Here is a 72,089-nt window from a genome sequence, read left to right on the forward strand (position 1 = left end):
TCCACAACCACCATCACCCGCCACGTTGCCACCTTTCACTTCCTACCTTCCTTCCATAGCCCACCATTACCTCTGCCACCTTCCACCCACACAACCACCATTGCCCACCTCTCTATCTCCTTTCGTGGCCCATCATATCCACATGCTGCATCCACCTTCTACCTCCTCAACTTCTATCATCCACATTCTATCTCCCCAATCTCCATCATCTACATCTCACCTTGTGCACCCACTCCCACCTCCAACAGTTACTGTCATTTTTTGTTTTCCCATGCCGTCCTAACTGCCACCCAATCGATCTTCACCCTCGAACTTCCTGCCCAAACCATCTACGCTACAGCATATTTCCAACAACCTCTAAATTAGAAAGTGAAAGGGAGCTCCAAAAAAACAAAAACAAACTCCTTTTATACTCTAGAATAGGGTCATTTTTTTGTAAAGACGCATGCAAAACATAATAGCTTCCTCGTTGAATATATTTTGGGATATTTACGTGTAAATCATAATAAGTGAATTTATTGTCTAATAGTTTCTATGAGAAAAATTTGTCATAAAAAATGTCATTAATTGTAAATTTTAGAGATTACTTATAAAAATTATGACAAAAAAAGTCACTAATTGTTAATTTTTAGTAACCTATGTAAAAAATTGTCACAAAAAAAATATTTTTCACGACAATTTTATTGAGACTTATTTTCAATTGGACTTGATGGGAATTAGTCTAATTATTCAAAATGCGCAATTGTTTTCAAGTCAAAGTTTTATTTAGCACCGATCTGTTGCATTTTTTTATGTTGTAGTAACCCAATTTGTTGAAAGTCTAATTCAAAGTCATTTCCTTAGATGTTGAACAAAAAACACTACCCACCATTGATTCCTTAAATCTCACATTGCTTTAGCTATTCTGGTGATATGGGTCACACTTCGGTTTTTAAAAGATTAATTAGGTGGGGATTATTTAAGCAAAATCTCACTTTTATTCTTTTAAACATTCTTAAAATAATTCCATTTGTTTTCATAGAATACTCAAAAGAACTCAATTCCCCCATTTAGTTTGAAATAGTGTGTGTAATGTGTCATTCTAAAGGTTATGTTTTGCTCATTTCATCCAATTGTTGCTCAATTATCATACCAAATTCTCTCTTGTAATGGCAAACCCTTGCAAGCTCGTACCATTTCCTATGCATGCATGTCATACAAAAAGTAAATCAATAATGAAATACAAAATAAGTAAATCAATGTTTAGATTAAAAACAAAAGGCTAATTAAAGAATTATAATTCACAACAAGATCGTATCCCCAATTATCCCAAAGATTTACTGATCACGCAACAAAAGAGATGGCGTGGCATGCACATCAAGTTAGGGGTCTTCGCCAATACTTGTAATGTTAGAAAGTGAGCGACAAGTTCACTATGAACTCTACAAGAGATTACGTGTTTTGTGATTGATGTTACGAAATAGAAAAGTAATGCATTTTTTACATCATTAAAAAATTATTAATTAACTTGATAACTATTAATAAATGGGTCATTTGTTAGTTATTATAAACGTAAAGAGGTGGGATGTAATTTATAAATTTATAAGAGATAATTCATATTTTAAGTAAATTTCATAGAGTATATTTATAATTTATTTCCTGTTTTTAGGTTGATTTGATGAAAGAAATGAAAAGAGAAAATAAGAAATAATTTATTGGATTTGAATTCCAATATATGTTTGGTTGAGCTGGGTAATGGAGAAAGAAAATAGCTTAAAATAAATCCAAAAGATAAAAAGTTTTTAATTCGTATATTTATATTTTTAATGAATTTTTAAAATATTTTAATCAATTTTTTTACTTTTTAGATTTACCTAATCTATATATATTCAAAAAGTATAAAATTTGTATAAAAATATTTTAAAAAATCATTAAATACAATAAAATATGAAAATGTATTATTTTATTTTTTTATATTTTGTATTTGGTGAATTTTTTTATAAAAAAAAATATATATTTTAAGTATATGAATAAATTAGGTAGATCTAAAAAATAAAAAAAAAATTACATAAAATATTTAAAAATTCAATAAAAAAATATGAAAAAATTCAATGATAAGTAGTTAAAACCTTTTAATTTTTTTATTAAAATAATTATTTAAAAATTTCTCTTCTTAAAATCATTTGATAATCTGAGTCAAATGGTTGGAATCCGGGGGCTTTTCCCAAATTTAGTCAAATTAGTAACTTATTTCCCAAACTAGGCCTAGTTTAGACGGAATTCTCAAACTAGGCTAAAGCGCTATTACAAACCACGCTTTCACTGTTTCCACACGCCTCTGCGAAAAATTTATGAAATAGTAACTTTTAATTAAGAAAGCGTGATTACAAACCACTCTTTTAAGCATTTTTTTTTTTTTTTTTTTGAGAAAACGTGGTTTCGAATCACGTTTTTATTGTTGAATAAGGAAACACATTTTCAAAATATATTAAAATGTGAACAAAATAAAATTTAAGTGGGATGTAGCCCGAATGGTAGTCCATTTGCGTAGCTTGGGAGGGCGCGAGTTCAACACCCCACATCTCCAAACTGTTGCAATTTGATGGGTCGTTGAACACACTAAAATTAAATATTAAACGATACCAAATTCAATAAGAATAATGGCAAGTTCAGGTATCGATCCACAGGGACTATTGTGAAATTAAACTAATTTAATTGTCAAATTCCTAAATTAATTTTGAATAAAAGATTGATTGTTTATAACCTAATTTAATAACGAATAAATTAAACTAAGGAATTAAATTATCAATAATAAATGAAATTGGGTTTACTGAATTGGGAAAAAATCCTAGGGTAGAGAATTCACCACTAACCATATAATTAGGGTTTCCAATTGAAATCAATTATGTTATGGTTTGAACGGATTAATACTTCGCAATTACAAGCTCAAAGCATTTAACAAGAAGATCATCACATTCAATGTACGAGCACGAACCATCTCAAGTAATACGAATCGTTCACTCTAAACTAAGGCAGTGATACGACTCGTTCCTCGTAGCATGGTTCGTCACATACCTTAAATGTGAAGGAATAGAAAATTCATGTTTGGATAACATTCAACAATCACCGAAAGTCAATATTCGAAGAGATAATGAAAAATATATATATGAACTTCTAAATCACCATACAATTGTTCAAACCTTTACATAATTAAACATCAAAAAGAAAACAAAATAATTACATGGCTAGGGTTTCATCAAAACTCTAGAAAATGAGATTAGCCACTCATGGAGGGATGGAAGGAGGTAGAAGGAGAAGAAACCACCATGGGAGACATCCTTTAAGCTTTTTGTTTCTCTTCCCTTCCAAACCCTAGCCTCTCCCTTTAGGTCAAAACAACTTCTGAACCCTACAAAAGCCTTTTCCTTCATTTTTATCCTTCCAATCTCGTCCAAACAGGTTTAAAAACGTCGGTTTGACTTTTTCAGAAAAATTCAACGTACGTGCAGAAAAGTCAACATATATGCGGGAAAGTCAACTCTGTCCAAATTCTGTCTTTTTGCCCATTTTATGCTCCGACGATGTACAACGTAATTGACATTCAACACACATAAAGTACACAGTTTGACCAACAAGTGAAGTTAAGAGATTCTAATTAACGGCCTCAATGATGTACATTTCGACCTTAATCACTATTTTTCAAATTAAATTCAACTCTTTTGTTTTGTTTTGTTTTTTTTCTTCCACTTACTCTATACTTTATATATTTATTATGTAATTTTTTTATCAAAAAAAAGTAAAACATTTGATTGGTTAACTAAAAAAATTCTCTATAAAATATTATTTTTTTCAAAATGTCAACATAATTGTTCAAAAAGTATTCAATGTGTTTAGTTTGAGTTTTTTGAATTTAGTTATTTGAAAACTGAAACTTTTGATTTTCGTATTTTTTTATTTTTAGTGAATATTTTTAAAGTTTTAAACTTTTTTTTTACTTTTTTAGATGCACCTTAGTTAGATGTATCTAAAAAGTAAAAAATTTGTGAAAAAATATTTTTAAAAATTAATAAATACATAAAAATACAAAAAATGTACTAAAAAAATGTATTTTTTAAAAAAATACAAAAAATATTTTAAAGTTTTTTTTTTTGTGTTTTTGGTATTTAGTGAATTTTTAAAAGGTTTTTTTCACAATTTTTTTACTTTTTAGGTATATTTATGTTATGTATGTCTAAAAAGTTAAAAAAAAAATTGCTTAAAATATTTTAAAAAATCAGTAATTATCTTTTGACACAATTATTTGTAAGCAATTTTTAAGCAATTTTTTTTGAGCAATTTTTTTTTTTTACTTTTTAGACATACCTCATATAAATATACCTAAAAAGTAAAAAAATTATGAAAAAAACCTTCTAAAAATTCATTAAATACCAAAAATACAAATAAGGCGGAAGCAGCACGTAGAATGTAGAATGAAGAAAATGGATTACGAAATCAAATATGACTAAAATTGAACAAGCAGGAACAGAATTGGAATGCACTAATTAACCAAAATCATTTAAATAAAACTTTAATTGAAATACAGAAAATAACTTACAATTACAAATGTAGCAACTGCAAGGATCTTAATTGGGTTACAAACGGGAAAAGGTAATTTTCACTCAGAGCTCTCTGTTTTTCTGTAAACTGAAGCTTGAAGAAAAAAGAGAGAAGTGTCGAATGAGTATAATTTGATTACAATATATAAGAAAAGAAAAGCAAAGTAGCATGTGACTTCTTTGATTAATGAAGGTAGCTGGCAGCGCATAAGGCAAAGCAGATGCTGTCGGTTGCTTTTGGTGGAGTGATTGTACAGATGAGCTGCTTTAGCAACAGTTGATTGATGAATAGTGACGGTGAACAGTAAAAGTGAACAGTAACTTTTACTATTCATCACTTTCAGTGGAACATGTGAATAAAAGAATCAATATAGATACAAATTAGCAGCTTTTCTCAAAAGAGTATTGATTGAAACTAATTTGTATTTATAAGGAATCCAATGTTGATCAGGCATATGGGTGCTGAGCATCTTGGAACTCAGATCTTCTATATGAGATGGGTTGAATAGTTGAACCTTCAGAAGATTGTGGCTAGTCTGAACCGTCTTCTGAATTTTCTGAACTGGTTGACTGGGCTTCTCCTTAATCCATAATTTTTTGGACTAACTGGAGCACTTCATCTTTGGATAATTTGGACTTGCTTTTGGATTTGACTTTGGGCTGAGCAGGAGGTGAAATGGGCTTTGACTGAGCCTTGGACTTGGATTTTGATTTGGGCTTTGATTGAGTCTTGGGCTGAGCCGGTACTGTAGGGGCTTTGGGCTTAGCCTTGGACTTTGATTTATGAGTTGTGGGCTGAATCTTGGACTTGGATGAATTGGGCTTAGAACCACTAGATGAGGGGCTTCCAAGGTTGATTAGAGGAAGACTGGGCTGACTTCCTTGGCTGATTGCAGAAGTTGGGTTCTGCTGGGCTTTAGCAAGTGCAAGAGTAGGAGCACATTGATCAATTAGGAATTCTTCTTAAACAATTTCAAATATACGGGGCACATTGAATTTAGCCCACCATTTAACTAAGTGTTGACGGATGATTATATTATCTTCAACTCCATAATGCCATTTAAATATCCAAGAAATTTTGTATTTGGATATAAAAATTAACAAAAATGAAAATGTTCTTTGATGAGCAATGAATGGGTAAATAGAAGCAAAATAATTAATTAGCTCAATAAGATCACCAGGGAGGATATCCGAAATGGCGCCATAATGAGTTCACCATCTCAGAAACCAGGAAAGTAATTCTGACTTGAATTTTTGATCAAAAGAAATGAACTAGGAGTGACTGAAAGTTTCATTTTGGTACAAGAAGATCTTAAACCAAGCATCAATGTAATCATGGTAATTGTCGCCAAAATAAAGTGACCAGGTAAATCACGAAGCTGATAAGGAGGACCCCATTCAACTAAAGAAACAATGTTGTGAATGTAAATGGAATGATACAGAACCTTGCTAGTATAGGTTCAATCATAAATGGGTTTGATCAAGACTGATTGGTGATGGATCAAAATATCTTTATAATAGGTGAGTGTTTTCTCTGGATGTGAGAGGATGAAATGGCATCCAGAGCCAAAATAGGATTGAGCAATTTCATGGATAACTTGGCCTTTGGAGTGACTAGGTTCTTTGTAGAACAGAGTAATGGTGTGTGATTTGGTATAATCAGATCGAGATGACCTGACTGGGTTAGCAGGATATGGAGTAACTAAAACTGCTTGGCTAGAAGAAGCAAAAGGATCTAAGGCCAAAGCAGATGAGTAATTGGGTCGGTAAATGTTACCAAGGACTTGGTAATGGTTAACCATTTCAAGAGGGTGAGACTGGGTTATTGACTCTAATGGAGGAGGAACAAGAAGTTGATTAGGTTTACAAGAAGATAGGACCAAAGCCTTGGAGGGAGGCCTTGGGTGAGACATCTGTTAAACAAGAAACAATAATTAGTAACCAGAAAGGATATCTAAATAATCTTGATGATGATTCAAACAGTTGTAATTGTGAGCAAGTAAATTGCGACGAGCTTGGATTTGATGGTAATTGATGTATTGGACTCTTTTAGTAGTTGGTTTGGCTAATTTGAGGCGGTGAATACGATGGGTAAGTTGTTTGATTTGGGTTCTGAAATGGGTAATTCGGGATTTATGATAAGAAATAAATGGTGTAGCAGTCATTCCTTACCTCCCTGTAAAAATTCCTGGGTAAGAAAATCAGGAAGGAAATTTTGACAACCAGGTATATACGTAACATCAAAATCAAAAATACTTAAAATAGATTGCCAACGGGCAAAAATTTGTTTACTAGCAAGATTTTGAACATCTTTTTCTAAAACAAATTTAGCAGATTTGCAATCAACACGAAGTAAAAATCTTTGATTTAAAATATCATCTTGAAATTTTTGAATACATAAAATAGTAGACAAAATCTCTTTTTTAATAGTACTGTAATTTAATTGTGCTTTATTCCAGACACCAGAATGATAACGAACAATTTGTTCAGAGGATTGAGGAGTGACTTTTTGAAAAAGAAGGCCACCATAACCAATATCAGAAGCTTCAGTTTGAATAATTTTGAATGAATTTTCAGTAGGAATACCAAGACAAGGAAGAGATTTAACATATTGTTTGACTTATTGAACAATAGAAGTATGAACAGACGACCAAGGAGGAGGATTATCCTTTAACCTATCAAACAGAGGTTGACAGACTTTCCTAAGGTCTTTATAGAATTCAGCAATGTAATTGAGGGATCCTAAAAACCGTTGTAATTGGGTTTTATTAAGAATCTCATCAGGAAATTTAGACGCAAATTCAATAGAGCGACTAATAGAGAGAATAGTATTGTGATGAATATCATAACCTAAAAATCTAACTTTAGTTTGAAACAATTTAATCTTAGGAGCAGATATAACTGAACCATGACTTTTAATTGTGTAAAAGAATGCAGTTAAATGTTTCCAATGGTCATGGATTGATTTGGAAAAAATCAGGATGTCATCAATATAAACAATAGAAAAATGACTAAATGGGTTGAATATGTCATTCATTATATTTTGAAATTCACTAGGAACATTTTTTAATCCAAAGGGCATGACATTCCATTCATATTGACCAAAAGGTGTATTAAAAGCAGTTTTATATCTATCTTTAGGATGAATCTGAATTTGTCAAAAATCACTTTTTAAATCAAATTTACTAAAAATAACAGCTTGACTAAGTCGTTTAATCAAATCTTTTTTATTAGGAATAGGATAACGAATCCATTCTAAAACAGCATTTAATGGTTTATAATTAATATGACTAAGCGAGGGACGCCTCGTTCTAATTCAGCATTTTTGTTGACATAAAAAAGCAGGATAAGACCATGGTGATTTACTAGGACTAATTATCCGGTTTTTCAATAATTCATTAATTTCTTTTTTACACATTTCAAGTAATTTATGATTCATTTGAATAGGTCTAGATTTAGTAAGTATTTGTCGTTCATTAAAATTTTTAATATAAGGCAAGGTAACCACATGCTTTTTCCTATGCCAAAATGCAGTAGGTAAAGTTGAACTGACAGTTGATTCTAATTTTAATTTAAAATCATTAATTTGAGAAATAATAACTGGATCAGTTAATTGTTGATCAATTCTTTTATAATTAATTTCTTCTTTAAGGAAATTCAATTGTCTAGTTAATCGATTAATCGTGTGAGAAATTGAACAATCTTTTAATTGATTTAATTCTAACATTTCAGATGGAGATAAGAATTTAAATGCAGCAGGTTGTCCTAAAACATGAGTAGTTATTCCTTTACTAGATGTAGTAAATGGATATAATAAATAAATAAATGGTGTACCTAAAATAATTTTATCAGTCATATTTTTAACTAAAACAAATGAGATTTTAAAACATACATTATCTTAACAAGCATGAACTTTAGGTAATTTATATTTAATATATATTTGACTACTATTAGCAGAAGTTAATTTCTCATGACATTTTTCATAATATTTAGTGGGGAGTAATCCTTCTTGTATGCAATTTAAATCAGCACCAGTATCGATTAAAGCAATTGATTCTAATTCAAAATCTTTAACAATGATTTTAATTTTGGAATACCATTTTTGAATATAAATTTTATTGATTAGATTTAATCGTTTTTCTTTAAGATTATTAGTTTGATGAGATCGATTGTCAAATAAGAGTTTATCTGGATTAGTATGATCAGATTCATGTTTAGAATTATGTTCAAATGGATTAGGTGATGCATTTGGATCAGGTTGGAAATGATCTAAACTCTTATTAAGTTTTAGAGTAATAATTTCATCTTCTAATTGTTTATCTTTATGGTGTAGGTCTCTGATAGTTTGTTTAATTTGGTGGATTTCAGATTGTAAATTTTGAAGTGTAATTTCTTTAGTTTTATTTTTAAATCTTTCCAAAGTCTTAGATAAACTAAGAATAGGTTTATCAAACTTAGGTTTATTATCTAAATGAATTAATAAAGATTTTAATTTGTCAATATATTTTTGTTTTAAATTAAGATCATCTAATTTACTGATTAAGTCAATTAGAGCAGATTCTTCTTGAGTTTGTTTGGTAAGAACAGTAATTTGTTTAACTAGTTCACAACAGACATCATTACATCCTAATGTTATATTATTATCAGAATCAGTACTGGTTGAATGATCATCAGAAGAAGTTTCTGGATTATCAGAAGAGGAATTACTAACAGATTGGTTTAATTAAAAGATTTCAAATATTTGAATTTTAGATTCATCATTGATTTGTAATTGATTAACCTTATCTTTTAATTTTTATTTTTCTTTACATTTATTAAAATAATGTCCTTTTTTACCACAGTTATAACATGTAATATCTTTATTAGATTTAGATTTTGGATGTGATTTTTTGTAATATTTCTTTTTGGGTTTAGTATAAAATTTATCATTGAATTTAGAAGGTGAATAATTCTTTTTGTATTTATTAGAATATTTGGATTTATATTTATGTTTAGAATATTTATGTGATTTCCTACGAGAGGGTGCTACAGGAGGTAAACCATATTGTTCACAGAAATTTCTTAATTCATATTTAGCTTTATATTTATCTTTAGTGACTTTTTGACTAAGTTTAAGATCAATACACATTTTTAATCCTTCTTTTTGAATAGTGCTAATGATATCGCCATAGGTTAAATTATCAAATTCTATAACACCAGTAGGTTGACTAAGAACATCTCTAATTTTGTGAGCAAATAAACTAGGTAATCCATTAATAAAATTTTTTTTCCAAAATGATTTAGTACAGTCTTCTCTTAACATAACTCTAGAGGTAAATATATCTTTATACTATCTAAAATCACTTAAGGTTAGACAAGTAAGATTACTAAGTTGATCATGTATACGAGAATAAATATTAGTAGGGGTACCAATAAAATGTCTAATAATAGTATAGATTAATGCATTAATACCATTAAGGTGGCAAACATCCAATATTTTCATCAAAAGATAGGCAGACCATTATCATCAGTTTGATTAGCATAAATTATGGATTCTCTTTGATCTTCAGTTAAATATTTTTCCCACCAAGATTTGAGCATACCAGTGAAACCGAAAGTAATTAAAGTAACAATTTCAGATTGGGAATATTGGGGATAATTGGAGAGATAACTATTAGAAACCATAGATAAATGATTTAATTTTTAGAGGATTTGATCTTCACTAAGACCATCAATATTCCATTCGTATAATCTTTTAGCAAAAATAGAAAATTGGTTATTAAGATTAGTTTCTTCGAATTGGAGATCAGGAGGAGTAAGTTGAGAATACCAATTTTTGGTAGTTTGAGGATTAACTTTGGGATAATGAATTTTATTAAGATGAGAAGATTGAAATTGTTGAGCTAATTGATATATGTCATCATCAGTGGTTTTAATGTTAGATTGGGTAGAAACAGTTTCAGTATGAGGTTGTTGATTTAGAACAATAAGACCTTTATCTTTAGAGGGTGAAGCATTATCAGAGGTAGCTAGTTTGGTAAATAATTTTTCAATAGCTTTGACAGTAGAATTATCATTGGTAACTAAACTAGTTCTTTTAGAACGTTTATTGGGTAGATTAAGTAAACGTGGATCTAAAGGTTGTTTAGTGGATGTGATCTGAACAAATTCTAAATTGGTTTTTATCTTGTCTAATTGTTTACCAATTGTATTTAAACATTGATTGATGTAATTATTTTGTTCAATAACTTTTTTAATTTCATTATCATTACCAGGTAATTTGAAAGGTGAAGCAGGGATTTCAGAACCTTGTTGAGTAAGAAGTATTTTCTCTAAAGGAGGATGATTAGAACTAACAGAAGTAGTGTCAGAAGTTTTCCATTTATGTTTTGTGATTGTATTAATCTTTTTGTAATATTTGTCAACATATTCTAATAGAGGTAATTCAAAACCATATTCAATCATAAAATCATACCATTGTCGAGTAATTTTGGTCATTTGAGTAGGATTATATTTAGCATAATAGGCATGTCTTTAGGTTCGATTTTCCTTAGATTTGAAGTCAATAAGTAATTTATCTAGATTAGGTTTAAAATCTTTTTTGATTGTCATTAATTGGGGATTGACTGGAGGTATAAATTCTTCAAAATCAGTTTGAGTTGGAGAGTTATTAGAAGCAATTTCTTCTTCAGGTAAATGTGTGTGTAGAATAAACAGGTTTACTAATTTGAGAGGCAGTAGTATTATCAATGCCTTTTAATTTACTAGTCGAGGTTTGACCAAGATGAATTTGACTATTTTTGCGAAATAAAGGAGTATTAAATATTTCATCTTCAGTTTCAATTTCAGTTGGAACACTGGATGTACTATGTCGAGAGGATTGACTACGATTAAATTTAATTCGAACAGAACCATCATTATATTGTTGAATATCTTGGATATCTTGAATTGAGGATTGTTGTTGATTATATTTGTAATTTTCATTGACAGTAACCCATTGATCAGGTAAGTCGATATTTTTCCATTCAATCATTTGAGAAACATTAATATTGGATTCATGATTACTACTGCTTTGAATTAATAGAGTTTTATTTTTGGGACTTTTGTGTAAAGCGTAAACATTTAAATTAGTTTGCATGCATTTATAATGAACACGATATATTAAAGCAATATTATGAACTTTTTCTTTCATGTTAGTAAATGAACCATGTAATTGAATGTTTAATGTTAGTGCATCTAAAATATGTGGATCACGTAAACTAAGCATGAAATCAGGAAAACAATTAAAATGTACTGGACCTTTATGAAGACCAGTTTCCATCATACCCATTAAACTATCATTGTAATTAAGAAAGCGAGCATCTCTTAAGTATAATAAAACAGAGGTATTTTTTTCCTGCCATAGTTAATGGATTAACACCAACTTGTATTAAACCAATATGCATAAAATTGTAACCATGATTTAAATGTCTTTTGATTAACTTAGCATCAAATAATCGACAGGTTTCTCTAGGTTTTTCTAAAGTATAAACTTGTTCAATGGTTTTAACATGCAAAGCTACTTTAAAATCATTATGTATAAAAGTAGCTTTATAAATTTCTTTAATTTGTAGTTTGGGTATATTCCATCCTGCATCAATTTTATCATTTTGTATTTCAATATCTTCTTCATTAATTACTAATCCTTGATTAGGTATTGAGGGCAAAGTTGTTGACCTAGAACTAACTGATGAGTTACTTCTAAATAATCGATTCATTATTTTGTTTAATTAATCAGTTTTACAGATATCTTAATACATACACAATTCTTGTCATGTTATCACATACCAATTGGTTTTAGTACAGACCCTATTTGGAAAACTCCTATGTCCTACACTGCCTAACTCTAAGGACTTACTCTGGACAGGGAACGAAAGTGGGTGACTTAAACCAAGAGGATCAACACAGACGGGTCTCTTGGGTGATTAAGATGAACTGAAAACTAGATTAATCAAATAAACAACAGAATTGATTGATCGGAAATAGCTAAGCAATTAGAATCAGGATTCAACATAACAATGGCTCTGATACCATAACAATGACTCTGATACCATAACAATACGCCTTGTTATACAAAAAAAAAAAACTTTAAAATATTTTTTGTATTTTTTAAAAAAACACATTTTTTGTATTTTTTAAAAAAAATAAAATTTTTCAGTACATTTTATGTATTTATTAATTTAAAAAATATTTTTTCACAATTTTTTTTACTTTTTAAATACATCTAACTAAGGTGCATCTAAAAAAGTAAAAAAAAAAATATTTCAAATTTTAAAAATATTCATTAAAAACAAAAAAATACGAAAATAAAAAAACTCAGCTTTCAAATAACTAAATTCAAAAAACTCAAATCAAACACACTGAATCTTTTTAAACAATAATGTTGACATTTTGAAAAAAATTGTATTCAATAGAGAATTTTTTTAGTTAACCAAACAAACGTTTTACTTTTGTTTGATAAAAAAATTACATAATAAATATATAAAGTATAGAGTAAGTGGAAGAAAAAAAAAAAAAAAACAAAACAAAACAAAAGAGTGGACTACCATTTGGGCTACATCCTTTTATTATGCTCACATTTTAATATATTTTAAAAGCGTGTATCCTTGGTCAACAGTAAAAATGTGGTTGGGAACCACGCTTTCTCAACAAAAAAAAAATGCTTAAAAGCGTGGTTTGTAATCACGCTTTTATTATTTCACAAATTTTTTACAGGAGAGGCCTGAAAATAGTGAAAGCGTGATTTGTAATAACACTTTAACCTAATTTAAAAATTCCGTCCAAACTAAATCTAGTTTGAAAAATAAATTATTAATTTGACTTACTTTGGAAAAAAACCCCGAATCTGCATATATATGCATATATAGGATGAAAAATGAAAAATAAAAAATAAAAAACAAAAAACAAAAAACAAGAGGTCATGTGAGTCAACTCATGAATACCAGTGAATCGGCCTGGCCAAAAGAGATCCGCCTCGAGTCAAAATCACTCTCATATAGTCGGCCGAGGATCGCCGGAGGAGACCCTACGACCATTCGATCTCCACTCACTCAAACCCTAAATTCCTCAATCAACACACACACACACACGAGAGAGAGAGAGAGAGAGAGAGAGAGATGGAAGAGTATCCGGAAGAGCTTCGAACGCCGCCGGTGGCTCTGGTGGCGCTGGTGGGGTGTCCGGAGCTTCACGCAGTGATCTCCACTCATCTCCACTCCGAACAGCCTCCCATCAACACCCTAGCCCTACCTGACTTCTCTAAGATCTCTCTCATCTCCAAGACTCCCAAACAACCCCCCCATTCTGCTCAATCCCTCGGCATTTTCAAAAGGGATTGGCTCCTCAAGCACCGCACTAGGGTTCCCTCTGTCGTCGCCGCTCTCTTCACCTCCGATCACGTCTCCGGCGACCCCGCTCAGTGGCTTCAGCTCTGCACCGATCTCGAAAACCTCAAGTACCATTCCCTTTTCTCTTTTCCTGTTTGTTTCTTTATGCTATGTTATGTTTCGTTCATTGGAAATGGAATCATGTTCCAATTCACTCTCATTACAGTCAACCAAACACTACCTTACGATTGAGTTGATGGTCTGTGCTTTTGTGGTTTATGTATATATATGTATATGAGCAGGGCTATAATTCGACGAAGGAATATCAAACTAGTTCTTGTTGTGGTTGTGCAGTCTAATTCTAAGGGTAAGTTGTCATACTTAATACCTCATTGATGTAGTTCTCTACATTCATTTGAATTTTTTTTTTTTAATCCGTCTCTGTGCTTTCTATTCTTTAAGAGGAAATTTTGTTCAAATTACCTGTAGCATAGTTATTATATGATGTATTCACTATATGTTTCTTCAATGCAGAATTTATCTATGTTATTTGAAGAGTATTTTGCATATTTTGAGCTACATCAAATATAGGCTCCAAATTGCATATTACTTATTTGTGTTATATATTTTATTTCTGTAAAGGCAAGCAAAAAAGGGCTTCTTTATCTGGACTATTTTTCTTCCCCGTTCAACTTTTAGAAAATGATTAGGATTATGAGAAGCAGTTGGTAATATTATTTGATGCAGATGATGTCAGTGAAGATCGTATGATTGCTCTGCGAAAGCGTGCTGAATTAGATTCCAAATACCTTGTTGTCTTTGTTCCAAACAATGAATTGGAGCTAGCACAATCCCTCAACAGGCATGAAACTTCTGTATAGTATTCGGATTAGAGTTTTTTTTTTTTTTTTAATCTCTCCCTCTCTCTCTCTCTCGATCGATCGATATTTGCTGAGCGTTGTTTTTATTATATAACAAACAATGTGCAGGCTAGGGAACATATTTGCAGAATTATCAAATACATATTACAGGGATGAAGGACGAAGGATTAAAACATGTCTTGAAAGGAAGAGCATCAGCTCTGTAGAGTTGAGTATCCGCTATTGCTTTAAGGTCTGGACCTCATCTTTTATTGATTTACTTGTAAAGTACATGAGTGCTTCATTTGTTGCACCCTCGCAGTATTTTTTTCACAATTTTTTTGTATAATTTTTTTATGTCGTTGGAAAATCCCACCATAAAGAGCTTCATAGTAGTTTCCTATCAGTAAATGCAGTATGGGTATGTATGGGAACTACCATGGTCCTCTTATCTTTAGAATTCATAATTTGCTTCAGCATGATTTTTACAAAAAATTGGAGAAATTAAAATTACTGAATTTAATCGATTGAGGATGATACTCCATGCTGCTTGCATGAGAACAGTGCATTTATCAATGTGGAATATTCTATCAATCAAAACTTTCAAAGATACAAACAATTGCATATATTCTTCTCATCCAAATCAAACCAAGCTTTAAGTCCAATCAAATGAGGTTAGCTGCATGAATCCTTCTTTTTCACTCGACTCTATCACAGAAGGAAAATAAGGTGGAGAGTTTGCTAAAGATTTTGAGAATTTTTAAAATTGTGTCGAGTCTCAAGGTCAATCTTAGCAAGAGTAGTATTGTGGATATTAATTTGGAAGATAGCTATGTGCATAGGGTGGCGGATATGTTGGGATGTTCCATTGATTCCTTTCTTCTCAAATACTTGGGGCTTCCATTGGGAGGACAACCTAGATTGGCATCCTTTTGGGAGTCCGTTCTTGTCAAAATTGGGAAAAGATTAAAGGGGTGGAAGTGAGTTTTGTCGTCTTGGGGTGGGGGGGGGGGATATAACTTGGTACAATCCGTATTAGACTCTGTTCCTATTTATTTCTTGTCCCTTTTCAAAATTCTGATTAGCATTGCAAGGAAAATTGAGAAATTGATGAGAGATTTTCTTTGGGAAGGGTGTGAAGAGGGTAAAAGGGTTCATTTGGTTAGGTGAGAGACTGTTTCTCTCCCTAGGGAAAAAGGAGGTCTAGCTATTGGGAACATTGTTGCTAGGAATATTACTCTATTGAGCTAGTGTTTGTGGAGATTTTCTATTGAAAGTGAATCGCTATGGTGTTCAGTTGTTAAAAGCAAGTATGGAGTTCAATCCAACGATAGAGATTATAACGTGGTTAATAAAGACAGTTGTCGTGGAAGTCCATTTCTCGTTTGTATCCACTTGTGTCTAACTTATTTTCATTGGGAGTTGGGAATGGGGTGACCATCCGTTTTTGAGAGGGTGTTTGGTTAGGGGATATCTTGCTTGATAGAGTTTTTCCTCTTCTTTGCTGGTTGGTTCGTTCTCGGAATGTTTCAATAGCGTCGGTGGCATGCTCTTCTATGGCATCCATCTCTTGGAATTTTGATCTCATTAGAAACGTGAATGATAGAGAGGTGGTGGAGTTGGCATCTTTGTTGGTATTGCTTGAGGGGGTTTCTCTTTCTTCCTCTCGTGACTTTAGGGAGTGGAATCTTGTTTCTTCAGGGTTTTTTCATGTAAATCCTTTTTTGATAAGCTCATTGATAATTCCTCTGTTCTCTTGTTTCCTTCTCACAAAAAAAATTGAAAAACGGTTGTCCGTCATAAAGTGAAGTTCTTCATGTAGTATTTGGCTCAAAAGGATGTCACAACTAATGATATTTTTCAAAGAAGAAGGCCTAATCACTCTCTTTGCCCTCTATAGTGTGTGATGTGCAAAAGGAACTTGGAGGTAGCGGATCATCTGTTTCTTCATTGCCTGGTGGCTTGTGTATTATGGCAGCATCTTTTCAGCTGAGCAGCGGGTTGCTCCACGGAATTGCATTCAAATGCTTCTTATTAGATTCAAAGGGTTTAGGAGCACCAAGAGATCCAAAAAAATGTGAACAAGCATTGTTTTTACTATTTTCTGGGTTATATGGTTGGAGAGAAATGCAAAAGTCTTTGATGGCAAGGAAGCAAGTGTAGAGGCTTTGTGGGATAGGGTAGAATATTTGGCATCATTTTGGGCATTTGTTTCCCTTCCTTTTAAAGGAGTTCTTTTGCTGTTGATCTCTAGGTATTGGGTTGCTATTTGCCATCCCTAGGGTTAAGAGTTTTGTGCCTTTGTTTTGCTCTTTCTCTTTCTTTGTATGAGGACTTCTTGTCTTCTTTCACTTTTCTTTTTTAATAAAATTTCTGTTGACGCTAAAAAAAAATTGCAGTTTTTCCTTGGGATCAAATCACAAGAGTTTGATGCCTATAGCTCAATTGATTTGAACAATCTAGACATTGCTATCTAATCTCTATGTACGTTTTGTGCTCAATGAGGTTGTCCATATTACTCTTTAATTATCTAAATCTTATGAATTGCTAGGTTGCCGTATATGCAGAGTTTCGAAGAGACTGGGTTGAAGCTTTGAGGTTTTATGAAGATGCCTATTACACATTGCGAGAGGTATCTATTTCTTAAAAAGTCATAGCTCATATTTTAATTAGTCTAGCATAGATATGGACATGTGACACAACACGATCACAATCACGATCATGACAATTTTCAAAAAATGCAGGGCGCGATACGCTTGGGATACATAAAAATTGCATATTTTATAAACTTATTATATATCAAATATATGAGTAGTTTATTCAAAGGTAATGAAAAAAGAAACATAGCGCTATTAAGATTAAAAAGTCATATATTTTATAACTTAAACATTAGGATATCATTTACTTAACAATTGCATTCTTTGAGAATTATATAACATTGAAATACACATCTTATAAATGTTTCAAAACATGTTTGAAGTGGACAAGTTGCATTCTGAAGAATGCAAAACATTGTTACTATGAAGAGATTCATCACATAGGTCATTTTCAAAGAATTCAAAATTGTCACCGAAGTGTCCAAGAATTGTTGTAAAGTGTCTGATATTATAAATTTGAATTTTTAATTGGGACACATTGAAGAAGTGTCAGACCAGCTTTTAAGAGTGTCTGCGGAGTTTTCTGTCTGACACTACATGTCTTCTCTCATGAAGTGTTTGTGCTTCTTAGAATCTAGTCTTGCCCACTGATGGCCCAAGGCAAGTTTGCTTTTTCTTGTGGAACTTCCTGTGATAAATTTATTTCATTAAAGTTGTCAAATAAACAAAGGATAGTTTCCATTCAAGTCATGACATAGAGAGCGGCGCAGGTTTTTAATTTTCATGTAAAAGATATTGGAAGATTTGATTCAGAAGGTCATTGCTAATAACTATATAGATCATAATTTAGATGGTTATAGCGATAGTAAATAGTAACAAACTTTGTACTCTTAAAATTCAATGATGAATCAGTGTGGAAATTTATTTTTTATTTTATTTTTAGTTTTTTAATTTTCTTGCTCCCCTGCAGATAATGTTATCACTGAGAGCAGCTTTGAAAAAATATACTTTGTATCAACAAGTGGTCCCCGTTGATACACATCTTTTAGTTTTTAAAATTGTCATGTAAAAAAAAAGTTGGGCCAACCTCCTATCATTAGTTGAATTTCATTGCAGCTCCCTGTTTTGTACATTTAGGGTGTGTTTGTTTGGACGGACTAGATAAGGGGGATTATAATCTATCGGACTATTAGTCGTGAGATACATTGTCTCCAGACTATTTGGTTGGACTGGATTTGTATCTTATGTTTGTTTAGTCATGCGATTAGATGTCTAGATTGGACTATTTTTAGTGAATCCAATGTTTGTTTGGTATATTATGAAGAAGGATAATGCTCAAATAACTATTTTATCCTTTTTAATTATTTACTAAGTAATAACAGTATTAAACATAACTTTAATATTTTAATTATTTTTAGTTAGATTAAATAAAAATTTATTTTATTTTATTTTTTGCACAATTAAATAAATTTATTTTTAAAAAATTAAATAAATTAAATATCAATAAAAATATATGTTATTTTTTAATTAAAATTTTAAATAAATTTATTTTAAATAATAATAATAATTAGATAATGAAATAAAATAAAACATCTATTAAAATTTAATTAATGAAATTAAATAAAATATAAACAGAATTTTAAAATAAAACATCCATAAAATATGTATAAAAAATTATTTTTAAAAATTAAATACATAAACAAAAATAAAAATTAAATTAAATTATTTTATTTTTAAATTGAAACATTTAAATTTTATTGAATTTTACTAAATATAATACATAATTAAATACCAGAGGGCAAAAATGTAATTTTAGTAGCTATTCCCATGCGATGAGTTATCCCATGGTTTCTATCCCACCCCCCCATGGGATAGCATAGTCCCACAAATATGGGACTAATAGTCTGGAGTGACTATTAATCTGGAGCAAAACTTTTGAAACAAACAACGGACTATTAATCCATTCAGACTAATAGTCCAATCTCATGCCCAATCCTTCCAAAACAAACACCCGATATCGACCCTGCATAGCTTAGTAAGTAACTGCAATTATTATTTAGTCACTCTATTTATCAAACTTGTATCAAAGTTCTGATGAATTTTGAATATATCTGTGACTAAATTGAGCTTTGCAATGTGTCCTTATCCATGAAACTCTATATTGTTATAAACTCTTCGTTTTTTGCTCTTAATTTATATACAGATGATTGGTACATCAACAAGATTACCTGCAATTCAACGGTTAGTTGAGATAAAAACAGTTGCCGAACAATTACACTTCAAGATATTAACCTTGCTACTGCATGGTGGAAAGGTTGTAGAAGCAATCACATGGTTCCACCAACACAATACTTCTTACAAGGGGCTAGTGGGAGCGCCAGAAGTTAATTTTCTTCATTGGGAATGGTTGAGCAGGCAGTTTTTGGTATTGGCCGAGTTGCTAGATATGACCTCTGCTACTATCCAAAGCACAGTCGTTGCTACAGATAAATTGAGTGAATGGGAGTTCTCTTCAGCTTATTATTACCAGGTATACAGCTTACCTTCCTCGTTACTACCATCTTCATGATTTACATTTGTAGGGAGGTGATCTCCTCCCATATGTCCTATTCTCATCAGCACGTGTACCTTACACATCACTATAGGGACCGCCATGGGATACATCTTTGTAGTTACCAAGTGGCCTGCAAAGGTCACTACACAACAATTATCTTTAGGCCAATAGTACTTAAGAGTGTACCTCAGTCAAAACACTTTTGTAGAGACGTGACAAGGCACTTTCCTAACATGCCATGAGAGTTAGGAATTTAGGTGACACCTGGGGTCTCTTAGATAGGTTGGGGGCACGGCCTAGGCATGCCGAACGACTTGGCATTGCCACAGTGATTTACCCCTCATGCATCTAACTGCCTTCTGCCAATCCAACAGACAGAGGAAGAGAGACTTCTCCATACTCTGGTGTTCCCTATAAGGATATGACATTTAAGAAGACTGGATCATTTGCCTCCAAGGCAAGGTTTTTTGCCAAAAGGAAGCATATGAGGTCTCTAATGGCCTAATGCTTTCGTCCAACAATCACTTTACATTTCCAAACACGCAATTACATACATATGCCCGCCTTCTAGAAATAGTGTTGTACTTGTCCTTTATCCCCCTTTCACTCTTTGAGTTTCTAAGCTCACAACAGTAGAGAGACTCCACTGCCTCTCTCTCTCTCTCTCTCTCCCTCTCTAGGATACTTTGACTTTCACCTAGTCACCACCAAATTCTTTGGTGCTTCTAACGTGTTTTGCCACCTCTCAATTGAGCCTCCTCTAATCACTCACAATGTGTTTTAAGGATGATTTGATAACAAAGCATCATCTGTATGGACATCTCAGTTGAGGAAAACATCCTTTTTAATTTTCAGCTTAATTTTGTATTGATCAAATACCAGGTCTTTGCATGGAATTATTTCTCTGGTCTTTGCATGGAATTATTTCTCAGGGAATTGTCAAACTATATCTTGTCTCCAACGGTTATTTTGTGCCCATGAGCTTTTATATTTGCATCAGATTTTGTTATTATTTGGGCAATGGAGAACTTAGTTACCTAATCCATACAGATGGCATTGTGCTTGGTGTTCTAATTGTCAAAGTAGCATCTTGTCTCCAATAGTTGTTTTGTGCCCATGAGCTTTTATATTTGCATTATTTGAGCAATGGAGAACTTAGTCACCTAATGCATACAAATAGCATTGTACTCAGCATTCTAGTTTACAGTCCGGCGCATTGTGAGTGAATTTGTGCCAAATCCATGATTCCTTTTTTTTTTTTTTTGGGGTGCTGATTGAGATTAGTCAAAGCAGCATATTTCAAGTTTATCATATCTTCAGTTTTTTTATTGCACCATTGTATGGTGGACCTGCAAACATTGTATCTATTTCACCATTGATGAATCATGTATCACATTCCACTCATGGTGATGCATGAGCATCTGCATGAGAACAACAGAAACTGGGTGTAAAAAACTTTGGATGCCAAGTATCAAGTGCTTACCACGAAGCCAAGTTGGCTTGAGATTAAGCATGTTCTTTTTATTTTATTATATAGAATTCATATCATAATATTTAAATAAAAACTATATAATATAAAGCTCTTGCTCCAGCACCCGAATTGTTTACTTAGGTGTAGAGTTGTGGCTGTATGATTGTAAAGAAATTTAGCACTTTTGGCTAATAAGCCTAGTATTCATGATCCGATCTTTTTATTTTATGTTATTTATGTGGCCCTAGTTAATGGTTTTTGTAATTAAATAACTAGTAGATTTTTTATCTTAAGCATAAATGATCAGTTCTCTCGTAAAAGCTGCTGAAGTTCATTTCAACCCATGCTTCTTGTAATTGTTAATTAATACCAGTATTAAATTTTCCATTCTAGTTAGGTTAAGATTTACCCCCTTCTTTTTTTGTTGCTCTTTGTTTTTTATTTCATTCTCATAAGTGAACCTTTCCAATCCTTTTATCATCACATAGTTCAACTATTTAGACGACCTTTGAACATAGACTTTTGTGAATCCACGGGGGTGGCAGGGGTAAATGATTGCAGCTGTTGGATGATTCAGTCATCTGGTTAGGATAGTTTGTTAGTTAGAATCCTTCTGTGGCTTCACTTATGTATTAGATAGTTGGGAATGCCTGGTGAAATTAGGGTTACAATCCTCCCTCTCATGCAGGGGGATGCGTGGACTTGATTGATAATGTAGAGTCAAGAAACTTTTATATTTCAATTATTTGTAGTATGTCTTGACATTTCATCTTGAAACAGTTAGCTGCTCACTACTTGAAGGAGAAGAGGTCTTGCTTTGAACTTACTCTGTCAATGTCAGAAACAGCTAGTGACATTGATGGTAATGCTGAATCTGTTGCACCTTCTGTTTACGTGGGTCAGTTTGCTCGATTACTTGAGCAAGGGGATACATATACTATGCAACCGTAAGCATAGAATATTGTTTTCTAGAATTATATCCTTTGGTTTGTCTTGTATATTCTGCAAATGCTGATATTTACCATTTGGCTTTGTAGTATTACTGATGAAGAATATGTCCGTTATGCTCTAGCCGAAGGGAAGAGGTTCCAGGATTCCTTCGAAATTATTGCTCTGCTCAAAAAATCTTTTGAATCATACACTAATTTCAAAGCCCAGAGGATGGCCTCTTATTGTGAGTTCAAGATGGCAAGGGAATATTTTTCTGTGAATGAATTCGGTAATGCAAAACTGCTTTTTGATAGTATTGCAAGTCTTTATAGAAAGGAGGGGTGGGTCACTTTATTATGGGAGGTCTTGGGTTATCTGCGGGAGTGCTCAAGGATACTTGGTTCGGTGAAAGATTTTGTAGAGTACTCCCTTGAAATGGCTGCTTTGCCAGTATCTATTGCTGGTGTCCGATCTTTAAGTTCTAAGGAATGTGGCCCCGCTGGCCCTGCAAGCCTCTCACAGAGAGAAATCATACACGAGGAAGTGTTTGAGCTTGTCAGCGGAGAATCAGGTTTGGCATCAAATGAAGAAAACAATAGTGTCAGAGTAACTGGTGATCAACCCCTTCATCTTGAGATTGATCTTGTCAGTCCACTTAGAGTGGTACTTCTTGCATCGGTTGCTTTCCATGAACAGATAGTTAAGCCTGGAGCACCCACTTTGCTTACACTGTCATTTCTATCACAATTACCGCATACTGTGGAGATCGATCAGTTAGAAATCCAGTTCAATCAATCTGTGTGTAATTTTACTATTGTGAATGGTCAGAGACCTCAGTCAGCTGCAATCTCCAATGTTCAGCCAGGTCACAGAGTTGAGACTGCTCCTGCTCTGATGCTTTCCACAAACAAATGGTTGCGGTTAACATACGACATCAAATCTGGTAAGCCAGTTACTCACTTCTAGATTGGTATGTGGGTGGTTCTTTTTTAGTGCTCATGTGGTGTACATTTCCAGCATTATGTCACTTATCGGTTCCCCCTAGGAGGTTTTGAACCAGTGAATCGCATGGGCCGAGACCATCCTAGAAAAGGAAGTCATTTGATCTCAGTCAAACTTTGTTGGGCCTGGCTTGTGGTTGTTTGATATGCAACTGCATGATCATTTGGTATTTACTTCCCAATTTGAATCTTACAAGATATGAAAGAAATTAATGACCCAGATTCTTTTTCCATGGCTTTCTTTCTGCATCAAACCCCTTCTGGTTGTGAAATGGAACTTCCCAAAGGAAGAAAAAAAACTTGTTCTGGCTGTGAAATGGGAAGTTTAAGTCAAGATTGGTTGTGCTTCAGTAGTATAATATTTGTTCATTTATGATTATTATTTTTCTGGAAAATGTGAAGCTAGTTTCTGTCCAGTATTGCCAAATACTATGGTTGCACAACTGCATGCTTTAGGATTTAGGGTTTAGGACTGTACCAACAGTCTGAGCGAGTTTAATCACCATGCTCTTCCACCAAATTGATTAGCAATTGCCTTTAGACCATTGCTTAACATGCTCGAGTCCTCATTTTATGCACTTCCATCATGCAAGGAACTTGTAGAATCATTGTGCTTGTTTTCATAGTGTAACTTGTGTTGTAACATAACAACTTGACTGTTGCAGACCAAAGTGGAAAGCTTGAATGCGTTTCTGTAATTGCAAAGCTAGGACCTCACTTCACAATCTGTTGCAGGGCTGAAAGCCCTGCCTCAATGAATGATTTACCACTTTGGAAGTTTGAAGACCGTGTGGAAACTTTTCCAACCAAGGATCCTGGTCTTTCATTCTCCGGTCAAAAGGCTACTCAGGTTGAAGAACCAGACCCGCTAGTCGATCTTCAACTAGGTGTTTCTGGCCCTGCATTAGTCGGAGAGATCTTTGCCATACCCATTACTATTTCAGCTAAGGGCCACGCTGTCCACTCTGGCGAATTGAAGATTAACCTTGTGGATACAAGAGGTGGCGGCTTGCTTAGTCCAAGGGAAGTAGAACCATTTTCTACAGACAATCTTCACGTTGAGCTTCTTGGTGTATCTGGACTAGAATCCGAAGACGACAACATCCGGAAAATTCAGCACTCTTTTGGATTGATTTCTGTTCCATTTCTAAATGAGGGAGACTCATGGTCCTGCAACTTAGAAATCAAATGGTATCGTCCTAAACCAGTCATGCTTTACGTGTCATTGGGCTACTCTCCACATAGCAGTGAACCTAATGCACAAAAAGTTAATGTCCACAAAAGCTTGGAGATAGAAGGCAAGACTGCTGTTGTATTTAGCCATCAGTATATGTTGCCGTTCAGACGGGACCCACTGTTGTTCTCAAAGATCAAGCCAGGTCCTGATTCTGATCAGATGGCATCGCTGCCTCTAAATGAAACTAGTATACTCATTGTTACTGCTAAGAACAGCACGGAAGTGCCATTACAGTTACTATCAATGTTTATTGAGGTTGACGATGATGACATTGGAAAGTCTTGCACAGTGCAACACGGGGCTGAGGACTCTTCAGACTCTGCACTCCTCGTGCTTGGAGAAGAGTTCAAGAAGGTTTTCTCTGTCATTCCCAAGGTAAATATGTCGAAGCTTAAAATGGGGACAGTGTGCCTAAGATGGAGAAGAGCTTCTGGGCCCACGGAGCAACCATCTGAGGTATTGACCAAACATAGACTTCCTGACACAAATGTAGAATTGTCTCCATTGGTTGTGAATTTGGAGTGTCCTCCTCATGCCATCCTTGGCAACCCCTTCACATACTTTGTCAGAATTCAGAATCAAACAGAGCTGCTTCAAGAGATCAAGTTCTCATTGGCAGATTCACAGAGTTTTGTGTTATCTGGGTCCCATAACGGCACGGTTTTCATTTTGCCAAAGTCTGACCATGTCATTGGTTACAAGCTTGTTCCATTGGCCTCAGGTTCTCTACAACTTCCCATAGTCACAGTGACCTCAGTAAGATACTCAGCTGGATTTCAACCTTCCATTGCCGCATCCTCTGTTTTTGTGTTTCCATCCAAACCTCATTTTGAGATGACAAATATGGAAGTGAAGACACAGTCTATTGTAGCTGAGTAAATACCGATCAAGAAAATCAGTCCTTATTGGTTTCTAATGGGACACAACGAACGGATTGATCAGTAGCTGGATCCAATGTTTGTCAGGGAGCGCAAGATTTTTGTTGATGCATGTAATTTCATGCGGATTTCTTCAGGATGATTGAATTTGTGGCTGGATTTTCAAGCATATTTCCTTTGCTCCATCTGGGAGGGAGATATGGTGTTCTTGTGATTACTCTTAATTGTGTCTCTGCATCTCAGTGAGTCAGTTTTTCTAGAAAGGAAGGGTTTGGTATCTGCCTTCAATGTCTTTTTCTAACAGAGTTTTGTTTCACTTGAGTTGTTAAAAATTCCAATTCTTTATGAAGTTGGTGTTAATTAAGTATTTGAAATTTAAGCAGAATTGTGAGAAGTGACTTTAATAGTGATATATATGACCTTTTTTTTTTCTTTTTTTTTGTTGAGAATCATGATATATATGACTTGACTCTCATAATTTGTGATGTTTTTGTAGAAGCATTCCTCTTGTGGTGGTACTCTCTAATTCTAAAATTTTACTTATGCAATCAAATGGCTCCAAGTGATCTAAACCAGTATACTTAGGCCAAGTTTGGGTACTTCCAAAAAAGCCAAAAAGTCAAAAAGTTACTCAAAAAATTAAAAAGTTAACACTATTCACCAAAAGTCAACAATTACGGCTGCACAACTCCCAATTCAAATTTTTCCCTACAAATCAATTTTTACAAATTTTTATTACATATTTTTCAATAAAAAGTCAAAAAGTTAACCCAAACATCCATATTTTCAACCTCAATTTTTTAGTCCAAAAAGACAAAAAATGCACTTTTTTAGTCTTCCCAAACTTGGCCTTAGATTACTGTTATACTCGGCCAAATGATCTAAACCAGTATATACCTAAGGCTGCCGAGTAAAAGCCAAACTCAAAGATTGTTGAATTTCAAAATATATTCGAATTATGAGTCAATCTCAAATCATCTCTCTCCCTGCGTGTGAGTTGGAGGTGAGAACTATAGCTACTAAATTCAACACAATAATTTTTACTCCATAGCAAACTTATTTTCAAAGCCAATCAACATGGCTTAGAATTGAATTGACATGCTTTTGCTTTAAATGGATTTGAAAGCCAATTCTGAGCGAGTAACTGTTTTTTAATTTTTTTAAAACATGTGGGGAACTCCAGAATTAGTTTCTCCATATTTTCATATATCTTTGCTTCAAAAATGGCACAAGGCGGTCTAAATCAATTTCACTTGTTTCATTTCTAGCACAAATACACGTTTAAATCTATACTACATTTCAAATTATGAAGATGCACTGCAAGTGACAGCTATTCAAAAATGCAAAGAATCTAAAGTTTTTCCAAGAAAAACATATATTATAGTCAAAGAATGAGAAGACCACCAGCCAAACAGTACTTGAAGTTGCTCAAGCAACACCATCCATTCATAGTGAAAGCTAATGCCTCTTTCATCCAGTCTCATCAGCTAAAACGATAAACATTGCCATGCATATCTATATCTCGTCAGGGCCAATCATCATCAGATTACCAAAATTGTAAAAGAGCAGTGCTAATGATTTAATCCAAATCTGCAAAAAAGTTGTTAGAACTGCTGAGTCCTTGATCTTTATTTGAATTGTTCCTCTTGGTCCCTGCAAAGACAAAACAAGAATGTAAAAGGTCAAGGCACGAGATATATTTAGACATGTACAGTTTCTGTGTGCTATGCTGACTTGCAAATATTTTCTTGCCTAGAAAAATACATATATACACATTATGGAGGCAATCCAGATAACTTTACTGTCAAGTTGTAGATTCTCTTGGTATATTACCAGCAAACCTAAGGAAGTGATAATAAACTCAAAAATTGACAGGTGTCTTTTGGTAGTTTGCAAGGAGACAAATCATTCATGAGTTGATAACTTCATTTTCACATTTTAATCACTTTTTTGGGAAGTAGATAACATCCAAGAACAATCACATAAACTGCACAAAATGGATAACTAATTCATTTATGCTACCCTTTTTTCTATAGCCATGTACTAAATGAAACTACGCATGGGTGGGTCTGAATCCTACCCTTTAGTATCTGGTGAAGAACATTTTATCAGTTTGCAACTTAAGCCATAACGTCCTGTTCTTCAAAGAAAGTATTATGAGCAAAACATTTTTGCCAGTTTCATCCCCTCAGTATTCAAACAGAAAAAATAAAAAATAAAATTGAAAAAATAAACACATAAAAAATTGCACAATATATATGGATATATTAGAGCTAAAAAGAGAGAATTCCTAAAACTAGCAGCTTGTTTGGGTGTGAGGCATTGTCAAATCAAGTTAATTAAATGTCTATGCAATGTGCAAATTGAAAAGACTCATAGCTAGAGGCCCAGAAAGTTGAGTTTCATGAAAGAATCATGGTTGAACTAAATGACCTAATGGTTGGAGTTAACTGAGAATTATGTGGTTAAATAATTTAGATGATTATCTGGACCATCTGATATTATGAAGTTCTCTTTTTCCGCAATATGAGGGGAAGAAAACCTCATTCAATTGCTAGCATCTATTTCTACTGCCACAGATATTCATTTCATGCCTACAGCTTATGGTAGGAAGACGCAACATATTTTTTTTCCAGAAATTGTCACATAAATTTGAAATTATACAATATACCTTGGGAAGATTTTGAAAGAGTATCATCCATATCCATTTCATCCGCCTCATCACTATCACTGTCTGCAACAGCCGAATGACTCTTCACAGGATTTCCAGAACCTTGCAGTAAATCATCCATATCCCATAGCTACATGGAGAAAATGTATATAGTTGAGAGATACTGTCAAAAAAACCCTTATAGCCACCACAGAGAGAGAGATCCACAAACCTTCAATGTGTGATCATGTGATATACTGCCCAGAAACTTTTTATCATGAGAAAATGCTGCAGACCAAACAAACAATTTAATAAGAAGTGGTCCAACTTGAGAAGGGACAGCATCAGCGAATGATGCAGATAAAGATTTTAAAAAAATTGCCAATGGCATAGCATATATACATATTGTTAGAGAGCTTAATATGCATTGTTGGGGCCCTTTTCAAACAGCTTATGGCTTAAGCTTTTGGAACTAGTGGTGCTATGCTATTACATATTATCAAAGTTCAGGTTAGGAGAAAGTCTTGGATTTAAATATCTTCATGTTCATTTGTTTCACTGTTTACATTCTATTTCTCTACATGTTTGGATGTTTGCATTTCACGTGCAAGATGGGGTTGTAAGGGAAGGTGCGTGTTGGGGAGCTTAATACGCATTGTTGGGCCTCTTTCCTAATTGTTTAAGTATCTAAGAGCATCCCCAGCAGTACCCTTATATTACCTTTTTAGCCAAAATAAGGAGTTTTGTTGTCAACAAACAGCCCCAGCAGTTCCCTTATCCAACCCCCAAAAAATAAGTGTTGCTACAGTCACTCTCTATTTGTAGGGAGTCACTATAGCTCCCTCATATTGATAAATTCTTATTTTATTGCAGCAGAAGGCACGAAGGGAAACTGGAGGGCGCCAAAACTCAGCCCAAGACTCTCTCAAGAATCTCTTTCACTGGTGTAGGTCACTCTTTCTCGCCATCATCATCACTGAAGGCAATTTCTAGTATGTATTTTCTTTGTGTTGTTCCCAATCTAAACCCTACTACTATTCTATTGCATGCCCAAAACAGCAGAAGAACAACAAACAGAACAGCAGCAATGCAGCAGGCGAACACAGCAGCTAGACAAGGGACCGGACGTCCAGTGGGTTGACCGGCCGGACGTCCAGCCAGATGACATCAAAACTGCTCTGTTTGTACCAAACTGCTCTGTTTAACTGGTTCTTTTTATACAAAACTGCGAGAGCAGCCACGTGATTGGATTAACTCAGATATTTAGATCAAGGCAGATAATAGACAGCAGGAAAAATATGCACTGTTGTGTGTTAATCTGGGTGTTTAAAGGCCAACTTCATACAGGATTACATATTTCCCTGATTAGTAAACTTACACTCCTTACCCCTGGGGTGAGACCAAAAACCAGATTTAAGTTTGACACAGTCAATTTGGGTTGAGTTTGCAACAAGATGATATGGAATTACTAAACTGTACATTTTTTGTTTTGTTTTGTTTTTCTTCTTGTGTGTGTGTGTTGGAGGTGGGAAGTGGGAAGTGGGGTTGATCTAAAATGCATTGATCTCCTCCTCCGCAAGGCCATCACTTTCTCCATCATTTTCCTCCCAACCAAGAGAACGAAGGAATGTAGCCTCTTCCTCATCTGGATAAACTGCTCCATTATGTCCAATCAATTAAATTTATTATTTTAATATAATGGAGAAAGAATAGGGAGTTTGTTGGGAGAAGTAAATAAAAAAGTGATTCCTAAAATAGGGAATGAATTTTTTCATAATATTTTAGGGTAAAATTTAAGTAAAATGTTGGGGATGCTCTAACATACATAAATATCCATATAGACACCCATCGGTCATAGCCAAACCATTTGGCACCAAAAAAAAAAAAACTATGTTAGATGATATAAACTGTAGGCTATATAGAAAGTTCCTTTTAGGGAGAGAAATTATGAATAGGAATATCACCCAAAATATAATCACTTTTCGGATAGTCCCAGTGATATCTGGAGGTAGAGTAGTCCTACAAAAATAAACCTCAAGGGTTTTGACATTCCTTGCTAGAAAAGAAAGCAAATCCATACCAAGACGCTCGATAGGATATTCTGAATGCTCCGCAATTGGCTGTATTATTCTGTTGGGTAATATGCCTACCAGGCTAAGCACAAAAACAAGAGAATATTAGGAACTATAAAAAATAAAAGAGTTTAAAATAAAGGAATAAACCTTATCCCGCCAGAGAATATTCTCACCTAATGAGCCCATTCTCAGATCCAGTAATAACTCTATCTTCATCAAGCTAACACGGGCAGTTAGAGAGTCTTTAGTTTTCAGTTAACCAGCATTGATTTGAGAACCAGCAAGATCAAGACAATAAAGATTTAGACACTCACCTTTAACAAAGCATCAATAGAGTTTGGGGATAGATCGACAAAGCGGTCACTGAAAAACAAGAAGAATCATCCCACAACAAGAACATTAAAAGTTGAAAAAATGAAAACATAAAATTCCTACTGATTCAAAATCTTCCCCACCATGGACAGGAACAGGACCCTCATCTATATCCATTTTGCAGCACTAAACATATACACATTAAATATGGATTACCTGCAGTCCTTGAAAAAACCCCATGAATATAATAGAAGAGTTCCAGTTTGCGTCCCACATATAACTTTTCGACCATTCTGATCACAACAAATTAATAGTCAGCACAGAAAATAGAATACATATAAACGAACACAGGCAGGTGCTATGACCAATGTTCTTCCATTGGATTGTGTTGGATTCGATAAAATTAGTTGAGGAAGCTTCGTTTTTTTCCTTTGTTTCAGTTCAGTATAAGCCTGACATTAAATAGAAGAATTAGAAGGACAAAACAGTTTCTTTTCCAGACAAAATTTAATATGTTTGTTCATAACATTTTTATCTCATAACATGTTCAGTAGGAATGGAACACCGACAAGAATTAAAGGTAGCACACATTTGGCAGGTTTAGTACCACAAAAAGAAAATATATGATGGCACACCACCTTGATACCACACCTGATATCTAAAAGCATTACGTGTGCAATACATGTTCACAGAGAAACATGTCTCCATAAATATCATGTCACTCGTGTGCAATACATGTTGCCAAAGAAATGTGTGCATAAACACACAGTTTAAGAAAATAGAGACAATAGGGAAGATAAGAAAGTACACATTGCGTACTTCATATGTATAGAGAGAGAGATAAATTACCTTCATGATTAACACAGAAAGCAGCTCGTCTTCAGAAAATTCAGAGCGAGTTTGAACCTGCAATTAGAATATAGAAGATGGATCAACCAGTAAAATATATATTAATTGACATGAAATGTTTAAGCACAATATATCTTGAATCAAACAAACCACATAGAGCAATCCAACGAAAATACCTTGTTGCTCCGAAGATTGCAAACAGAGAGAGTCCCGTCTCCACTTAACAATGTTAAAGAAAATAAGTTAAATAAAATAAAACAAAAATATCATAAAGTTTTTCAATATGGAACTGCCAAAAAAATGAAATGCAGCCTGGAAGCAAAAAAAAGCCATTTAGTAATATACTTGGAGAATATATCCCTCCTTTCTTCTGAACAGAGATTGAATATAGCACAAACACACGAGAAGGAAAACTGAATATATGAAATACAGGAGATTAATGATATCCTATAGCAACCGTTTTGCATACATATTACATAGATATTGTCATTTGACTTCCTTGGATGTGCACAGAACATCTCTACAAGTGTCTCACGAACAGGAGTCATATGTACTTAATTCACAGTCACTGTCAACTCCATGAGAGCCTTCCAAATAATTGAGCATATTACAATTGCTTGAAGCCCCACTGGGACCTCAATTCCACTCACAATATGGTGGATATAGTATTCCCCACACCCTAAAATTTCACCATCAAATCTGAAATAAATCAATAGAGAATGCCAACTTCCCTAAATGCATGGAACTGGGCAATATTATGGCTGGCAAGGATCTGCAAACAATATCCCCTAACAATGTTCATGAGCCAGTCCTCACACAAAATTAGCCACATGATATGACTAATAAACAATTGGACATGCATGTTGCAAATCAACACTTTTCTATATGTATATAGTAGCAAAAACCATATAGTTCAAAAGGACGAAAAAATAAAGTCTTCACATTGCCTCACATTATACGGACATTTCTATATAAGAAGATTATCCATCTAAGACAGAAGATGACACGACATGAGCAAGGGAACCATGTAGGATACGTGACTTACTCACCCACTAGCATAACATTCCTAGTGCTATCATCCAGTGCATGAAGAAACGCCGCTATGCCTAATTTATTTGTAGTCCCATATCCTTCTGATAGCACATAGATATTCCAAAATAAGTGCACATAGCCATATCTTAGCAATTTGCATAGAAGCAGTATCTTATCTCAAGTCATGGATGATAAGAGATTGGTCTCGGTGATAATCAGTTATTTCCTCATATCCTTAGATGGAAGAAGTATACATGGCTAATAACTAGAGAATGCATTGAACATGCGTACCCACCAATATAAATAAATATATAGATTGAGTACCTTGTTCCCAATAGTCTTATGGAATCAGATGCCAAAGTCATATCTGAAATGTATTCTTCATGAACATCAAAAGAGTTGCAGCAAGTACGCTGCCTGGTATCCCAAACCTGCATTAAAGTGAAAATGAAGAAATAAAGGTGTAAGCAAACAAATTAAGATTAAGTTTCTCCAGCACTCCATAGGGTCATTACCATAAACAGTTAAACTAAAATCATGGAACACCTCAAGGGAGAAAAATAGCATTATTTTTGTTCTTACAAATTACAATGTTATATAGAATCATAATGTTCACAAGTTTGACTTTCTGCTGAAGTTGGCATACAAAATTACAAAATAATGAGAAGTATAAAAAAAATAGAAACCTAAGGTCACTATTGCCTAGGACATCACTAGATATCCAAATGACTAAACCATCAAAATGTTGACAACCATGAGATGCATTTTGAAGTTAAAATATGCCTTTGCTCATTTAAAAATTCCCTCACAGGAGAAATTTGGTTTTCAACTGGGAGAATTTGAAGTCATAAACTTCTTTACAAAAAATGTTTAAGTTAAGAAAGGATACCTTAATACACCCTTCATCATCTCCAGATGCAATGGTTGACTCTGTCAAGCTGATTATTCGATTGACAGCAGCCCTGCATACGAACAACATAGCTAGTGAAATTTCCTAAAACTAACACAGAACTAGCATAAATTAACAATTAAATACCCACCCATGAGAGCTTTCAAGACGAGCAATTGCAGATCCTGTTTCAACGTCCGTCGAAAGAATGGAGCAATCCGGAGACCCCGTGACAATTGCTAACCACAAAAGAACAAAACTCAGCGACTGTTTGTATGCAAAAAACTTCGGCTGTGTTTGGTTGTGCTTTTGAAACGTGATTCTACACCTGTGTTTCAGTATGATGTTTGTTTAGGATTTTGTAATCACGTTTCAAAAGCTCTGCTGAGAGCTCTGTACCAAATCTGTCTCAGCCGCTCTTTTGCTCTGTTTTTTTTTTCAAAATTTTTGCTAAGGGGACGTCCGGCCGGTCGTCCGGCCAGTTGACCGGCCGGCTGTCCGGAATAGTAATTTTTTTTTTTTTTTTTTTTTTTTTTGCAATTGATTTATATAATCGGAAAAAATATTTTCTGAAATTTTTTTAATTTTTTATGTGCTTTAAAATAATTTTGAATTGTATGTTTAGTTATGAGTTGTAAATTTTTGTATCACATATCAAATGTCACATCAATAATTCCCCACTCAAATCAAACCTCTTTTCCAAAACTATTTTCAAAACTCTTTACCAAACAAATTTTCTACACTCAAATCATAACTCCACAACACACAAACTCAAAATACAACTCATACTCTCAAATCACATTTACAAAACTCTACCAAACGCTACCTTCATTTTCCACTGAAATCAAAATAAAATGAAATGAAAAGCATATAGTTAGGTGCATTACCACGACCCTCGTTGATGAATCGAAGGGCCCTACAAGATTCACTATGGGCATGAACTTCCAAAAGCCTAAAACGATCAAAAACGAACATAAGCACAATTTTTCCACGACTGCTGAATCTAGGGTTTCAATTATTCATATAGCTGAATTAGAACAACTCATAGTAAGATAAAAATGAGATAACGTTAGGTTACCTTTGAGGCGGTGAATCAGCGGCGTAGCGATATCTAAAAATCATAAGATTCAATCGATCAGAGACTTTGAGATTAATGAATACAGCAACAATTCTACAAGAAAAATGAAAACTTACAGAAGAAGATCGCCGGTGATGAGGCCGGCGGCGACGAGAGGGTTAGAAGGATGAAAATCGAGGTCGAATGGAAGCTTACCCAAACTAATCTCCATTGAAGAACACTCTGTTGTGTGTGTGTGTGATTCAAATTCACAAGCTCGAATTGACGTGTGTGTGGCTTGTCAATGAGAGAAGAAGATACTATTAAACATGAAGAGAGAGAGAGAGCACAAACAAACAACCCATAAACCCTAAATCGGGGGTTTTTGTCAATTGAAGTGCGTTGACGAACGGTTTTGCGCGGTTCGACTGGCCCGACCGGGAAAAGGTTAATATAGTTTTTTTAGTTAATTATATGAAAATTCTCAAGATTTCGAATGTTTTTTATTTTAAATTTTAATATTTTAATTTTGATAAATTAAAATTTTCAAGTTTTATTTGTATTTTAATTTGTTTTTTTTATCCATTTTGGTTTGTGTAAGATTACGAAAGGAGTTTAAAGTGAAAATAACTGAAATTTAAAGTGAAAAATACGTGAAAATTTTAGATTTATTTTGTAATTAATCCTTTTTTATTTTTAGTTTTTTAGTTTTTTTAAAAATGATTAATTACACAAAAAAACTTTATAATTTTACTTATTTTTCACTTTAAATTTCAATATTTTTCCCTTTAAACCCCTTTCATTATCTTACACAGACGGATATGGACGAATGAAACAAATTGAAACACGAATGAAACTTCAAGGTTTAATTTGTCGAAAGTGAAACATTGAACTTTAAAGTGAAAATTTTGTAAAACTTGGAATATATATATATATATATAGATATAATTAACCCTAATTTTTTTAATTGAAAATAGTGTATATTTTATTAACTATTTTAAAGTTAGTATAGTGAAATAATTACAATAATATGATATAATATTATGTAAATCATTGATCTAAAAAATATATATATTATGTGAATAAAAATAAAATAATTTTGTGAATAATTTTATTTAGTAGATACCAATTTCATTAAATTTAACTTATAAATTTTTTTTTTTTTTTGACCCATCATGTTAACATGACATAAACTAAAAATAACACGATTTAATAATATAAAATGATAAAAAAAAATTAGGTTGAAATACATTCTCTCTACTAAAATTTTATAAAATTATAATAAGTCTTATAATTTTAATATAATTATACCAAATTTTCATAAGCTTTTAATCTATACAACATTTGGTCCTTTTTTATCATTTTTATATTAAAATATATATTTTACCTTATATATTTTTATGTTTTCATTCAATTTATATTAATTTTGATTTCATTAATCTTACTAAAAAGTAAGTAAATATAATTATGGGGTACGCTTCTCTTATATTTACATTTCAACATGAGAGAACTTGAGAGACCCGTAAAGCCAACCATATGTTTCGTTTCGATTATTCAAACCATTCATATTTTAAGACTCATTGAGTAGAATATTCATGAAAAAAATTAAGATGATCAGACAGTGATAAATATATATTTGAATCAAATTTGTATTACAAAAAAAAAAAAAATTTATTCTTAAAATTATATTTGTCATTTATTTTTTAAAAAATAAATATGATTCAAATATATAGCTACCGATATCCAATCATATTGATTTTTTGTATAAATATTCTATTCAACAAATTCAAAAAAATTAACGGTTCAAATCACCAGAATCAGTTTCAAAATGAGCCTAACAAACCTAAACGCTCTTTCAAATTGAGATGACAATTTGAAAGAAACCAAACCCATTAACTATATAAAAATTATAAAACTAGTATTTTATCTAAATTTTAAGAGGGATGCTACAAAACCAGAAAAAAATATATCTAAAATTCATCGAGAATATCAACATGTAATTCAAATTTATTCTATACACCAACCCCACAATACACAATTTCAATCTCTACCATACAATTTATTTTTGGCTAAAATTTGAGACTCAATATCATTTTTTTTTTTGTAGATAATGAGGGACCCAAAATCTACAGGTCACGTTTGTTTTACGGATTAAGTTTTATGAGATTATAAGTATAGTGAAATTGAATAAGAAAAATAGTAATGTGATGATATTAAATTGGTAATATAAGTTAAAGTATGTTTGTTTGTATAGTAATGTGGTGGTATTAATTGATTGTGATTAAATTACCCGTCTCCCATGGGATTGCATCGTATGTGTTTTCATGTTTTGCTAACCCCTTCATAGTGAAGGATTACTACTGTGACGCCCCAAAATAATATAATGAACCCAACTCATAAGTGGAAGGATAATAGAAACAAAATGCTTTCATTCATCAGAGTTTGCATTACAAAAGATAACACATACAATATACATTCATAAATGTTCATCCTGAATCTATAGCATGTAATATCAGTTGATAATCAACAAAATAAATGTCTTACGGACTTATATTTTTCCAAGATGTTGCTTGGTTACGACAAAAGGAAAAGTCTTAACTCAATACAACTTAAGCCCTTGGCTACACAAAATAAACACTACAAACATGAAGCTCTTGCTCCAAACTTCCTCCAAGCTACTACCTTGGCGAAGGCATGTCACCAGCACCTAAAAATATTTTTCCTAAATAGGGTGAGCCACAACCCAGTAAAAATAATTTAGCACAACATATGAGATTTAACAAAGATATAAGTACAATATGCATAAACAATGTTTGTAACAAAACATTCATATTTTATATAGTCAAAAGGTACCAAATCCAAATCTTCAATCCATTCTCATTCAATTCATCTCAACACATGAGCCAATTGCATTATCTTTTAATAACTCAATTGAGATTACAACTCAATGGTTCCACAGTCACACAATTACCACACAAACATTTCAATCTATCATTTTACGAAAATTTCGTCCGCTGGATCGGCACCTATGTATAAATTTCAAAACTTTCACCCAGGAAACTTCAGCCAACTTGATTATAATGGAGTCCATCCCCTTTCTCCTCCCAAACAGTGGAGTACATCCCATTTCTCCTCCAAAACAATTATACAAATACAATGTATTTAAACACATAATCATACATGGAGTACATCATTTTTCTCCTCTCGAACAATCATACATATACAATGTATTTACAACATGATCATATTCAATGATAACCAACCATGGATTAGTTCTAATTCATTTAATTCTTATGCAATTTCTACAACAATCATAGCCATCCTCCATCAATAGCCCAACACAGTTATTTCTAAACAGATATACAATCTCAAGACATATAATTTATTTAAAATTTCCAAAGATGAGGCATATCATCTACTCAATTCCCCCATGTATTTCAATACTTGTCCAATTTCATGATTACAACACCAATTTCATTTATTCATACAAAATAAATATGATAATCATTTTAGGGCAAACTCTCTCTCTTCCTAAGTCTCAACCAAGTACCAAAATCAACAATTTTGACACCATAAAACATCATTTTCAAACCCTACAATCATTTATCTCTCATTCACGAAAAACCCCTCTTTCCATTTTACACCCAAACCCTAGGTTTGTTCACATTAATCTCAAATCCCACCATTGTTATACAATGACAAATAACCAAGTTAAAAATCATATTAAAGTGTAGAAAATCCCTACCTCAAGAAGAGAAGACCAAGCAAAGCAAGGTAAAACCCTTAACAAGACCGAGACCAAGTTCTAATCGGATCAAAATGAAGCTCTTGGAATATTCTAACTTTTTTTCAAAGATAATAGGGTAGAGAACCCAAAGGATTTAGGCCAAATGTAGAGAGAGAGAGACAGAGTGTTTTAGAGAGAGAGAGTTAAGATCTAGGTTTTTGGAAAGTTTTAGAGAGAGAAGAATGAAAAAGTGATTTAAAATGTCATTTTGCGATCTAATATATGCACAGTCCGCTCGAGCGGAAGAGTTGACGTTCAAGCGTCAGACACAAAAATTTGTTCCGCTCAAGCGCAGAATACACACCTCCAGTACTTTTGCAGATAACAGACAAACCACTCGAGCTCAAGAAGGGTTGTTCAAGCACCCACCAGCTCGAGTATAGGAAACGCCGCTTGAGCGTGGAAAACACCCCTCTAGTCTTTTGCAGACGTGCAAAGTACTGAGAGTTTGCATATCCCACTCGAGTGCAAAAAGGGTCGCTCGTGAGGAGGACCAAATTTTTGGGCAACGCAAGGTTTGAAAACCAAGCAACCAACATGTTCCAAACGCACTCAACACGTCTAAATAACCAAAATTTAAGGAGGAATAAAGAGGAAAAGACAATGAACAACATTCAGAAACCATAAACCCGAGTCCGAAATACAACAAGTGACGGGTCAAAATCAGAATCGTTATAACCTCCCCCCTTAGAGAATTTCGTCCCCCAATAGACTCAACAGACTTGCCCAAATGCAAGTTAAACTCACCAAGGGTACCCAACATATCCCATTCTCGAACTGCGATACAAGCTATACTACTAATTAACTTCCTACTCAAGGCGTCGGCTACAACATTGGCCCTTTCCCGGATGATAATACAACTCAAAATCATAGTTCTCTATAAACTTCATCCACCTCATCTGCCTCAAATTCAAGTCTTTTTACATAAACAGCTACTTCAGACTCTTGTGATCAAAAAACACCTAAAACTTCTCACTATAAAGGTAATGCCTCTAAATCTTTAAGGCAAAGATCATTGCTGCCAACTCTAGGTTGTGAGTAGGATAATTCCTCTCATGTGTTTTCAACTGCCACGAGCCATAAGCCATTACCTTTCCCTCTTGCATCAAAACACAACCCAAACCTTCCCGTGAGGTATCACAATATACCGAATAGCTTAAACCCTTCTCTAGAATAATCAAGACTAGAATAATGGTGAGTCTAACCTTAAGCTCTTGGAATGATTTCTCGCCGGTCTCACTCCACATAAACTTAACTCCTTTCCTCGTTAATCTAGTCAAAAGTGAGGCTAGTCCAGAAAAATCCTTCACAAATTGGCAGTAATACCCGGCCAATCACAAGAAACTACGGATCTCGAAGGCATTCTTAGGTTGTTCCCAATCTTGAACTGCTTCTATCTTGGATGAGTCTATAGTCACCCATTCTCTGGATACCACATAGCCTAAGAACATAACCTCTTTCAACTAGAACTCATATTTCCCAAACTTAGCATACAGCTTGTGGGCTCTAAGTAACTCAAGTACTACCCGTAAGTGTTCCTCACGTTCCTCTGCAGAGGGTGAGTAAATCAAGACGTCGTCCACAAAGACGACCACAAAGCGGTCTAAAAACTCACGAAAGATCCGATTCATCAAATCCATAAATACAACTGGTGCATTGGTCAGCGCAAAAGACATCACTAGAAATTCGTAATGGCCATACTACGTACGGAATGCCGTCTTCGAGATATCCTCCTCCCTTATCGTAAATTGATGATAACCCGATCTCAGGTCTATCTTAGAAAAACAACAAGACCCCTTCAACTGATCAAACAGATCATCTATACGAGGCATTAGGTACTTGTTCTTAACAATTACCCGGTTCAACTTCCAATAATCAATACAAAGTTGTAATGTTCCATCTTTCTTTATAGTAAAGAGAGCCGGTGCTTCCCAAAGTGAAGTACTAGGGCGAATAAAACCCTTATCTAACAATTCATGGAGTTGAACCTTCAATTCACTCAACTTGGCAGGTGCAAACCGATACGGTGCCATACCAGACACTAAATCAATAAATAACTCGATCTCTCGGTGAGGTGGTAAACTAGTAAGGTCTTCGGGAAAGACATCAGGGTATTTGGAAACTACTCTTGGCAACTCAACCCGGACTTCATCACATTCACCATTCAAGAAGCTACCAATGAGGCAACTAAGCTCACTCTGCCTACTTGGATCATATACCAGCAATAAAAATCTATCCATTCGGCCCTCCAAGAAATAAAAACAATCACCGCTTAGGGTACATACAGTAACCCTCTGATGGTAGCAATCTATAACAGCCCGATATTACGATAACCAGTCCATATCCAAAATAACATTAAAACTAGACATGTCAATTAATACAAATGCAAATAGAAATCGACGACCGGCAACCTCTATGTCACAACCTCGACACTGTTGTTTCAAAATAACCTCACTACCGATAGGTGACTCTATACAGATAGGAGATGCTAACTGAGTCAACTCTAATCCCAAAATCGATGCAAATGTAGACGAGATAAATGAGTTGGATGCACCCGTGTCAATCAACACATTAGTAACTGAATTGCAAAACAGGAAAGTATCTCTCACAACAGAAGGTGCTGGTACTAGATTTAGCGCGGTAACAGCATACGCACGCCCTGTAGGCCTTTGATCTACCTGATCACCCCTCAGAACGTAGGACTGATGCACTGACTGAGCCGAAGAGGCTCCTTGATTGGCCCTCAAGGCCTGTCCTGACTGTATTGACTGGCGACTCTGTATCTGTCTCGAACTAGATGCACTAGATGTGCCACCCAACTGTGAGCAAAATCTTTTCATGTGCCCCGCCTACCCACACTAATAACAAGTGAACGGCTGGCCTCTCCCCTGACTCTGGCCCTGAGAACGAGCTGAAAACGATGTTGCTTCCTACCCTCCTCCTCTCTGCAGACAATCTGGAGACTTGTGGCCAACTGACCACACTTGAAACAAGTGAAATCCCCCTGACCCACCTCTCCCAGAACCCGAACTCAATATTGGAAAAGTGGACCTTGGCTGAGTCCCCTGGGACGGCTGAGGGTTAGAACCCCTATGCCTCTTGCTATCTCCCTAATTATCTTGACTCCTCCTAGAGCCCCTCATCATCTCCTCCTCCGTCTGTATGATAGTCTCAAGATGGGATGCAATCTCCACAAGGCGCCCATATTCCCTAATCATGGATCCGACTACTCTAAACATGAGTTTGGTCCTCAGTTTCTTCTCAAACTCCAAACAATGATGCTCCTCAATTGCCACCAACTCAGGTGCAAACCTAGAGAGGCTAGTGAATGTGGCTTCAAACTTAGCGACTGGTTTATTCAACTGCACTAGCTTGGAAAACTGGTCCCTCAGCTTCTCTCTAAAAGTGGGAGGCAAAAACTTGTCTTAGAAGGCGTTGACAAAAGCCTCCCAAGTCCCACCAATGCGTCCCTGCGCATACTTTCACCATTGACTCGCGTTTCCTTTTAACTAGAAGGACGCCAAGGTCACTCTCAAACCCCTGTCTTCGATGCCGACCATCTCAAAAGTTTTCACCATCTGCTCTAACCACTCATCTGTTTTCAGTGGTTTCTTAGGATCGCCTAAAAACTCATCTGGATTCGAACGGAAAAACTCTCTCTTCAAGAAAGACAGCCCTGCTTCAGCTACTTGGGCCTGGATTTGATTCTCAGCCCTGAGAATATCCATGGATTCCCTCAATGCTCCAGCTATTTCGCGGATTAAGGCATCCATGGCCTGCTGACTAACTGGTTCGGCCATGTTGGCCTAACCAACTCTCTCATCCTGTGCCAGAATATCATTCGGTATTGGCACCTCGTGCCTTCTAGGCCTACCACGCTTACCACCACCACTTCTACGTCCTGACATCCTAATAAAGGTAGCGAAAGAGATTAGCACATTTCAAATGTGCTGAAACTAACTCACTCACGTCCTAATGCAATGGACAACAGTAAATCACTCCATATAAGAATGTAGTCACATAAACACATACGAATTTCATTTGCGGATAATGACCGTCCTATGGTGTTGCCAAAATTCCAGTTAGAAGCAGCAATGATCAAGTGCTCTTCTAACAAGAATTCTAGGAACCCATAGACTTAATCAATATCCTAGAAATTTAATCTCATACCAATATAATCATAAAAGCATGTTATCACATAAGCATACAATACATACTAACGTCTCAACCAAGTGAGACAAACCCATTGTGGTACTAACCACTTCCACATACCCAAGGTATTCAAACCCGGTATGCTCTGATACCAAGTTGTGACGCTCCCAAAATAATATAATGAACCGAACTCATAAGTGGAAGGATAATAGAAACAAAATGCTTTCATTCATCGGAGTTTGCATTACAAAAGATAACACATGCAATATACATTTATAGATGTTCATCTTGAATCTATAGCATGTAATACCAGTTGATAATCAACAAAATAAATGCCCTACGGACTTACATCTTTCCAAGACATTGCTTGGTTACGACAAAAAGAATAGTCTAACTCAATACAACTTAAGCCTTTGGTTGTACAAAATAAACACTACAAAAATGAAGTTCTTGCTCCAAACTTCCTCCAAGCTACTACCTTGGCGGAGGCATGTCACCAGCACCTGAAAATGGTTTTTCCTAAATAGGGTGAGCCACAACTCAGTAGGAATAATCTAACACAATATATGAGATTTAACAAAGATATAAGTACAATATGCATAAATAATGCCTGTGACAAAACATTTATATTTTATATAGTCAAAAGGTACCAAATCCAAATCTTCAATCCATTCTCATTCAATTCATTTCAATACGTGAGTCAATTTCATTAGCTTTTAATAACTTAATTGAGATTATAACTCAATGGTTCCACAATCACACAATTACCACATAAACATTTCAATCTGTCATTTTACGAAAATTTCGTCCGCTAGATCAGCACCCATGTATAATTTTGGGACTTTCACCCAGGACACTTTGGCTAACTTAATTATAATAGAGTCCATCCCGTTTCTCCTCCTAAACAATGGAGTACATCCCATTTCTTCGACCAACTTAATTACAATGTATTTACAACATGATCATATTCAATGATAACCAACCATGAATTAGTTTTAATTCACCTAATCCGCATGTAATTTCTACAACAATCATAGCCATCCTCCACCGATAGCCCAATACAGTTATTTCTAAACAGATATACAATCTCAAGACATATAATTTATTTAAAATTTCCAAAGATGAGACGTATCATCTAGTTAATTCCCCCATGTATTTCAATACTCGTCCAATTTTATGTTTACAACACCAATTTCATTTATTCATACAAAATAAATATCATAATCATTTTAGGGCAAACTCCCTCTCTTTCCAAGTCTTAACCAAGTATCAAAATTAACAATTTTGACACCATACAACATCATTTTCAAACCCTACAATCATTTATCTCTCATTCACCAAAAACCCATCTTTCCATTTTACACCCATAGGTTTGTTCACATTAATCTCAAATCCCACCATTGTTATACAACGACAAATAACCAAGTTAAAAACCATATTAAAATGTAGAAAATCTCTACCTCAATAAGAGAAGACCAAGCAAAGCAAGGTAGAACCCTCAACAATGCTGAGACCAAGTTCAAATCGGATCAAAATGAAGTTCTTGGAATGTTCTAACTTTTTCTCAAAGATACTAGGGTAGAGAACCCAAAGTATCTAGGCCAAAATGTAGAGAGAGAGAGTGTGTGTTTTAGAGAGAGAGAGTTAAGATCTAGGTTTTTGAAAAGTTTTAGAGACAGAGAATAATGAAAAAGTGATATAAAATGTCGTTTTTTGCGATCTGATATAAAATGTCATTTTTTTAACCTCCTATGGTGGCAGTTTGTGAACCATGTGATGTTCTCTTTCTTCATTTTAAAGTCTTTTTTCTTGTTTGAAGTTAATTTAACCCTTAACTTGTTTTTCCAGACGCAACCTTAATAAATGGTCTTAAACGAGTTTAATTGAATTGGATACGAATTCCACAAATAAACTGAATCAGCCTATTTACTTTTTCTTCTTCTTTTGAAAATTCTATTTTTATTTTTATTTTTAATTTTATTTTCAAAAAATATATTTTTTATTTTTTTAAACAAAAAATAGGATTTTTTTATTTTTTTGAAAAATATTTTTTATTTTTAAATTTTTAAAAATATATATTTAAATTTTTTTAGAATTGGTGGTAGAGTGATGCCCATTTAGATGATCTTAAATGGTTACCCATAACTAGGGGTGTAAAAATGGCCCGAGGCCCGTGAGCGGCCCGAAGTTTATTTTTATGATCTTAAATGGTTACCCATACCAATGGTTACCCATTTAGATGATCTTAAATGGTTACCCATACCAATGATCAAATTTCAAAAAATAAAAATAAAAAACAACTTCCAATAGTTAAATAATTAAAAAATAAATAAATAAAATAAATAAAAAGATTGATCTTATAAAAATAAAAAAATAAAATAAAAATTAATATAATTAAATAAATAAATAACATTAATAATTTAAAAATAAAACAAATAATAATAATAATTTATTAAATTAAAATCAAATTAATATATATATTTTTGGGTTAAGGAGAGAGAGAAAGAGAAATGGAATGTGTGTGTATCATCATTCATCACGCCACGCCACGCCACGCCTTGCCATATTATCACTGTGGCTGGCAGGGCAATGCATGTGGCTGGCCTTGATTTTTTTTTCTTTTTTATTTTTTATTTTTTACATCATTGATAGGAAAGTACCTGCCGTGAAAGGGAAAAAAAATAAAAATTACATATATATATTCACTAAGTTGGACGGTAATGTTGGGCCCATAGAGGCCCACTACGAGTCCCGTTTTGGTAATGTTCAATATGTAGAACTCGTCCATTACTATATTCCTGTAAAAAATCACGTTGATCGGATATCGCTAACTACATGATCAAATCAGTTTTTGTATAAAAAATGTATGGTGTTATAGTTAACGGTTGAAGAAAAAACTAATCCGATCAGATAGCTATAGATATCCAATCAACGTGATTTTTTACAAACATATAATACTCGACGAGTTGTACACATTGAATGGTTCCGATTAGCAAAACAGGACTCGTGGTGGGCCCCCACTGGCCAAAGAACACCGTCCAAATGGTTGCCCAAAAATGAGACAATCTTATTACACCTGCAAACCTTGCTGCCAGTGCCACCGTACAGCCCCCCTACTATAGTGCTAGCTAATCTGATCAAAATTGAGTCGTTGCATTGCATCTCCTACTTAAACGCAACTCAAACGGATATATATAAATATTCAAACGGTTATAATTCAAACGGTTAAAATTCAAACTACTATAAATATATTTCATTTCTCAAAATAAATTTCATAACAAATAATTCTCTCTCTCTTAAACTCTCAAGCTCTCTTAAACTCTCAATCTCTCTCAACTCTCAATTAATTTTGAAGTGTCATCCCTAAGTGGCTATTGCAATTGTGTAACAAGAAACTTTTATCAGAAGAAGAAAATTTCTATATCGCATTCGCCAGTCGGTAACAGTAATTAGTTTAATTAAATTTATTAACTACTCATTTTTTTTATTAATTATTTGTGTACATATATTAATTATTATTTTTTACTGATTGAATTTACACATTATTTAAATTAATTGTTAATTCTTATATATTGTTTTACTTGCATCACTATGGATCCTAATATGCCTAATGTTTATGTCAATGTTGATACATATACTATACAACATGAATCTGTTGATTCTCCTTCTAATATCCTTCTTCCAACAGTTGGATCATCATCTAGGAGTAGAAGTAGTAGTGTTTGAGAACATTTTGAAAAAATATCTATAAATAATCCTGATGGTACAATTACATTTAAAGCAAAATGTAAATATTGTGCACGTTTACTTGGTGCTGCACCTGCAGGGGTACTAGTCATTTAAAAAGGCATACTGACAAACATTTACAAAGTAAAAACCTGATATTCGAAGTCAGATGTAATTAGGGGCTTCATCAATTGGTAATTTGTAAACATTTTCATATGATCTTATACGTGCACAAAATTCTGTAATTGATTATATTATTAAAAAAGAACAACCTTTTACTACTAGTGAATGTCCTAATTTTACCGAAATGATTCACGAAAGTTTTGCACTGCAATATCAAAGTTTTTCAAGAAATACTACTAGAAACAGGATTTTAAAGAAATTTGAGGATATTAAAAGTGAATTATTTGACATCTTTAAAAATTTGAATAGAAGAGTTTGTTTAACATCTGATCTGTGGTCAAATAATGGTTTTGAATATCAATGTATCACTGCACATTTTATTGATAATAATTGAAAATTAAATAAAAGAATTATTTCATTTAAATTAGTTGAACTTCCATACACTGGTCATTCGCTTGGTATAAAAATAAGAAATGTATTATATGAGTGGGTTTTACAAAATAAAATATTTACGATTAGTTTAGATAATGCATCATATTATAATCAAACTGTAACCCATTTAAAATCAACTTTACAATTACTTGTTGATGGTGATTTATTTCATGTTCGTTGTTGTGTCCATATTTTAAATTTGATTGTTAAAGAAGCTATGCATGTATACGAAATTTCTGTACTTGTAATAAAAAATGCAGTTGTTACTATTATATCTTCTAGTAATCGAGTTTCAGAATATAGAAAAATTTGTCAACGAGAAAATATGTCATTTAAAAAATTAATTTTAGATATAGATAGTAGTTGGAATTCAACATATAATATGTTAAAAATAATTTGTAAACAAAGAAGAGCAATAGATTTATTTTTTGCAACAATATCAATAGGAGAAGTTCTGACACCTACTAAACTTAATTGGCGCCAAATAGTCTTGTATAAAGATTTTTAAAAAGTTTTCGATACTTCATGTGTGTGTTGATTTCTGACCACACTGCCAAACAGGTACTCAGCTGGAGAACACCGGCAGAATAGATTGCGCCCAAACAACCTGTCATAGAAAGATGAGACTTCGGCGGTGGTTCGTCCACCCGGGGGCACTCCGACGATCAAGTCAATACTCAATTATCTCTCAAAGATAGCAAACAGTGTTTATCTCACTAGCCAGAATACAAAAATTGTACCTTAGACCCACGAGGGTACCTTACTTTTATAGCCAGCACTAACCTGATCTCTATAGAAGCCTAGCTTCTCTTGGACTCTGGTTCAATGCTTATCCTGGACTCTCCAATAGATAAAGATAAACTTTTTAGGAGCTTTATCCTTATTTAGGCTGAGGTCCTCCCCCATTCTAGGACTCTTATAGCTTATCCATTCATCTCAGATTCCGGTATCTCCACAGATAACCTCGGCCTAGCTAAGATCACCTGGCGCCATGCCCAGGACACGTGGCACCTCGGCTGGCACTTTGGTGCCACCTTGGCCACGTGTTATCATTCACAAAAATATGCCCCCACACTTCAAGAAAATTATTTTCTTATATATATATTCCTATTTCACCATTTGTTTTACATATGTTAGCAGAAATAATTAAAGTTTTCATAAAATATATGGGTAATGAATATTATGTAACTATTATTACTTCAATGAAAGATAAATTTGATAAATATTTTCATCATTTGCCTCATCTATTAGGTTTAGCCATAATAATTGATCCTAGGTGTAAAGAAATTGGTTTACAAGAGTTTTTAGAGCGTATTTTCGCTAATCAAATATAGTTTGTCCCTATTATGCAAACATGTAACAGATTATTTGAAGAATACAGGGCAGTTGCATCTATAAATACACCTACACACACTACACTAGCAGTCCAATCTCGAGGCGAGAGATTAAGTATTTTCACAACAATAAAAAGTAGAAGAATATCTCAACATACAAATGTAAGTAGTTCTGAACTACAACGTTATTTGGAAAGCTTGTCAGTGGATGATTCCGATAATTTTGATATTTTGAAATGGTGGAAACAAAATAAATCTATGTGGCTTGTGGTTTCACAGATGGCCCGTGATATACTAACCGTTCCAATTTCTACGATTGCTTCGGAAACAACTTTTAATGCAGGTGAACGGGTGCTGAGTGACTACAGGAGCAGGCTTTTACCCGAAATGGTTGAGGCACTGATGATATCCAGAGATCATATGCATGCGCTTACAAGAAGACAAAATTATAGTGAAAATGAACGAATTCAATATGATTTTGATGACTTATCCTTAAGCAACATGGCTGAAACATTACATATTGAATTCAATATCATTTCATTTTTTTCTTGGTTTTTGATTTTTGATTTTTTTGTATTAGATTACTGAGGTGAAGTATAACGCAAATGATTGGTAGGCTAGTAGGTGCCAACCTAGTTGGGATATACTTGACCTATAATGTTGCAATTGCTATACCATCATCAGTACTCTTCGCTTAATTTATTTAATAATATCAATTTTTGTAATATTTTATTTCATTTTGAAATAAAATTATTCATTTAATAAATGTTATATAAATAATTTAATATTGTGATATTGAAAGTTTTAATTTCATATATATAAAATTATTCATTTCGAAACCAAAAAAAAAATTACATAATTGCATACTTTTTTAGTTATAAGTTCATAATTAAAAAAACATAAGTCATACATAATTAAATTTAAATATCACCATGAAACATTACATAACCAAACAAAATATCTCATTAATCGTAACTAAAATACTCTAGTATAAATTTTTTTAAAAATATTTTAACTCCTAATATAAAATATTAAAAAAAGGCCGACTAGGCCAGCCCGCAGCCCAAGGCCCGAGCCCAGGCCCTATTATGAGTGGGCTTGGGCCCGGGCCCCATTTTTAGGCCAATGGGCCGGCCCGACCCGCTAAAAATGCGGGAGCCCGCAAACCTGATTGGGACGGCTCGAGCTCGAGCTCGAGCCCAGGTGTGCGGGGAGCAAGTATTCAGGCAAGTCCGCACTCCTTTCTTCCAAACTCCTGTCTGTCCGATCGACCTGCGAACACAACGACGGTGAGCTACCCGGCGGTGTGTGGCCGGAAACCCCTCCGACGATCAAGTTAGACGCACACACAGGGATAGAGAGAGAGAGAGAGAGGGACTGAGTTGTGTTTAGTGTATGTCTCACCAAATTGTCATCTGCCAAGCATGAGGGGCGCAGATTTGCTTATATACCTTTTGCGCCCAAAATCTACTCCCAGTGATCTCTCGACACGTGGTTCTGCTATCCCATCTGCCAGCACAAATCTTGCTGAACATCACCTAACCCGATTGCCAGCCCACTCTTCTGGGAGCTCAGCAGCTGAGCTGAAGCATCTCGGCTGTCAACGGCCATGCTGCGATTCATGCCCAGGTGCCCCCAACAACCGAACTCCTTTCCAGCCATGCTCGACTGCGTTCCGGCGAAGCCAAGCTTGAGATTAGTCATACCGGTCAACCAAAGTCCTTCCTGCCGAGCTTCAGGCATGAGCCTTTACGCCGAGCTATGGATGCGTGCTTTCCAACCGCGCAACGCATAAACCGTGGAACCCTTACTTGACCGACCTCCGTGCCGACAAGGTGAAGTAGCCCGGTTCCACATGCCCTTGCCGTTGCCGAGCAAAAATCACTTCTGGGTGGACCTGGGATACCACGGCCCAAATGTGTTCGGCCCACAATTTGTCTGGTATTACCATGGCCCAATCCTAACCATATTTTTCCTTCTCAATTGTCCCTTAATTCCGTCTGCGCCAGCGTGACCGGGATTACCTGTTCCGACCGGGATAAACTCTTCATCGGTTGATAATTTGCAAGAGGCAAACCGGGCTAATTTTCGCGCTCAGTTCCTTGTCTTGCTCGGTTGACGCTTCGTCTGACCTTCCTGTCTCTTCAACTCTGACACTGCATTAATGGGGTCACGTGTCAATCTCCCATTGGTCCTCGAGCAGCCAACCCAGCCGTCCCCTGAAATTCGAATTTGGGCAGTTTTTCTTCCTCAATAAACATGCCCCCTCCCTCTTTGATTCATTCTCACTGACATTCCTCCGTTTCAAGCGTCTCTGAGCTCTTGCCCTTTCTCTCTCGCCATTCCTGAACTCGCGTTCGAAGAAGGAGCCTCTGCCTTTCACTGGTAAGTCCCCCAGCCCTTGTTATTACTATTTTCATTTCATATTTTTTTCTTTATAGCACCAAATCCGTAGGTTTTAGGGCCTTCCCCACCCAAAACCTTCAATGCCCCTTAGTTTCTTTGTTGTTCTTCAATTTCCCTGATGAACAATGAAGATCTGGGGAGGACCGAGCTCCAGATCTTCATCCGATCCCAAAAATCATTCAGACCGAGCAAATCTTTAGTTTGTCCCAACCTTAGTAAAAACCGGGGTAGCAAAAAGGACTTGGCCGCTCGACCGGGCTAATCTCTGGTTCACTTGAGCGACCGAGCTCCTTGGCTAGCCTTTACGACCGAAGTGATTTGGCACAATCCATGACCGAGCTCAAGTCTAGCTCGTTTTACGCGACCGCGCTCCCACTTACAATTACCCTTCGTTTTCCTGCAGAGTCCAAGGGGACCAAAGACCAATTCTGAGGCTCTCAAGGACCGAGCAGCCATTAATTCCCAGCCTGTGCCAAACCACCTCAGCCGAGCTAAATTAGTCGGTCACACATGGGAAAATTCTGCTTCCTTGTGGACACACCTGATGCCTTGGCCGCCTTCAGGGAAGAATACGGTATCCTGGCAGATGTCCATATAGAGCTCGCCGAGATGGAAACAACCCCTTGGGGCAGGCTTGACCGATGCCCCTTCACCGTGCTGTCAGTAATTGAAGGAGGCCTCCGCTTCCCAGTCAACCCTTTGATGACCAAATTTCTGCGCCGCACCGGGCTAGCACCCACCCAAGTTTCAACCAATACTTATCGAATAATCAATGGCGTGCACAAGCTAAACAACCAGCTAGGAACAAACCTAGGTTTAGCCGAGATACTACGACAATACACCCTTGGGCACACCGGCGACGGCCTGGTCTATTATTTAAAAATAAGACCGGGCAAAGAGAAAATAGTGATCGGCACCCCAGACAAGGACTTACATGATGATGACTTCTTCTGGGTGTCTGGCAACTATGAAACAGCCGATGTACCGGGCTGGTTCATCAGCAAGAACTTTGGTTCCACATGTAAGCCGCGCTAATTTGCTCGATTAATTTCCTGCCTTCAACATTCTGTACTTAACCATTTTTTCTGTTTCTTTTGCAGCAATTCAAGCCTTGCAATCCAACTACCAATATCCCAACGTAGAAGCCATCCGGACCGTGCTCCGTTACAGCCACCGGGATTATAACGAGTTGCTCGGCTACACTCCAACCTACAGATACTCAGCTCCACGCCGGAGCAAAGTTACAGACTTTCTCCGTGCTCTAACACCTCCTCCAGACCCAACTCTACCGGACGTTCCGCTAATCCGGTTGACCGAAGAACAAGAGATGGCCAAATGGAGCCGCATCAAGAACCTCCTCACAGCAACCTCAGCCGAGATACCGAGCATCATTACCCACCTGCCAGCTGCCGGTCAATCCAGCGGCCCCGTGGTTGCCTTGGCATCTCCAGCCGCCGGGCAGGCCAGACAAGAGACTCGCCGGGCTGGCAAAAGACCTCGCGCAGACCCATCTGCCGAGTTGGTTGTCGAGCTAACCACCGAGCAACCCGCCGTCACTGTCGACCCGACACCACCGTGGCGACCGCAGCTACCGCAACTAAAGCACCGGAGAAAGGACATACCGGCTACCGCTTCCATCAAGGGTGACAAAGAGCCCCTGCTCGCCTTTGACCTTTCCAAAGCCCTTCTCTTATCGAGCGATATGGTCGGCAGCGACCACGTTCCTGACACCCGGTTGGTGAAATCGTCTGTTAAGTCCATGACCAGGGTAAAGAATCTCAATCTTCTTCTGAAATTTTTACAAGTGTTTGCACGGTTTCTTCTCTGATCAAATTTTCTTCTTGCAGGCCATCCAAAAGCAACACTTGGTCATGGAGCGCATCCATCGACTGCGGCAAAAGGCGAATGACTCCGCCAGCCAAGTCCAAAGCCTTCAAACGGAGCTTGGCCGAGCAAAGTCCTCATTTCAAATCGCCAATACTAACAACAACAGGTTGTTCGGCCAGCTTGACGAAGCTGAGAAGAAGAGGGATGAGCTCCAGGCCGAGCTGGATGCGCTCAAGAATTCAAGAGAGAAGGAGTGCGAAGATGCCAACAACGCCGGCTTCAAGGAAGCCGAGGACAGCTACAAGAAGCAGGTCTTCACAACTCAAGACATTTATTTCAAAACGGGCTGGAAGTTTGCCTGCGAACATTTCGGTCAAGGTCCTGATACCGACGTGTTTGCCACTCCACCGCCTGTCTTCCTACCGGTCTATCTCGTTCCATATGCCAACGATGTCTTCAGCGCGTTGCAGGCTGAGGCCGAGGAAGGTCTTGGAGAAGAGGCCGAGGCAGATGCTGAGGGAGAGGACCACCAAGTGCAGGAGCAGCCCGGCCGAAGTGAGCCCGGTGCCAAAGACCAATCTCCAACGGTAAACTTGGAGGCAACCGAGGATGAATTCACCAACCTTTCCCCCTTAGCTTAGCTTTCTTTTTTCTTTGTTTTTTTGCTTTGCACATGTAACCAGGCTCTCTGCCCCTCCTTTTGTATTTCTTTTTTCATTAATGAAAAAGATCTAGTTTCACTAAGTGTTTGCACGGTCCTAGAGCTGAATAACTTCAACTAGACAAAATATCTCGGCAAGACAAATTTCATTAATTAACTCATATAACCGGAATAAATCATCTCGGTAGTACACCCAGAGTTGAGCAAAACATCAAGTCTTTCAACCGGAATAAACATCTCGGTTGAGAAGAACTAATTTGAACATAACATCAACTTTTCAACCGGAATAAACATCTCAGTTGAAAGTGACTAATTTGAACAAAACATCAACTCCTTCAGCCGGAGTAAACATCTCGGTTGAGGGTACCTAAGTTGAACAAAACATCAACTCCTTCAACCGGAGTAAACATCTCGGTTGAGAGTACCTAAATTGAACAAAACATCAACTCCTCCTTCAACCGGAGTAAACATCTCGGTTGAGAGTACCTAAGTGAACAAAACATCAACTCCTTCAACCGGAGTAAATATCTCGGTTGAGAGTACCTAAGTTGAACAAAACATCAACTCCTTCAACTGGAGTAAACATCTCGGTTGAGAGTGACTAAGTTGAACAAAACATCAACTCCTTCAACCGGAGTAAACATCTCGGTCGTGAATACCTTAGTTGAACAAAACATCAACTCTTTCAACCGGAGTAAACATCTCGGTTGAGAGTGCCTAAGTTGAGCAAAACATCAACTCTTTCAACCGGAGTAAACGTCTCAGTTGAGAGTACCTAAGTTGAACAAAATATCAACTCTTTCAACCGGAATAAACATCTCGGTTAAGAATACGCAAAACTCAAAGCAACAGAAAATACTAAGGCAAAGATGAGTCACTTCTATATATTGACAAAAATGAATATTACATGAAGTGTAAGGCAAAAAATTCCTTTGCACAAAAAAGAGAGCAAAAGCTAGAAATAATACAACTTGAGGTTGGCTGTATTCCATGGCCGGGGTATTCCTCTACCATCCAAGTCCTCCAAGTGATATGCCCCCTTGCCCGCCAGACCGGTTATCTTGTAGGGTCTTTCCCAATTTGCCCCTAGTTTGCCTTCGTCTGGCACTAGGGTATTGCCCATGACCTTCCGTAAGACCCAATCACCCACTTTGAACGGTCTGGGGTGCACAGTTTTGTTGTATTTCCTTGAAAGCTCTTGTTAGTAGGCGGCCACATGGATAAGAGCCTTTTCTCGGCGTTCTTCCACTAGGTCCAATTCCAAGGCAATGGCTTCGGCGTTCAGCTCGGGCTCAAAACTTTCACTTCTGAGGGTGGGCATACCAACTTCCAAAGGGATGAACGCCTCCATGCCATATGCCAAAGCAAAAGGAGTTTCCCCGGTAGATCGCCACGGGGTTGTTCGATATACCCAAAGGACACTGAGGAGTTCCTCAGCCCACTTTCCTTTGGCTTTCTCAAGCCTCTTCTTCAGTCTATCAAGAATGGTCTTGTTCGAAGCCTCGGCTTGACCGTTGGACTGCGGGTAAGCCGGAGTAGAGTTGTGGAATTCGATCTTCAAATCTTCACAGAACCCCCTAAATAGGCGGCCGTCAAATTGGGTGCCGTTATCAGAGATCAGGATTTTGGAGATGCCAAACCGCGTGACCACATTCTACCAGACAAACCGCTTCACATCTTTCTCCTTGATTGTTGCCAAAGGCTCCGCTTCAACCCATTTGGTGAAGTAGTCTGTGGCCGCGATGAAAAATTTCTGGTTGCCTAGTGCTGTTGGGAGCGGCCCCACTATATCTAGCCCCCACATCGCAAAGGGCCAAGGGCAAGTGAGGGGAAGAAGTTTCCTGGCCGGCTGGTGGATCTGGTGGGCAAACTTCTGGCATTTCTCACACTTGCAAACATATTTTTGGGCGTCGGCTTGCATGTACAGCCACCAGTAGCCTTGCGAAATAGCTCGGTAGGCCAAGGACCTACCCCCTATATGATTGCCACAGATGCCTTCGTGAATTTCGCAAAGAAAGGCTTCCACGCTGCTAGGGTGCACACACTTTAGGTAGGGGCCGGTGAAAGACTTCTTCTATAAAGCGCCTGATGGAGAGAGCCAAAACCGCTTAGACTTCAACTGCACTTTATGCGCTTCCTTTTTGTCGGCTGGAAAGGTCCGTTCTCTGAGAAAGAGGATTATAGGGTCCATCCATGAAGGACCTAGCTCGGCGAAGAATATGTCAGTCTGCCCGGTTTCCTCAATACTGGGCCTCGGAAGGAATTCAATCAAAAGAGAGTTAGGAGATGTTTTGTCGACCATAGAAGCAAGGCTGACCAACTCATCTACTCGGCCAATCTGTTGAACCCTGATCGCCTGAAATCGCTTAATGTGGTCTCAGACCAGAGCTTGGTACTTCATCATTCTGTCATCCTTTGCCTCGTAAACCCCAGAAACTTGGTTAACCACAAGCTAGGAATCACTGTAAACCATTAGCTCGGATGTTTGCATCTGAAGCGCGCTCTTTAGACCGGCCAATAGCGCCTCGTACTCGGCCTCATTGTTGGATGCTGGGAAGCCAAGGGTGATAGAATGCTCAATAGTTAGTCCGTTTGGCAAAATCAGAACTATACCCAGCCCGGCACCATGACGGTTCGAGGCTCCATTAACAAAAAGTTTTCACATTTCACCGACAAAGAGCTTCCAACACTCTGAGGGGTCTTGAGAAGCTTGAAGGTTGATGGGATCACGGTTGCTCGGCTGTTCAGCTTCCGGTCCCGTGCTAAGCGGTTCCACTTCAGCCCCCCTTGGTGATTCGACGCCGGACTCAGCAAGTTAATCCATAATGCCTAAGTCCGTAGGCGAATCGCCAGGTTGCGGTATTATGCCGGCCGCAGGCTCTGTGCTGAGCGGTTCCATTTTCCCTCCTCGGTGATGTGGTGTCGGAAAAAGTGGGTTGGTCAGTGATAGCCAACTCCGTCATCGCATCACCGGGCTGTAGTATCGTATTAACTGAAGGGGCTTCGGCGGGGCGCGCAAGTTTCGCGTCGCCAATGCCGCAAAGCTGTGGTATTTCGGTCGAGCTTGCATTCACCTCTTCATCTGTTATAGCAATATCGACGGGGCATACCGGATGAGTTTCAGGTGAGAATTCAGCAACGAAGTCGGCCAGAGGCTGGGCTTTTATGGCTGTGCGCGGCTGGAACTTCACATTAAACTGTCCCAATTCGACTGCCCACTTAAGAATTCGACCGGAGAAGTTTGCCCGTTCGAACAAAGCTTTGAGAGGAAACTCGGTCAAGACGATGATGGTATGGGCATGGAAATAGTGTGCCAACTTCCTTGAAGCCATCATCAAAGCTAACGCAAGTTTTTCCAGCGGCAAGTACCTCGACTCTGCCGGTAGCAAGGTTTTGCTGACATAGAAGATGGGTAGATGTTTGATTCCTTCCGACCGGACAAGCACTGCACTGGCTGCATGCTGCGATACGGCCAGATAAAGGTAAAGTTCTTCTCCGGGCTCCGGCGTGACCAACAACGGTGCTGAAGACAAATACTCCTTGAGCTCGGCCAAAGCCCAGTCACACTCTTCATCCCATGAGAACTTTGATTTCAAGGCTTGAAAAAAAAGGCGGCAACGATCTGATGACCGGCTTATAAATCGGTTAAGCGCAGCGGCCATTCCAACCAGATGCTGAACATCCTTAGCTGAGCTAGGCTTTTTTAACTCTTGCATAGCTCAGATTTGTGTAGGGTCTGCTTCGATACCTCGATTCGTGACTAGGAAACCCAAAAATTTTCCGGATCCCACGCCGAAGGCACACTTAGACGCATTCAGGCGTAGCTTGTGCTTTTTGAGAATGGCGAACATTTCGGCCAAATTGGACAAATGGTCTGTTTGACTCTTAACCACCATATCATCAATATAAGGCTCCATTGTCCGGCCTAGCAGAGGAGCGAACATCTTCGTCACCATCCTTTGAAAAGTTGCCCCGGCGTTCTTCAAACCAAAAGGCATGACTCGGTAGCAGAAGAGTCCCCTTGGTGTAGTAAACGAGGTGATCTCTCGGTCGGGCCCATGCATGGTAATCTGATGGTAGCCGCAGTAGGCGTCCAAGAAACTGAGCCTGTTATGACCTGCCGTCAAGTCCACAAGCTGGTCTATTTTAGGCAGAGGGAAGCTGTCTTTCGGACAAGCTTGGTTGACGATCTTGTAATCAACGCAAACTCGCCACTTCCCATTCTTCTTGGGCACCACGACCATGTTTGAAATCCACCGAGGGTAGTGCACTTCTTGAATTGCTCGCGCCTCAAACAAGTTCTTCGCTTCCTCCGCAACTACCTCGGCGTGATGCAGCGCCAATCTCCTTGTGCACTGAATGACCGGCTTTGCTCCGGGAAAGACATTGAGATGATGGCATATAAAACTTGGATCGAGACCGGGCATGTCGTAAGGTGACCATGCGAAGATTTCGATGTTGGTCATCAAAAATTCAACCATGTTGGTCCTTTTTTGGGCTGTAAGGCTTGAGCCAAGCAAGAAGAACTTGTCCGGATGCTCTGTATCAATGCGCACTTCCATCAATTCCTCGACAGCTTTGTCCTCGGCCTTGGTACCCACATCGTCAAGGACTCCCCGGTCTTCCGGTCCCTCAATCATTTGAACAAAGTCTTTGGCAGCTCGGCTTCCGTTGACCGCCACGAAGCATTGCTTCGACGTGACTTGATCGCCCCAAATCTCCTCGATTGCCCCCATAATCGAGGGCAATCTCATGACCTGATGATAGGTCGACGCTACAGCTTGCATAGCGTGAAGCCATCCCCTTCCAAGGATCAAATTATAAGTGGATGGCACTTGCAACACCCAGAACTCCACTTGTTTGACCACGAATCCCGCTTTGACCGGTAGGATAATCTTTCGCAAAGGCCACTCCAGTTGTGAGTTGAAACCAACCAGTGGCGAAATTGCCGGGGCCAAATCTGTATCCCGAAGCTTGAGCTATTTGAAAGCGTCGTAGTACATGATCTCGACCGAACTTCCCTGATCGATTAAGATCCGTTTGACATCAAATTTTTTGACGCGGAGTGTAACCACAAGGGCATCGTTGTGCGGCGTTTGAATGCGCTCCAGGTCTCTTGAGGAGAAACTGATCACATCTTTCACTTCGGTCTTCCCCCTCTTGATCGCAAGCTGAACCGACAAAACTTCCCTCATATGCGCGCCGGTTCCACTATGCTGTGGATGACATTAACAACCCCTTATGGAGGCGCATCTCGGTCATCCGGTCCCCGCGGGTCAACCGGAGCTTGATTGGCCTTCACGCCCCCATCTATGTAAAGGTCAAGGTGTCCAACTGCGACTAGCTCTTCCAAGTGTTGCCTTAAAGGCAAATAGTCCTCTGTCCGGTGGCTTCGCTCTCGGTGAAACGTGCAACGGTACCTCGGATTGAAGCCCTTCTGTCCGTCGCCTAACTTAGCAGGAAACCGGACATACTTCTCATCATGGATTTTGCTAAGTATACGATAGATTGGAATCTTAAAGACCGTGGTGATGCCTGTCCTTACTTTCAACCTTCTGTTTGCATCGACTACGTCATCCCGGGGGTAGTCATCCCGGTCATTCCGACGTCCCCTAACCCGATTTTTACGATTAGTGCCTCGGTCCGATTCCTCAGCGCGGTCGCTAGATCGGCTGGACTCCTGCCCGACCGCGTGCAGTTTGCCAGCTGACCTCTTGTCCGCTACTACCGGAGTTGTTTTCGCGCTAGATGCTGACGTATCATCCTCCACACGGATGTGCTCATTGATGCGTTGCATTAGCTGGCCCATGGATGTCGGCTGGTGCATGGTAAGCGAGTCCCGCAGTCTATGTCCGACTGGGAGACCTCGCTTGTATTGTGTGATTGCAAGGTTGACCAGGCAATCCAAAATCTCGTTGAAGGTCTCCCAATATCTGGAGTTGTATGCCTTCAATGTGTCGCACGGCTCCATTTCGACACTCAGTAGGTGGTCAACTTCCTTTGGTGTTTTCGTGTTGGTTTTGAAGCGCGTCACAAAGGCCTCGGCCAACTGATGCCACCTTTCTATGCTCTCCTCCGGTAACCTCTCGAACCATTTCAAGCCCAGTTCGCCTAAACTTGACGGGAAGATGAGGCACATAAGTGTGTCATTCCGCCTATGCCCGGCCATGACTTGTCCGAAGTGACTCACATGCATGCAGGGATCGGTTTTCCCGTCGTAGAGTGTGAATTTAGGCTGGTGGAAGCCTGCCGGAAGCGGTGTCATTTCTATCTTCAGGGAGAAAGGGGTGGCGCTCAGCCTTGCCATGTCTGTATCTAGAAGGAGTGGCGCTGCTTGGCGGGGTGGAGGCATTTCGACCTCCTCGCTGGCGTGAACCCCATAGGATAGCCGCTGGAACGCCGACACCCTCTGAGCCTCTCACCGACGAGCTCGTTCCTTTAAGACTGCCCATAAATCCTCTGAACGAGCGGAATAAGAATACCTCGATGTCATCGCCGGACGTGAGGGTCGATAGGTGCTGTCTTGCGCGCTGGACTTCTCTTCGTACAGGTCAAAATCTCCAACCTTGTAACTTCTGGTGATGGAAATAGACGCAGTGTGTCGCTGACTCTAACTGCCTGAACGGCGAGGTTGGGTACGCTCATTGTGGTCTCTCACTCCAGCTACACCCTTCCCTTTAACATGCCGCTTCAGCTCCTCCATCTCCGCCGCCATTCGCCGGATGACGGCGTCCTGGTCCCTTAACTTGTGTTCCAGACGTCTGGCATGTGATTCTGTCCGCCGTCGATGACCGTCTGGACTTCGTGAATGACCATAACTTTTTCCGCGCTTATCCCGCGCATCTCTTGAATGTCCTCCTAGAGAAGTCTTCAGGTCCACCATCAGAGGAACGATAGTGGGATGCCCTTCTCTCCATTTGCCCGACTCCGGGGTAACTCTGTCGACGGCGGACAGCGGAATCTCTTCATTGTTTGTCATGGATGGCGATCAGACGAGCCTAGAAGACAAGGTTTTGTCTGCAAAGTTCCCATAGACGGCGCCAATTGTGCGGGGAGCAAGTATTCAGGCAAGCCCGCACTCCTTTCTTCCAAGCTCCTGTCTGTCCGATCGACCTGCAAACACAACGGTGGTGAGTTACCCGGCGGTGTGTGGCCGGAAACCCCTCCGACAATCAAGTTAGACACACACACAGGGATAGAGAGAGAGAGAGGGACAGAGTTGTATTTAGTGTATGTCTCACCAAATTGTCATCTGCCAAGCATGGGGGGCGCAGATTTGCTTATATACCTTCTGCGCCCAAAATCTACTCCCAGTGATCTCTCGACACGTGGTTCTACTATCCCATCTGTCAGCACAAATCTTGTTGAACATCACCTAACCCGACTACCAGCCCACTCTTCTAGGAGCTCGGCAGCCGGGCTGAAGCATCTCGGCTGTCAACGGCCATGCTGCGATTTATGCCCAGGTGTCCCCAACAACCGAGCTCCTTTCCAGCCATGCTCGACTGCGTTCCAGCGAAGCCAAGCTTGAGATTAGTCATACCAGTCAACCAAAGTCCTTCCTGCCGAGCTTCAGGCATGAGCCTTCACGCCGAGCTATGGATGCGTGCTTTCCAACCGCGCAACGCATAAACCGTGGAACCCTTACTTGACCGGCCTCTGTGCCGACAAGGTAAAGTAGCCCGGTTCCATATGCCCTTGCCGTTGCCGAGCAAAAATCACTTCTGGGTGGACCTGGGATACCACGACCTAAATGTGTTCGGCCTACAATTTGCCTGATATTACCGTGGCCCAATCCAGACTATATTTTTCCCTCTCAGCTATACCATCATCAGTACTCTTCACTTAATTTATTTAATAATATCAATTTTTGTAATATTTTATTTCATTTTGAAATAAAATTATTCATTTAATAAATGTTATATAAATAATTTAATATTGTAATATTGAAAGTTTTAATTTCATATATATAAAATTATTCATTTCGAAACAAAAAAAAAAAATTACATAATTGCATACTTTTTTAGTTATAAGTTCATAATTAAAAAAGCATAAGTTATACATAATTAAATTTAAATATCTCCATGAAACATTACATAACCAAACAAGATATCTCATTAATTGTAACTAAAATACTCTAGTATAAATTTTTTTAAAAATATTTTTACTCCTAATATAAAATATAAAAAAAAAAGGCCGACTAGGCTCGAGCCCAGGCCCTATTATGAGTGGACTTGGGCCCGGGCCCCATTTTTAGGCCAATGGGCCGGCCCGACTCGCTAAAAATGCGGGAGCCCGCAAACCCGATTGAGACGGCTCGAGCTTGGGCCCAAGTGGGCCAGGCCGGACCGGACCATTATTACATGCCTACCCATAACCAACCCATGTAAATCCAATTATAAATTGGTTGATAATGAGCAACCCATTTAAGCTCATTTATTAATTCGGACAGGCTAATATGGGTTTTAAATGGGTATGGTTAGGAAGGTTCATTGTCACGACCCGCTCCCGTACCCAAGGGTTAAGTATCGTGATGGCCAGTAACTGAAGTTACCTACGGCCAATTCATAAACAAATTAATAAACGCAAGCGGAAGAAATATTTGAGTAAGGGTACCAAAATAATCATTGGAGCTTCTATTTTTATTACAAAAAGTATTGACCAAAAAGGCCGATATTTACATATAAAAAAGTGCTATGTATGTCTATTCAGCAGCCTCGCATCTAAGACTTTCCAGAAGCTATTTCAGAATTGCATGTTTCCTAAAAATTGGTAAACAACTATAAGCACATGGCAAAGTGAGAAATATTATACTAAGAGTATAAGGGACACGAAATAACCATGGATAGTTAATTAGGCCAAAACATTTATACAAAAAAATCCTTTGAGTAGCAGAAATCATTTAAGTAGCAGAAACTGAAATACATATATTATGTAAATATATCACCATAACCACGGTACATAATAGAACAGAACAGAGGTCATAGAAGTGACAGTCAGAACAGAGGTACGGATTCAAGAGATGGCTCGTACGGATTCTAGAGGTGGCTCCCACAATAGTGTAGCACTTAGCTCCGCACAGCACTTTGGTCCGCACAGAACAGAGGTACGGATTTAAGAGGTGGCTTCCACAATAGTGTAGCACTTAGTTCCGCACAGCACTTTGGTCCGCACAGAACAGAGGTACAGATTCAAGAGGTGGCTCGTACAGATTCTAGAGGTGACTCCCACAACAGTGTAGTACTTAGCTCCGCACAGTTCTTTGGTCCGCACAGAACAGAGGTCAATGGATCAGAGGGCCACAGAGTAACCAAACAGAGGCCAATGGTTATTTAAGTCCCCAAAGGCGTGGGACTCCCGTGGTGGTACTTACAAAATATAATTTTATATAAGGTCATAGCCAAATATTCTTTAAAAAATAAACAGACATATCCATGGATTTCCTTTTAAGCAAATAGGGTTTAGAAGATAAACCATGTAACTGAAACCTTTCTAAAATATAACTTTTATTAAAAACATAACTTGTATAAAATAGATTTTGATAAGTTAAAACATACGTAAAATACATTTTAGTGACTCAAGATATAATAAAACTCACCTTAACTTTAATACTTCACTCTTCTTTTCTACTATCAAAGACATTTTCACCCTCCACTATTTCTCCCTTCTTTTTCTCTCTTTCCTTTCTTCTTTCTTTTTCTTTCTTCTTTCCCTCTTTTCTTTCTCTTTCTTCTTTCCAGCCGAATCTCCCCCCTATAAATAGGGAGGTGAACCCACTCTTCAATCAACACGCGTCCCTCTCCAATTCAATAAGCTGATTCGACTATAATTATATAGATTGGTTTCCACCCTTAATAGATATTTAAGATGATTACCTTTTGACTTAATATTTTAATATAATTATATAAATTAATTAATTTTTAATTAAATTACACATTATCACATATAAACAAAAAATTAATTAATTATTTTATTATTATGTCCATTATTATTATTTATATTTTGACCCCTAAACTTTTAATAATTATATTATTTTACAAAATTACGCATAATAATATATAATAAATTATATATTTTCCGAACTGAGATTAGTATAAATTTTACAAAATAATTAAAAATTTGAATTGTCACATCCATGGGTTTGGGTTGGATTTGCCACATCTGTTTTCAATGTATATTTGTGGAGGAATGTTATGGTGTGCACCTTTTAAGGGTGTATATGTGTAATTTTATCACAAAATTTTGAATAATAATTACAAAATAAGCATTTTTGTCATAAATTGGTGTAACAAAAAAAATGTCATAATCAAATTACAAACTTTTGTAACATCTACTATAAAAATTTTAAAACATTTTGTTATATCAATTTGTGATGATATTACGTATTTTGTGATTAATATTACAAAATTTTATGATAAGATTACATATATTTATAGGATAATGTGTGCACACCGTTGATAAAAAAAAATAAAAATAAAAATAAAAAATGAATGTGCACACCATTGTATATTGGAAAAATAAACATTTGAATTTCAGAGGCTAAGTTTGAACTCCAAGCTAAAAAGTTACAAAAAGGATGAAAAATCTAAAGAATTATACAAAAAAAATAAAAATCACAGAATTCATTTTTTTCTACCTTTTGTACCTTTTTTGTAAATATATATATATATATATATATATCTTAAACATCAGTCATTTTTGTTTTATAATTTTTTGAATTCGGTTTTTTAAAATTGAATTTTTTTTCGTATTTTTTGTTTTTAGTGAATAATTTTAAAATTTTAAGCAATTTTTTAATTTTTTTAAATGCACCTTATTTAGATGTATTTAAATAGTAACATATTTGTGAGGAAAATATTTTAAAAAATTAATAAATACACAAACATATAAAAAATATACTGAATTTTTTTTTTTGTATTTTTTATATGTAGTGAATTTTTTAAAGTTTTTTTTCCACAAATATTATACTTTTTAAGTGTATTTATATTAGGTGTGTCTAAAATTTTTAAAAATTGTTTTAAATATTAAAAAATTCAGTGAAAACAACAAAATACAGAAAACGAAAAAGAAAAAGAAAAAGAAAATTTTTATGAAAAGTGAATTTTGAAAACTGAAACCAAATAGTTAATTTTTTTCACCTTATATTTTAGCAAAAAAAATTACTAAAATAGTCTATTCCTAAATCAATCCTAAGTTTACTCCGAAATGAGATAAGGGTTGATTGAAATGATCTAAATAAATACATTTTTAATTTTTTTACAAAAAGATATATAAAAAATTTTAAAAATTATATAATTTTAAAAAATAAAAAAATAAAAAAAAATGTGCTAATATTTAACATGTCAAACAAGCTCAGAGTGTGGAGAAATAAGCTCTCAAGGCACACATCTAAGAATATTGTTGAACAACTTGTGATTCATAATTTTTCATAACGTGAATTAAACTAATAGTCTCTATAATTTTAGGCTCGTGTTAGTTTGGTTTTTAACTTTTTAATTGTGATACATTTAACCTTAAATTTTAAATTTTGTTCCAAATAAAGGAAATTGAAGATATCATTACTCAATTTTAAAGGCAAAGTCGTCAATTTGATAAAATATAAACTAATTTGACAAAATAAATGTTTTTTTTTGAATTTTTAAAAATTATTTCTACCCACTAAAGATAAAATTATGTAAAATTGATAAATATTTTGCATATTTATTTATTTATTTTTTACCAAATTAATTTTTATTATATGTTTGGATGATGATTATGTAATGGGTAGTTGTGAGGCTTTTAATGCGTAATCGATATATTTAATATATGAAATATTTTTAGTTTTAGATTTTTTAATTTAATGGATTGGTTTAATAATGATATCAAAATTGTCGCCATATTTGATTTTTGAAAAAATAAAAACTAATTTAATGAAAATAAAAACAACCACCCATTACATGGTCATCATCCAAATACATAATAAAAATTAATTTGGTAAAGTAAATAAATAAATAAATGTGTAAAAAAAATTATTAATTTTACATAATTTTATCTTTGGTGGGTAAAAATATTTTTTTGACATTTATTTTTGTCAAATTAGTTTATAGTTTATCAAATTGACGACTTTACCTTTAAAATTGAGTAATAATATCTCCAGTTATTTTTATTTGAAACAAGATTCAAACTTTTCATAATCAAATGTGTCACAATTGAAAAGTCATAAACCAAAGTGACACAAATCTCAAACTATAAAGACCGTTAGTGTAATTCACCATTTTTCATTATACTATTCACCATGTTTGGTTCTATTTTTTTGAATTATTTTCTAAAAAGTGGTTTGAAAACTCTATTTTGAAAAATTATCTTTGTTTGGTTTTCAAAAAAATGCATTATTACAAATTCAAGTTTCCCTCTAATTTAAGGAAATAGACAATTTAAAAAAAAAATTTGTCACATCAAAAAATACTCTTATGTTAGTTATATATATAACAACAATGATTCATCCCACTAACAACATCACCACTAATAGCACTAATGTATTAAAAAAGTAAAAAAAAAAAAAAATACAACTCCAAGACCAAAACATCACATTATTAATAGCGGGACCCACTGCCACCTAATTAGTGGGAGCACTAATTAGTGCTCCCAAGCATTTTTCTATATATAATTTGGTATGTATCCATTTATGGGTACATATATTACCAATAAATGTGTGATTTTATCATAAAATTTTCACTCATTTCAACCATAAAAGCCTAATTTTTTCACAAATTGGCATTAAAAAAAATCGCAACCAACTTACAAACTTTTGTAATATCAAATACAAAAAATTTGGACATTTTCTTATTCCAATTTCTGAGGATGTTACACATGTTTGTGTTAATGTTACATTATTTTATGATAAAATAAATTTTTTGTATAACATTTATAAAAATTTAATGGGAGCTTTTTTGATAAATACTATTTCTAAGAATTTTATTTTATCTAACCCATATTCTTTTTAACTATTCTATTAGATCTTATTTGAGATAAGAAGACTAAAATACCCTTAATCTCTCATTCCCCCTATTAATGTTGATATTTAATGTTGATTGTTATTATGTTTTGATAATTTTCATGCATCAGGATGTTATCTATCATTATATTCATATTAATTTGAAATGAATTTTTGTCATTGTGTTGTCAATTACATGATGTGAATATTCATACTAAAACATATGAATGTGAACGTTCACATCACTATATTAGATGAGAGAAAATGTTCACATGTTGTGAATAAGAATGTGTTGTCAATTAAAAATATAATGAATGTTATTTTTAATGTATTGTCAATTAAAATTAAAAAGGTTCATATGTTATGAACATTCACATCACTACATTAGATGAGAGAAATTTTTTTTGAAAGGTTTTGTGAACGTTCACATAAGATAAAAGAAAATGTTCACATTATTTTTAATGTGTTATCAATTAAAAATATATTCACATTAGATGAGGGAAAATGTTTACATTATTGTTAATGTGTTATCAATTAAAAATATATTCACATTATATAACAATATAAAATAATAACATCAATGTTATTTAATTTGTGTATGAAATTTCCTATGCCTTTTCTATTTCCCTTTTCTCTCCTCCCCTCAGCATTAAATATCAACATTAAATATAAGGACATAAAAGTCTAAGAAAATAGTGTAAATCAAGAAAAATGACTTTATGGAATAAAAGTTTAAATACATAGGACTAAGTGGATTAACAAATTTCTTCATAGACTTCTTGGGTTAGAATACTTCTAAATGAGATTTATCAATAAAAATTTTAAATTTAGTTCTATGTAAGAAGTATTTTAATGTTAATTTGTAAAAAAATTACGTTTTTAGTAGTTGAAATGAGTGAAAATTTTATGATGAAGTCCTACATTTAATGGTAGAATACGTACCCATAAATGAATACATAATAAATTATGTTTTCATACATATATAGCTTGTACATATATATATATATATAAAACTAACATGAGAATATTATTTGATGAGACAATTTTTTTTACTCCTTAAACTAGAGGGAAACTTAAATTTACAATAATGCATTTTTTAAAAAATCAAACAAAATTTGTTCAAAATAGAGTTTTCAAATCATTCTTTAAAAAATAATTAAAAAAATAGAACCAAACGTGGTAATTACTCCTAAGTCAAATTATGAAGTGGAAAAAATCTAAAACCATATGCTCACTTCTAGCTATCACCTTCTTCAACTTTAACAGCATTGTCACCACCTTCAACATCCTTTCTGAGAGGGAGTTTTTATGAGCATTAGGGCCGAGCTAAGCCCAGGTGTAGTAATAGGCCGTTCTATGGGCCGTGTTGAAAAGGGCTTAGTAGGTGGACCTTAGTGTTAGCTCGGTCCAAGTATGATAAGAGTCACCACGATAGGAGTGGTGATAATTAGCTTGGTCATGGTATTCGAAGCCGAGGTATTATGGCTTCTTATGGTGGACCTTGCTCTGGTTAGCGCGGTCAAAGTTTGCTATAGTTAGCTCGGTCTCAAATGACCAAACCGAGGTACAAGTGAACAAGAGCCGAGCTATAAGTTGCATGAGAAGGCGCTGGATTAAGTATGATAAAGTGCTAGTGTTAGCTCGGTCATACTTTCATCCAACTGAAGCAAAATCATCTCACTTGGTTTAAGCAGTGAGGGGGGTGTTGAAGGATAAACATTATATTTCAGGAGTGTGATTCCTAGGAGGACTCTACGTGGAGGAATAAGAGTCCTACTAGGATTGTGCAAGGCAAAAACTATAAAAGCTCACAACATAACCTATGTAGAGGTAACACAACTTTGGTTCTCGAATACACAGAGCTTTGGTCTATTTTGTCTATTTTGCTGACTTAGGCATCGGAGAGGTATCCGGCACACACCCGCCGGCTAGCTCACGTTTGTGTTTTCAGGGAGTAAAGCGACGACGTTTAGAGGAGCGCAAACTTGATCAACAGGATTATACGAGAACATTATTTCTTGCTTGTACAATTGGCTTCGTCTGTGGGAATTCCACAAAGAACAAAACCTCTTGATCAAGCTTTCCTCTTTAGTTAGAAGCAATGACGCACAATGAAGACTTGCCGCAATCAGCCATTGATGGGCAAACCCCGGAGGGGGATGGGAGGCGCAATGGTTTGCCTTCCATCCCTCCCATGGCGGATTTAGAACCCCAGCGACAGAACCCCCGGAGGGATGCAAGGGGGAGGTGGGCTAACAGCCCCCATCGCTTTCAAAGTGCTAAAAGACAGAGGTAGAGGATGGACCCTCAAGTTCTGGAGGATCACGTGAAGGAGCAGGACAAATTAATAAGGAGGATGGCGGCAAACATGGAGTCGATGAAGCGCCAGGTAAAAGGAAAATGGATGGCGACAGGAGAGAGGCGCAAAGGCAACAAGCTCCCTCGCCACTCGGAGGATCGGGATAGGCATACCACACCATCGCAAGCAGAAAGTAGGAGCCTTAGAACAGGCGACACTCAATCAAGGACTTCCAGGACTCGTTACTCCAGGTCTGAGAGAACGAGAATTGAGAGGTTATATACCCAGGGAAGCACCTATCGACACTCGCACACGCACCAGACGTCATCTAGGCACACGGAGTTGCCTAGATCATTTGACTTACGAACTGTGCTTGAAGAAAGGGCACGATGGAAGGAGGATACCAGGGTATACAACCCGCGTAGAGTTTCAGCCCTTCAGCCGTTGGCACCTCGGACACATGGGAGCGTCGAGGTAGGAATGTCAATGCTGCACCTTGCTTATGAACCAACAGACAAAGCATTAGCAAGGTTACAGAGCTCATTGTTTGTTCTGGCAATTGAGAACGCCCCACTACCTTCAAGCTTCCACCAGCCCAAATTTACCACTTATGAGGGGAAAACAGACCCCTACATGCACTTAAGCCTCTTTCGCCAGGTTATGGCAGTATACCAACGGAGCAAGGCCTTGATGTGTATCATGTTCCCATCCAGCCTTGGCGACCTAGGTCTAACCTGGTTCGAAAGGCTACCAAAAGGCAGCATCGCCTCTTGGGCACAATTGGCAGAGGTGTTCGTAACTAGATTCAGGACGAATACCAAGACACCAGTGGAGATCGACCAGCTACTCTCCATTGACATGGACGAAAAAGAGACGTTGAGGTCCTACAACAGTCGCTACTGGGAAACCTTCAACCAGATTGGGGATTGCTTTACGAACCTCGCCATTGCACAATACAAACGAGGTCTACCAGTCGGCAACAAATTGAAGGATTCAATTACTATGACGCCACCCCTCACGATGGAGGCCTTAATGGAGAGAGTGCATCAACACATTCGCGTGGAGGAAGATAGCGTCCGTTCTAAGGCAAAATCCGGTACAACAGCAATGCCAGATAAAAAGACTACAGCAAAAATCAACACGGTAGAGCAACCTAACAGGAATGGGCGAGGTAGGCGGGCCAATAGAGAGGACCCAGACAAAAGGAGGTTAAGAGTTCGCACTGCCATTACCACAGTGTTCAAAAAACCAATCTACCGGATTCTCAGTGAGATACGTAATGAACCTTTCGTCCAATGGCTAGCTAAGTTGGGAGAAGCGCAAAAAGACTATGACGAGAGGTCCCGGTGCACCTTCCATGATGAAAAGGGGCACCACACTGAAAATTGCACGCCGTTGAGGCAGCATTTGGAGGAGTTAGTGGCAGCTCGGCACTTGGACCAGTACATAGAAGGAGGGACACAGCCAGTCCCCCCAGAACCATAACAACCCAAACGGGATGCCGGTCGACGCTCCACCTCAAGGCATAATTAACGTAATACATGGGGTATTCGAACCTGAGCGGGTATGTGAGCTCAGGAGAATGATCAAAAAGGCTGAGCACTTGAGGGAAGTATTAAGTGCACAGCCTGCCGTCAAAAAAGGGAGAACATATGCCACAAATGTCATATCTTTTTCAGACAAAGATTTAGCAAGGATATACTGCCCTCATAATGATGCATTGGTTGTCACTCTAAGCATCAAGAATTTCGACATTAAGCGGATTTTGATTGACCAAGGAAGCTTATGTGAGATAATGTATTACGAAACCTTCAAACAGCTGAAACTGGAGGACAAAGACCCGGCACCTGCAACATCTCCCCTAATCGGATTCAACTCAATGCCAGAGTGGCCAGTGGGCAAGATAATCCTCCCAGTCAAGGCGGGAACCATGACGAAACAGGTAGAATTCTGGGTATTGAAAGTCCCTTCTACTTACAACATAATCTTGGGGAGGACATGGTTGCACGCCATGCGATCGATAGCATCAACCTACCATCAGGTATTGCGGTTCTCCAATGAAGCCGGAGTAATTGAGGAGGTCTTTGGAGACCAAATTATGTCAAAACAATGCTTCGCCACAGTAAATGGCAGCCGCACTGCAAAATAGTATGTACAGATGGTAGAAGAACCTGAAAGCAACGAACTGTTTGCAGATGTTGGCAAGGCAGCTGAACAGAAGGCAGTGGAAGATTTGGTACAGGTAAGGATAGATGAAAAGAACCCAGAAAAGTTCTTTTTGCTCGGCTTATCTTTGTCTAGCACTAAGAGAATAGAGGTCATGGAATTCTTAACCTCTAACATCGAAGTGTTTGCCTGGACGCCGTATGACATGCCTAGCATTGACCAAAACTTCATCTGTCACCAACTGAACGTCCACCCAACTGCCAGACCAATTATACAGTGCACTCGTAGGTTAGCACTCCACTATACCGAGATAGTGGCGGAAGAAGTAGGAAACGTGCTGGAGGCAGGAGCTATCAGAGAAGTGCACTATCCCAGGTGGATCTCTAATACCGTAGTAGTACCAAAGAAGAACGAAAAATGACGTGTCTGCGTGAACTATAAAACAGTCAACAAGGCATGCCCAAGGGACAGTTTTTCCTTACCACGGATAGACCAACTGGTAGACTTGACGGTAGGACACAATCGACTTAGCTTCCTTGATGCGTACAGAGGTTACCATCAGATCGCAATGTAAGAACCAGATCAAGAAGTCACATCCTTTACAATGCCTAGAGGATTGTATTGTTTCAAGGTCATGCCCTTTGGCCTAAAAAACGCAGGGGCAACATTCCAACGGATGGTCACCAAGATGTTTGAACCGTTGTTAGGCAGAACAATTAAGGCTTATATAGATGACACGGTGGTCAAAAGCAAGGATGAGAAGGACCATCTAAGGGACCTAGGTGGAATGTTCTAAATTCTGAAGAAGAACAAGTTGCGCTTAAATGCATCCAAGTGTGCATTTGATGTAGAGTCAGGCAAATTCCTAGGCTTTTTGGTGACCAACCGAGGTATAGAAGTGTAATAACCCTCACCACTGATTACTGACAACCCCATTGATTACTGCTAAACTGAGACTGATTATGATAAGTAATTGAAATTGATTGATGATTTATGATAATTGGAATTAATGTGATTTTATGGTGTATTTATTTGAAATGTGATTTGGTATGATTTAATTAGATTAAACTAAGCTTAACCCCACAAGTTGCCTTATCTATAACTTTGCCATTACAGTGGGCCATTACCTACACATTGTTTGAAGCCTTATCACACATAGACAAAACATTTTCTTCAGCCATTCCTTAAGAGCATAGCCAACTTAGAGAAGGGAGTGAGAGAATTGAGTTGTTCATCTTGAATTTTGCTTGGAAACTTGAAGAAATTGTAGAGGGTTTGTGCAAATTGAGTTTCTACACTTGAATACAAGAGTTAAGGTAGAACATCCACCTTCTTGAACTTGTTTTTGAATTGATTCATGCATGGTTCTTGTGTCCTTAGTGATCTAAGCCTAGATTGAGCTTTATAATGTTGAATTGAAACTCATTCCATGCATGCATTCATGCCTATTTTGATATGTTTGAAGTTGTTTTCATGGAAGATTGTTACTTGCATGTTCATATTAGAGTTCTAGTGCATGAATTTATCATGTTTTTTAAAGATTGGCTCACTAGAACAATTATTTGAAGCTTGAAAGTTGTTTAAAGTCTTGCATGTTCAATTGAAATCATGTTCTTGAAAATTGGTTTGAAATTGGGTTTAATTCCCTCACCTTTGGGCTTTGGTTTTACAATTGACCTTTGAAATATGTCATACTATGTATTTGCAAGTGTTTTCCAGGAAATGGGCCCAAAGGAATCGAATTTGATTCATTTGAAGTTGAATTTGAGCTTAAGGTTCAAATCTGGGAATTACAGATTTTGAACTCACACTCGAGCAGGGTGACTGGCGCTCAAGCGTGGAAATCGTGCTCCTAGCATTTTGTTTTGTTTTGCATTCCGCTCAAGCGGGGTA

At 36.6% G+C, this 72,089-nt stretch overlaps 2 protein-coding genes across 3 annotated transcripts; one reads left to right on the forward strand and one right to left on the reverse strand.

Moving 5' to 3' along the window:
• Positions 1-13,151: 13,151 nt before the first annotated feature.
• Positions 13,152-25,924, forward strand: LOC114273542 (trafficking protein particle complex subunit-like protein). Its single transcript, XM_028215349.2, has 9 exons — positions 13,152-14,046; positions 14,221-14,285; positions 14,666-14,780; positions 14,908-15,031; positions 17,330-17,410; positions 19,579-19,905; positions 22,181-22,347; positions 22,438-23,273; positions 23,997-25,924. The coding sequence occupies exons 1-9, from the start codon at positions 13,709-13,711 to the stop codon at positions 25,445-25,447; spliced, it is 3,504 nt and encodes a 1,167-aa protein (XP_028071150.2). The 5' UTR covers positions 13,152-13,708; the 3' UTR covers positions 25,448-25,924.
• A 761-nt stretch (positions 25,925-26,685) lies between these two features.
• On the reverse strand, positions 26,686-34,769 carry WDR55 (transducin family protein / WD-40 repeat family protein). Of its 2 annotated transcripts, none has more exons than XM_028215350.2 (15): positions 34,448-34,769; positions 34,332-34,364; positions 34,141-34,205; positions 33,405-33,492; positions 33,254-33,326; positions 32,689-32,795; positions 31,509-31,551; positions 31,333-31,389; positions 30,700-30,776; positions 30,486-30,534; positions 30,345-30,391; positions 30,177-30,250; positions 28,329-28,384; positions 28,118-28,247; positions 26,686-27,099 (listed from the first exon to the last, which is right to left on the reverse strand). In XM_028215350.2, exons 1-15 carry the CDS (start codon positions 34,540-34,542, stop codon positions 27,026-27,028), a joined length of 1,068 nt encoding a protein of 355 aa, XP_028071151.2. In that variant the 5' UTR covers positions 34,543-34,769; the 3' UTR covers positions 26,686-27,025. The 2 variants fall into 2 exon arrangements, with proteins under 2 accessions (XP_028071151.2, XP_082723140.1); XM_082867014.1 differs by lacking the exon at positions 26,686-27,099 and adding an exon at positions 27,388-27,581 and having other exon boundaries at positions 34,448-34,749.
• Between the last annotated feature and the right edge of the window lie 37,320 nt (positions 34,770-72,089).

The sequence above is a fragment of the Camellia sinensis genome, chromosome 4, assembly GCF_055761805.1.
Source record: "Camellia sinensis isolate YWXY chromosome 4, ASM5576180v1, whole genome shotgun sequence".
Classification (NCBI taxonomy): domain Eukaryota; kingdom Viridiplantae; phylum Streptophyta; class Magnoliopsida; order Ericales; family Theaceae; genus Camellia; species Camellia sinensis.

Excerpts from the sequence above, each read along its gene's own strand:
- WDR55 (XM_028215350.2), bottom strand. The coding sequence starts at position 34,542 with ATGGAGATTAGTTTGGGTAAGCTTCCATTCGACCTCGATTTTCATCCT. Across the intron at positions 33,493-34,140 it reads ATTCATCAACGAGGGTCGTG|CAATTGTCACGGGGTCTCCG; the intron begins GTAATGCACCTA and ends TTTTGTGGTTAG. Across the intron at positions 31,552-32,688 it reads ATAAGACTATTGGGAACAAG|TGGAGACGGGACTCTCTCTG; the intron begins GTACTCAATCTA and ends AACATTGTTAAG.
- LOC114273542 (XM_028215349.2), top strand. The coding sequence starts at position 13,709 with ATGGAAGAGTATCCGGAAGAGCTTCGAACGCCGCCGGTGGCTCTGGTG. Across the intron at positions 14,781-14,907 it reads CTAGCACAATCCCTCAACAG|GCTAGGGAACATATTTGCAG; the intron begins GCATGAAACTTC and ends AACAATGTGCAG. Across the intron at positions 22,348-22,437 it reads GATACATATACTATGCAACC|TATTACTGATGAAGAATATG; the intron begins GTAAGCATAGAA and ends TTGGCTTTGTAG.